This window comes from Panicum virgatum, chromosome 3N, assembly GCF_016808335.1.
Source record: "Panicum virgatum strain AP13 chromosome 3N, P.virgatum_v5, whole genome shotgun sequence".
Taxonomy (NCBI): Eukaryota; Viridiplantae; Streptophyta; class Magnoliopsida; order Poales; family Poaceae; genus Panicum; species Panicum virgatum.
The window spans coordinates 23,743,920-23,799,988 of NC_053147.1; the positions used below are offsets into that span (position 1 = coordinate 23,743,920).

The 56,069-nt window shown below is 48.2% G+C and overlaps 3 protein-coding genes and 1 long non-coding RNA gene across 23 annotated transcripts; 3 read left to right on the forward strand and 1 right to left on the reverse strand.

Moving 5' to 3' along the window:
- The first annotated feature begins 13,045 nt into the window (after positions 1-13,045).
- On the forward strand, positions 13,046-20,414 carry LOC120665227 (wiskott-Aldrich syndrome protein homolog 1-like). 19 transcript variants are annotated; one of them, XM_039944712.1, is made up of 13 exons: positions 13,047-13,820; positions 13,944-14,168; positions 14,525-14,583; positions 14,659-14,766; positions 15,640-15,734; positions 16,012-16,116; positions 16,228-16,329; positions 16,891-16,956; positions 17,031-17,642; positions 17,913-17,985; positions 18,139-18,241; positions 18,911-18,982; positions 19,739-20,414. In XM_039944712.1, exons 1-4 carry the CDS (start codon positions 13,229-13,231, stop codon positions 14,743-14,745), a joined length of 963 nt encoding a protein of 320 aa, XP_039800646.1. In that variant the 5' UTR covers positions 13,047-13,228; the 3' UTR covers positions 14,746-14,766; positions 15,640-15,734; positions 16,012-16,116; positions 16,228-16,329; positions 16,891-16,956; positions 17,031-17,642; positions 17,913-17,985; positions 18,139-18,241; positions 18,911-18,982; positions 19,739-20,414. The 19 variants fall into 19 exon arrangements, 14 of the variants coding, with proteins under 14 accessions (XP_039800657.1, XP_039800646.1, XP_039800648.1 ...); XM_039944714.1 differs by having other exon boundaries at positions 17,524-17,642; XM_039944713.1 differs by having other exon boundaries at positions 16,891-16,940.
- A 1,811-nt stretch (positions 20,415-22,225) lies between these two features.
- LOC120665230 lies at positions 22,226-24,531 on the forward strand. 2 transcript variants are annotated; one of them, XR_005671123.1, is made up of 3 exons: positions 22,226-22,464; positions 22,533-23,363; positions 23,965-24,531. It is a non-coding gene; the product is annotated as an uncharacterized LOC120665230 (long non-coding RNA). The 2 variants fall into 2 exon arrangements; XR_005671122.1 differs by having other exon boundaries at positions 23,987-24,531.
- A 1,410-nt stretch (positions 24,532-25,941) lies between these two features.
- Positions 25,942-26,592, reverse strand: LOC120665232. Its single transcript, XM_039944728.1, has one exon. It carries the CDS (start codon positions 26,501-26,503, stop codon positions 26,261-26,263), a length of 243 nt encoding a protein of 80 aa, XP_039800662.1. The 5' UTR covers positions 26,504-26,592; the 3' UTR covers positions 25,942-26,260.
- A 7,529-nt stretch (positions 26,593-34,121) lies between these two features.
- LOC120665231 (probable histone H2A.4) lies at positions 34,122-35,182 on the forward strand. Its single transcript, XM_039944726.1, has 2 exons — positions 34,122-34,449; positions 34,534-35,182. Exons 1-2 carry the CDS (start codon positions 34,234-34,236, stop codon positions 34,804-34,806), a joined length of 489 nt encoding a protein of 162 aa, XP_039800660.1. The 5' UTR covers positions 34,122-34,233; the 3' UTR covers positions 34,807-35,182.
- The last annotated feature ends 20,887 nt before the right edge of the window (positions 35,183-56,069 follow it).

The following is a 56,069-nucleotide window of genomic DNA, read 5'->3' on the forward strand; positions in this document are numbered from 1 at the left end:
TAAACCTTATATTGCAGTGTGTAGTAAGCATCCAGCTCCTATAATTCTCGCGAGTGACAGGAAATCACTCGACTTCTACCGAACCATTAGCATAGCCAACTAACGACCTATACATGCTAGTATTCAAACATCGGTACTTAAGATTATGCAACTAGGGTTCCAAACAATTCCTACAAACTTAAATGCACAAGTAGATAGGAAATATAAGCAGTTGCATAAATTTAAAATAGATAGAACATGCTCCGGGGCTTGCCTTCCTGAGCGAAGCTAGCCTTGGGCTCTTCTGAACTTTGGTTCAAGTCTTCAGCAACTTCAGTTAGATTAACTTGAGCTTCACGCTACTCACTCTCGGACTCCGGCACTAGCTCGTACGTACTGTCAGCGAGAGTAGTCGAATCTACATGAATGCATATACGTGAGTTACTTTAGTGGTAACAATTTATTCATTTCTTCACTATAGAGTTGTAATCCAACAAAACCCAACTTTGGAAACAACCATTTTCAAAATCATCTCATAGGGCAATCATTTATCGGGTATTATCTAACATGAATTAGTTCACAGGGATTCGGGGTGCTTTTCCCAAAACACTACTCAACCAAGCAACTAAAAAATACTTTATTTACACTAGTTATCCATGTATAAATCAAAATCTATAGTTTCCTACACTCCCTGGTCATGAAATTTTTACACAGAAGGCAATTCATGATAATAAATCTACCATAAAAATTTCAGTCCATTTCCTGCAGCAGAAACACCATGAAAAATCTTTTACCTAGCCTCTGCTGAAAATAAGATGAATTTTTATAGGGCAAAATATGCAAGTACTGGTAATGAAATTTTAACTTAGTGTTTTATACCTAATTATGAGCTTTCCATAAATTTTTCACAATTAAATAATCATTGTACATGTCATGAAAAATAGTACAAGTATAACTGTAGTAAATAAAAAAATAATTTATAAAGTTATTTATACCGAGTTTCAGAGGTTCAAATTTTTCTAGAAAGATACAGTACTCAAATAACAGCTCTTCTAAAAATATCAGATTTTTCAATGCAAAGGAACTATTTTTCCTGATTTAGTGTAAATATCCATACTATTAATTAGTTGGATTGGTTCCACTAATCTAAAAATTCTCAAAAAATTTTGTACAGTATCTAAACATCCCTTTAAAGATTCTATAAAAGTTTGAGCTCATGAAACCAAGTTATATAACATGTACAGACAAAACTAATCAAACAAGACACAAAGCAAGATTTAAATAAACTGACAGCTAGGCATGTCAAATGTCCACGAAACTTTTACACAAGGCTATGCATCTAACATGTAACATACTGACCAAAAATGGACAACATATCATGCATGTAACTTGAGATCTAACAAAAGATACATTTTCTTTGTATTTTAAATAAAGCAAAAACTATTGAGCAAAAGAAAAAGTGTATGTAACAAAACTTGTAAATATAGTCACAAGGATTCCAGAACAGTTGAGTTTGCATTTTTCTTATTTTTCTATGATTTTTAAACGAATTTACTAGTTTGCTGTTAGAAACTGAAAACTGAAAAACGAGATTTGCAGACAGGCCCTTGACTTTAGCGCAAAACCCCCTGGGATCTAAAAACAAATCACAACCAGGCCCTTGGCCGGAGGTAGAAGAAGGGGAGGGTAGGGGCGGCCTTTCCCGGCCGAAATCCGGTGGCTCCGTTCGCCGGCGGCGAGGGGGAAGTGGGGGAGGAGCTAGAGGAGACTGAGCTCTACCCGTTTGTGGGCTCAAACGAGGTTGGGGATGGCCAGAGGTGTGCTCCCCGCAGCGAGCAGTGGGCAGCGGCGACGGCAGGCCGCCGCGGCGGCGCTCCGACGAGGGGAAGCGGCAGTGGGGTGGTCGGGGAGCTTCACCAAGCCATGGAGAAGCTAGCTAGGGGGCTTGCTCGGGCGGAGGAGGGCCGGAAGAGAGAGCTCCGTGGTGGCTCAGGTGATGGTGGCGGCCATGTTGGGCGGTGTAACATCCCGAAAATTCACTAAATAAATCATGCGCTAAAGTTGTCTTTCGTTGAGCTCGACTCCCCTCAAACCCTGAACCCTAATCCCCAGAACCTCCCCCAAGCAACCCGACACCCGAATTCAATCCGCGTCCCATCTTTTTCCCACCCAACGCGACGCGTCGTGACCGGCCGCCGCGAATCCCGCCCCTCCTTTTTCCCTCTCTCCTTCCTTCTCGGCCGCGTGCCCCATCTCCCGTGGCCCGCCCCCGCGTGGCCGACCGCGGCCGCAGTCGCCGCTGGCGCGCACCGCCCCCCCTCCTTCCTTTATCCTTTCCCTCTCTCTCCCATTTTCTTTTTCTCTAATTCTTTTTCCTTTTTCTCATTTCTTTTTCCCCTTTTCTCTTTTTCCTTTTTCTTTTCTCTCCCTCCCTCCTTTCCCTTCTCCCTCCTCTGCCTCACTCCCGCTCGCCCCGAGCCCGCCAGGCCGGCCCCTTTCCCCCGCGCCCGGCCGCGCTGCCTGCCTCCCAGCTCCGGCCGCCTCCTGCTCCGCTCGGCCGCGTTCCCCACCCGTGCACGCAGCGCCCTGCTCCCGGCCTGCGGCTCACGCTCTCCCGCGCGTCGCCCCGGGCTTGCCCGTGCGCCCGTGCACGCGCACGCAGCGCTTGGCGTGCCGAGCCGCGACGGCCGCGCCGCACCAAGCCGCTTGCCCGCGCCCGGCCGACCCCACGGGCCTGCGGCCCACGTGCTCGCCCCGCGTGCTCGCTGTGCCCCGCCATCACCGCCGCGCCGCCCGACGCTCCGCGTGCTGAGCCACGACGCGACGCTCGCCGGCCGCGCACGCGCCGTGACGCGCCCCGCTCGGCTGCCCTCCGTTCACGCGCACGCCCGTACCACGCGTGCTCCACGCGGCCGGGCCAGCCGCCGCGCCGCTCGCCGCTTGCGCCACCGCCAGGCCGCCGCCTCGCCGCTCACGCTGCTTGGCGCCGCGCACAGGTGCCCAGCCCACCCCACGTGCCACAGTGGCCGACGCGCCTCCCGCCGCTGCCGAGCGGTCTTGTCGCCACTGTGCGCCGCGAATCAAGCCGCCAACCGCCATTAATGGAGTCCGCGGAGCTCGCCGGGTAACCACGCCGCGGCCACCGACCACGCCCCCCCCCCAACCGACCTACATCGGCTATAAAAGGGCCCCGGGCTCCGCGGCCAACCCCACCGCCGCTCCCAGCTCCCTCCCCGGTCCCGCAGCGCCGCCGCCACACTCCATCAACGCCGCTGCCGCCGGCTCGCGTCGCCCTGCTCCCTCGCCGCACCCCAGGCCGAGGTGAGCCGGGGAATCGAACCCCACGTACCCCTAGCCCTTTTTCCCCTCACTCCCGGCCGCCGCCCTGGCCCTGGACGGCCGGATTGGCCGCCGCCGGCGACCCCTGGCGCCTCCCCTGTTTCCCAGCGTGGGAGGGAGGAAGGGGATGGCGATTTTGCCAAAAACCCCTCCCCCTTTCCTTTATTTCTTAAAGAAACCTTTCATCATCTTTGCCTTTTTGCAGAAAAACCCCCACCATTAGTATATTTGCAAATAAACCCTATTCCAATTTAAACCTAATAATAGTTAGGTCCCTGCATTTCCCTTTTAGGCCCAAATACTTTTAGAAATCGTAATCAGGCCCCGAGTTTTCCCGAATTATTTACAACTAGGCCCCTGACCCTTTATCCGATCCCGAACCTTTACTAAAACCTATCATTTCATGTAACAGACGACCTCTGACCAACCCGAAACTTTATCACGCTTTTCCTAACCAAGTCTTGGCCATGCCATTAGGAAACCACTTGAAAATAATACTTCGTACTCTATATTTTATGTGCTTCCGATTCGAGCTCAACGATAGAATCTTTGTTCTGATCGGACGCTTGGTTGTGTGTGCTGTAGACCGCGGAGTGAACGAAGGAGAGCCCATCAACGAGCAGTTCTGTGAGCAGGAGAACGAGGACCAGTTCCGCGACCCCGAGCCCGAAGGACAGGACTTCCCCGAAGGCTTTGAAGACGGCAAGTTCAATCCCATCCTTTGATGCATGTTTATGTCCTAGTTTTTATAAACACGACCCAATGGCCTGCTTTATACAGTTGCATATGTTTTACTTGCATGAAAACACGGTTGGATAGCCACCCCTTGATTTGTGACGACTATTCCTTGACCACCTAGATTAATGTCTGATTTTGCTTGGACGTTAATCGATATTAGAATGCTTAAGACTTTACTCATAATACGATTTGTTTTATAGAGAAAATGTGTGCGTGTGGGATGGGATAAATGTGGTGTTTTTGTAAGGAAAGTTTAGACGGGATGGATGGCATATCCACGGATTTGCCATTCGGTGTGCTCGTGCCAATGTGGCAGGGCAATGAAGGGAGATATCCATCTTGTCGTGTCTAAGGACCGAGTTGGTGTGTCATCTCACCTAACTCCACTTTCGTGCAAACCACTCGACCGTTGAATGGGCAACGGCGTAGCATAAATCCCACTAGTTGGTATGGTAGCCATCAGGAGAGCTGAGAGCAACGGGTAACTAAGGAAAAGGGATAAGCCCCGAGTGACTTATGCCCGGTTATACCTAAGTGAACGGTCAATGACCCCTTGGTGCATCCCGTGATGGCTAGTCAGGCTTAGCTATGGTGGGTAATGGCTATGTTGGGATCTACACCGACACGACGGTGTTCGAGTTGTGGTATCCTACTTGTGGGTAAAGTTGCACACCTCTGCAGAGTTAAGAATCTATTCGAATAGCCGTGCCCACGGTATTGGGCGAGTTACGGTGTGGTCACATAACTAGTGTTTCTTTGGGATGGGCTAGTGTGAGTTGTTTTGAAAGTGTGTCCGGCAGTTGTGCCGTGTGCTACGACGGACGGGGAGTCCGGTAGCAGTTTTAAAACCTGAACTCTGTGTTATTGCAAAAACTGATTTCTAAAAGGTTTTCCGTAAAATAAACCCCTGCATAAAATGTCGTTTTTCTGCAAATTAAACCGTAACCTTATCCTTGATTTACCTATGCATATTATTCTGTCATAACCCCCACCGTGGGTGTGGTCGGACTTGCTGAGTACGTTCGTACTCACCCCATTCTCACTTTTTACAGAAGAAGACCCGGACTTCGTTCCAGACGACGCCGAGTAGGGTTATCGTTCTACACCCAACCTTGCCTGTGGGACCGGCCCCGTTGCGATGCCTCCGCTGTCGCAGTACTCTGAGCCCGTAGTAGACCCTATGTGGTTTGCGGTCTGGTGTTATGTTGTAGCTTGGTTAATAATTATCATCATATGTATCGAGTGTCCTCCAAGGTTCGTACGGTTTTGAACCATCTGATGTAATAAATGTGGCATCAGCCTCCTGGGACTGGTGCTTTGTACCACATTTAAGTCTTCTCCTATGAGGGGACGCTTCAGGCGGCGACGCTGTTCTGGCACAGGGGCTGCTCGGCTCGGTTTTGTGAGGGAAGGAGAGTGGAGAGGGAGGGTGGAACGCCTCTTGGCAAAGCCAATGGGGAGGGGCAGGAGGGGGCGTAGTAGTGGAGTAACTCGGCGCGTGCGGCGTCGCGGTGGCGTGCTCGCTGAGCGGCAGTAATGGCCGGGTCAGGGACGCAGCGAGGAGGGTTGGGGCGCCGTAGCGGCGATGGGATGGGGCGAGCTGCGTGCTCATCATGGAAGGCCATGAGTGGAGCGCAGCGAGCGAGCGGACGTCGTGCCACTCTGCTCCACTCGGGTCAACGGCGGGCGGCGCTGTGTGGTTTTAAACTTCTCAAACTAAACAAGTATAAATCAAGTAGGGTCTTGGGAAGGATCAAATTTTTAAAATTTTGAATTTGGTGGAGAATCTAGATAGAAAAGACATCAAGGTGAGTGTTTGCTCCAGGACATTCTTGCTCAATATTATTTATTATTTAAGTAACATGATGCAAGATGCATGTGTTGCTATGCAGGTTAGTAGCCCCCCACAAACTTCAATCTAAACAACCCAATCGCATGGTTACTCCCCCAAAAGCCTACCCCCTTAAAGAATCCAATCAGAGAAAAACGATTCTAAAGTTTGCATCCAGAAGGGAGTGATGATGTAGTTTCATCCACACGCACTTAAGCACCAGCGCGCTCCCAGCAGCACAATCGTGTGGCGGCCGCACACACGAGGCTCTAGGTTCCGTCGCGGCACTATAGATTGTGGGACAAATCTCCACCATCCAAGAATCAATAATAGTACACCGATTAACACAAATGAATCAAGAGAGATTAAATAAGCAGAAAGCAATCAGAAAACATATTCAAAGGTATGAATCCATATGGTCAGTCAAATTACCACTAAGGTTTCCCTAACCTTGCACGGCCCAACAATGCAATATAATGTGATGCAATAGTGTGGTTACCATGCAACAATGCGCGACCCTATCCATGCAGGATGACTATAATATTTGTGATTAAGTTTTTAATTCCCTTATATTTATTTGAGCAAGAATACAAGTGGATCCATTTTAGGTATATAAATCAAAATGATTAGAAATGAACAAGGATCAACGCGAGAAAAACAACATGACGAATTTAGTCATGAAGGATGACCGGGATGGATTATCCTAGAGCACTTGAACAAATGACCTAGAGACAAGTATATATGATCTCAACTTAGCACTGACCTATAGTAGAAAACACCAACATTTGGATGAAATGGAATGGTCACAGAACCATGGATATCATAAGGTTAGCTTATTGTGATGGGAAAAGCTATATCAGAATAAACAACTAATGGTCTCATCTAAGGGTAACATCCTTATTTTGATTCTCAAGAATAGTAGAACTGTCTAGAGGATTTTTGTCCGCGGAAATGTGAAACACTAATCGCTAATAGATTCGTAACTTTGCATTTCTATTGTTTAATCCAGTAGATAAATTTTGTTCAAATACTACGCACTGATTTTCAGGTTTTTCCTAACCACATGTGGTTTGAAACTACTGAAGAGGAGATATGCATGGTGTAAAGAGATTTATACTGAAACGCTAATAAACATTCAAAGCAAAAACAATATATATGATATGATGCAAGCATGACCTATACATCCTTACCAAAGAAAATTATTGCCAATCAAACTCTGGCAATATATGGAGATCATAGCGGTGGCACAATACGTACACTCCTTATATATACTAGCCGTCTACTATTAATTCTTCCTACGTAAACGAGGTCAGTGTACCTGTAGAAAAGTCACAATATACATCTATATATACAACACTAATAAATGGCTAGAAGTTAGTTAATATTCTATTTACAGCCACCTGACATAATCTACCCTATATAGGGATTACGATCTAATCTCTCCTAATCCCTTAATCGCAAAGAAATGTAGATTTCTGAAATTTATTTTTAGTTTTGAAAACACCAAAATAATATTGCTGGTACCCCTGGTGCATTTCAGCTCTGATACCAGCTGTGACAGACCCGCCGAGTTAAAACACTTAATTAAGCGTAACCGTTATCATTTGAACACATCAGGCGCATTAGCTTAATTAAGTATAACTTGACAGGCTATTTCCAACCCATAGGCCGATCGATACACACCAGAAGTCTCGAACGAAGGCGAGCGCAGAAGGTACCAGCACGATATAAACTTACAAAAATAGTAAATTATATTAAGACTTTTTCAAAACAGCTTTAAATTTAAAATTTACAAATGAAAAGATAGCAGCGGAAAAGAATCTAACTTACAGAGCATTTTTACTAGAGAATAAATAAAACAAACTAAATAAATCGAGAACTACCGAGACGTGAAGACAAGGCGCCACATCGAGCCCATCGATATGACACCTAGTTAGCTCCTAAACCTAAAATAGGGTAAACAACAAACCCTGAGCAACTAATACTCAGCAAGACTTACCCGACCAGTGGGTATAACTTAGCCCACATATCTAGACATGCAAGACTTTTGGTTGGTGGTTATTTTGCAGAAAAAGTGGCTAAAGTAATTCCTTACTTTTATTATTTTAACCCCAGATTCTATATAAATTAACTCTAATCTAATATTTGTATGAGCTAACTATAGCAAACATGGTGGTGAAATCAATAATAATTCAATGTGTCCAACATCATGTATATATAAACTTCACATTTCATTATATCTCTACGATGCAGCAAAGAGATCAAGACCTTCATAACCGCGAGACACGGCGAATCGATTCGATTTAACCTTGCAAGGTAGACCTAACCAACACGGCATGCGTATGCCCCGTCGGACCACACGCACCAACACTTCTCCTCCCCGCCTCGAACTACAGAATCACCCCACCTTCATATAGTCAGCCGAGCTCAACGTCAGACCACCAAAAGTAAACATATGCATCCAGTTTCTCCGCGACTACTCGACTCGCCCTAAGGGGTGGTGATGCAGTTCCGTACTTTTGAAGTGAGACGGTACTAGGATTACCAGTTTCGACTACATCCTACTCCCGGCATACGGTCAGTACAGTTCAATCCCCGATCAGCACTGCCGACAACGACCGGTCCTTAACCGACACAGACGGGGCTAAGGCACCCAGGAACCATTTCCTGCTGCCATATCTATACATCATCCCCGCCCGGTCTCAACTCTCCATATCCAATTCAATAACTCAGGTATTGTAATATAAGTATATAACTTATATCTCGCGAGTAACCGGAAATTACTCGACTGCTAAATATCCTATATCTCGCGAGTGACAGAAAAATCACTCAACTTCTATCGAGCCCTATTAAGTATAGCAATGCTACCAACCTATCCACACTAGTAGAAGGTCCAGGAAAACCTAGGGATCATGCAACTAAGGTTTCAAACTACTCCTGAAATGTAATGCACAAGTAATAAATACATATAGTGAGTCATAATTTAAAATAGTAGGTCATGCACCGGGGCTTGCCTGAGGGTAACACTAAGTTAGTGTTAATTCTAGCAAGACCTTGGGCCCTTCCGACCATTGGGCCGGGTCTTCACGAATTCCTTCTCGATCTTTCTGCTCCGATCCTGGGCTTCACGATCCATTCGCAGACAACGTTCTCGCTACAAGTTCTACATGTATGCACATAACATAAGGGAATGCAAATATGATTTTATAATTACAAGTAACCAATAATTGGAAACAAACGCTAAGGATTTACACTAACTTACTCCTACCGATCCCTACTATGTTCTGTTAATACCGGTCAGACCGGTCCACAAAACCGGTCAGACCGGTCGTGATTGGATGAGACTCTAAACCCTAAATCCGGATTATCCGGACGTATTCTCGGAGTATCCGGACCCCCAAGCCCGGAGAATTCGAACTTAAACCCGGAGTGTCTAAACCACTACAAACCCGGAGTATCCGGACAAATGGCCGGACTGTCCGGACCCCCACCGGTCAGACCGGTTACCCGACCGATCAGACCGGCCGGCCAAAAATTAAACTCCCGTTAAGTCCTAAAATACTAGTATAGTTTTCTAATTTAATTAAACATGACTCTTCTTAATTGTAACTATCCCTTAACTTCTAAATACACTAACACATGAAGAATTCACTAGCACCTCAACTTTGTTTTCTAGGCCGGAAACTTGTATAGTGGAGTACACATGCCTAAACTAAACCACTGCCTCGGTTTCATAGTTTTTGGACTAATAGATTTGCCGAAATTAATTAAATGAGTCTAAACACCACTTAAACTCTAATATGGGTTAAAAAGACATTTCGCAAGAACAAATATTTTTCCCCTTGTAGATACAGACGTAACCAATCTAACAAAACTAGTTTTGTATTTTTACCATTTTTTTTTGATTTATTAGACAACCTGCAAGTTTTCGCTGAAACAATAAAAATCCCTAATGCTACTACCGGTCTGACCGGCTGACCAAAGCGGTCAGACCGGTCATGGCCGGCCAGACCATGGCGCACGGCGTTCCGGCGGTTCGGCGTCGGAATCCACTAAGGAAGAGGCTGAGGAGGACGAGGAGCTCACCATTAACCCATTTTGAGGGTTTACTTGGGCGGAAGACGACCGGAGAGGCGGATCGACGGTGGAGCAAAACTTCAAGAGGGCTTCAATGGTAGGTGAGGGTGGCTGGGGCGATTCCGCCCGATTCGGCCGGGGATGAGCTTGGCCGGGGTTTGGGGAAGGTGGAGGAAGGCCGGGGCAAGATGCTCGCGCGAGGAGCTCGACGCATGGTGGCTATAGATGGCCGGGGCGGCAATGGGGGCGGCTCTGTTCGAACCCTAGCACGAACGGGAGGAAGAAAAAAATGAGGAGGAAGGAGAAGCGAGGCGCTCAGGGAGTGGATAAGGACTAGGGCAGTCGACGTCGAGGATGGCCGACGCGTGGCGTCGCACGCCGGCGGCAATGCTCGACGCGCGGCACGCCGCAACCCCCTCAACCGGTCTGACCGGCCGGTCATACCGGTCGGACCCAGTGGCGGATCCAAGGGGGGGCTCCAGCCCCCCCCCCCCTACGGGCTGCAACCTCCATTGAAACAAGGGGAGCTAGAGGAGGAGAAAGTGAAGGGAGAAGAAGAAGGCTTCAGCCCCCCTATGGCTGTGACTTGGATCCGCCACTGGTCGGACCGGTCGGCACTCCTGGGTGTTACACCATGCGACCAGGCATGCTGTGCTGGTGGGTCCGTGGGTGAACTCATAGAGTCATAGTCAAGGTGGGCGAAGCCATAGGTTCCAACAGAGGTATGTGAGCTTCTGGAGAAATTCAAGTGGTGCTGACTGGCCGCGCCAGGGAGTGGACGTTTTCCAGCACCGTAAGCGACCATGTTCTGATCGTGTAGATCGTGAGCTGCAAAAGAACAAGACATATAACTTTAAACATGTCATATTTTCCCCCTTTTTTAGCGAGAGTGGTAGCGGAAATCCTACTGTGGTTGGTTCAAAAAAAATCCTACTGTGGTAGAAATATACTAGTATAAAAAACGTTTTCCAGCACCGTAAGCGACCATGTTCTGATCGTGTAGATTGTGAGCTGCAAAAGAACAAGACATATAACTTTAAACATGTCATATCCCCCCCCCCCCTTTTTTTAGCGAGAATGGTAGGGTAAATCCTACAGTGGTTGGTTCAAAAAAAATCCTACTGTGGTAGAAATATAATAGTATAAAAAAGAAAAGGGCATTGTACAGGGGCTTAAAGTGAAGTAAAAAAAGTTGAACAAAAAAGAGAGGAAAAAGCCTATTTTACCACCCTCACAAATCCACTAAGTATGAAACAATTAGCAACTTGATCCCAGCATTCCACGACATCTATTTCATGAGGGAGGTAATGCTGAAGTGTTGTTATGTTAGTATCCTTACGTTAGCAACCAACGATGTTGGTCTAAGAATTTCTTTTAAAATATTATCTAACGGCTAAGAGCAGACTGGAAGACGTAATACTCTGTTAAATTTTGTTGCTAAAGCAAACCAGAGGATCTGCCTGGCTTTTTTCCACTTCGGGTCTGAAAGTGGAGACTTAGATCATCCAAAAAAAGTGGAGACTTAGGGTTCAAAATATCTTTTGCTACTAATAAACCATGCATTGTACTAATTAATAATTAACCATGTGAGCTGTCTCCCTTATCATGACCACCACGTGCACATACTGATCAAGTCCATGGCATAGTTTGTCTATGTCGTTATGAAAACTTCGAGGTCACCTCTGCAATGTCAACCACTTCAAGAGGAATAAGAATTGTTTGGGTGATAGCGGATGCCTGTGCTGATATTCAAACATGCAGTTCAGACTTAACGAAGGTCATCGTTTACTAGCTTCACTGTTAGTATAATACTAGTACCTGATAACAAAAGATAAACCCTAGGTTTAAATACTAGGGGCAATCCCGTTATCTTTTGATTGTTGTGTCACCAGCTGTTCATGTTTCACAGTGCTGGAGAGAATAGTCAAATGCATGTAAGCAATACAATGTCATGTAAACCATAGAAATACACAGACTACAATTATATACTATAAGAATTTATAATAATTGAAATAATTTTCATCAAAATTAGTCCCTATACCCACCTCACAAACCTCCACTTTTGAGCCACATGTAACACTATAAATTTGACGAAAGAACATGATTTCTTCGCCCACCTCCGTTCATTAGCGAGGGCGCGGCCCCCTTCGTCATTTTTATTTTTTACCGACGACACCGCTTACCCGCCCGCGTCAATCCAGGGTTCACTTTTTCGTTTTTTACGAATCCCGCCGATCACCGGAAATGGAATTCCGGACGAAATTCCGCCGAAAACCGCATTTTACGAAAGGAAGGTGAATTCAAATTTAAAAAACGGAATTCCGGAAATTCCGGGCGAAATTCCGCTACTTTCCGGCGGAATTCCGCTACTTTCCGGCGGAATTCCGGACTTTCTGGTGCAAAATGTCATTTTTTGACTACAAATGCTCCAAACATATGAAGAATTAAATAATTTAATAGAATATTTTTTTATCTATTGTATATTGCAATGTACAATGCATATTAAATATATTACACACAAATTATTCATAACAAAAGTATATTGTCACATGAAATCACAAATAAAATACATGAAAACTAAATTTATCACAATAACTTAAATTGCATAGACCATAATATAAGTTTATAATACATAAATTGCATAGTCTATATAAAAACCCAAGTTCAATCCAATAAACAATGTTTATGTATATCACGTAGTACTTAATAATTAATGAAGATATGATGAAAGTGTAAGGATAAATAAAGGAGACCTCTCATTCCATTCAAAAGGTATATTCTTTTAACTCATTGATAGTACGGATATTAAAAAGCTATAAATCCTACCTCATTAGACTACAAATAACTTTGTTTTTCAACTAAAATGTAATTTTAGTCTAGCAAATGATCTTATATTTGAGTGTGTTCTAGTCCTATTTGCTCAGAAGAACACTTAATTTTTTATCATATTTTTTCCCAATTTTTTACAAATATTTTTAAATTTTTAAATTTAAAAACAAAAAATGACGAAAAATACCGGAATTCTATTTCCCGGCTACTAGCGGAAACGGAAAATTTTCCGGTTTTCCGCCGGAAAGTTTTTCCCTGCGTCAATCACGCCCCCTACCCCTTCCCCGCCGCACACCTCGCGCCGCCGCCTTCCCCGACGCCCCCTCCTCCCTCGCGACGCTGCCTCCCAGCGGCGCCCTCCGCCCCAACTCACGGCCCTTGCGACGCGCCGTCTCCCATGGTTGCCGTCCCCGTCACCGTCGCCTCCGTGCCCCGATGGCACTGCGACGGTTCTACGGCTTCCCCTCCAACATCGTCGCGCTCCCTGGCTCGAGATCCCCTTCCTTCCCGCCTCCCGGCTCCTACCCCGACTTCCAGCGCCTCCCCCCGACCCCCCTCGCGACGCGCCTCCCCCCGACGCCGCCTCCTCCCTCGCCCACGCTCGCCTCGCGCCCTCCCCTGCCTCCATCCCCACGCCGCAGCCGCCGCTCCGTCCCCGGCCGCCTCTCCATCACAGGCCGCCAATCCTCGCCGTCCTGGCCGATCTGCGCCAAGCCTCCTGCTCCTCCGATCCGCCCGCATGCTCCTCCGGCCCCGTGCGCCCCACCGCCGCGCTACTCCTCCTGCACCTCGCACCCTTGCTTCCCCCGCCACCGAGCCCCTGCTTGGGCCCTGACTGAAACCCGGCGACGGTCGGTGGATCCAGCAGCAGTGTTGGTGGCGGCCCCCTTGGCGACGACGAAGGCCTGGTGGAGGTCGTCACAAATGGCAGGGATAGTGGCGCAGATCCAGTGGACTCCCGCGAGTGGCGTGGGCGAGGCCATGGCCTCCGCCACAGGCTCCGTCCAGCAGCAATCCCCAAGCACAGGTACCTGCCTCTCTCCAATTCGATCATATTCCCTCCTCTTACAGTTCGGTTCGAGTCAATTCCCAACTCTACTAGGGATTGGGATCCTGATTGATGCCTGATTGGATGGGATCCTTACCCTAGCAGCAACACCAGCAGATGCTGATCCGGGAGCTGGGGCCGACAAGCTCGTGTTCGAGGCGGCGCCGCAGCCCATGAGGGAGGACTACGTCGAGAACGCCGTCAAGTTCCTCTCCCACCCCAAGGTCAGGGGCTCCCCCGTAGTCTACAGGGGGTGCTTCCTCGAGAAGAAGGGCCTCACTTTCCAGGAGATCGACGAGGCAAGAAGGGGGAAATCACGGCAGTTAGGTACAACCAAACTTCTTAGCTTGCATTTTTAGAAAGATCTGATAAATGTTAATTCAGGGATGATATGGTGTAGGTTATACAAGCAATGATGGACAAACCAATATTATAGCCTAGCAGTGATTATAGTCTGATTCAGGGTTAGTATTATTCATCCTTAGGAGCCCTATGTTTCTTTATATTAAGAAGCCTGAGTAAATTGCATTGTAATCATTAGAACCTGAGGAACCTAGGGGTTTTAGTGTGGCACCCGGCACCGAAGAACCTATTTAGATTTTTTTTATTTTTGTACATTTTCAATGTCAGGGTGGTTATTTAGGGTGTCTTAACTGTCTTGTTCTCTTCATTTGGTTATTCAGGATCCCGGCAATGGTTATCGCGCTCGAAGACGACGACTATAAGCCAGGTGCTGCAGCAGGTATGTTCCTTAGATTGATTTAATTTAGTTTTTTTGGCAAATTTCATGCATTTCATGGATCAATATTTCTTGCAGGTAATTTGTCTTCAATTATTGTCCCTTATCACTCCCGTGAATCCTCATGCACATAGGGCACACATAATTTCATTATATATGAAGTGATTTGAAGTACGATAATTTCCAGTGAGTAAAAACGGTTTTGGGGATCTTTTTATCTGTTTTGTCACTTCATTATCCTTACAGCTATACTATATCTAGGTCTTTTTTTCTCAATACATTCTTGTGTATCTGCATTATAGATACCTTGCATGTTCTTGTGGAACAAGTAGGGCCAAAATCTTCTGGATAGTGCAAGTTAATAAAGATTTTCTTGGCTAAGATTTTGCTATTACTGTGTTGGCAATATATGTTTCTCTGCAATGTGTAAAGTGTTAAAAATCAGTAAGCTGCCATTACATCTGGATATGTTTCTCTGCAATGTGTAAAGTGTTAAATATATGTTTCTAGAAAATTAGTTATGACTGAATTCCTAGCTTCTTCATGATGCACTCCTTCAGAACTGTGGTAGTTTTCTACACCATCAACTTGGATATGTTGCATCAAAAAATTTTCTCCCTCCTGTCATAAGCTTTATGCTTGCTGACAGTACTTGCATCTGTTGTCTGATGTGACTCAAAATGATCTTCTCTTGCCTGGCCTAATCACCCAACTGTTTGCTCAAATTTTATCTCGGCAATGCATATTTGGTTGGAGTTGAGACGCGCTGTCTGACCTTGGGTATTCTAGCTGTAGGTATGAGGGTCATAGCCTCTCAGGCAGGCATTATCAGCCTCTGCATTTATTTAAATGTATTGAACATTTGCCAATCTTAGTTGCTGCTCGTAACCTCTTTTCAAAGACCTCAGTTTCTCCCTTCTGTAATAGCATGGAATAGCTATGAACTGGTGATATATGGAAGATTGTTCTTTTCTAAGAGTAGAAAAGTAATGCGGCTTTCAATAGAAAGAAAGAATGAAAGAAAGTAATGTGGCATGCTTACATTGGAACTTCTTACAGGTATGAAGAAGTAACACTTCCAGAGAAACTTATGAATATGGAGGTGGAACAGCCCATGACTCTCAGAGGCTGATGGTACCAAGTTCAGGCGAATGGTAATCCCTGTCACCTGTATTTTCAGAAAAATATCATACAGTATAATAATCACCACATGATCGTTACTTTTTATGTGTCTTTAACCTGATTGCCTCCAGTCTTCTGACTGAAATTCATGCCTCTTCAGCGTTTGGATGATTTGGACTAACAGTATGTTAATGTCAACCTACGCGGTCGTGTTGAACCTCTTCTACTTGAGTTGGATGTGCAAATTGGTTTCTACCTGTCTTGGCGGTTTGGCTAGCGGGCGGGCTCTGATTTGATTTTTCAGCACAGGATGATCCGACGTGCGTGGCTGCGCGAGCAGAGGGGAAGAAGTTCGTTAGTGAGGAGTGGGTTCAGGACAGCTTGGATCGTGGGGTGCTTGCTGATGCTGATAGGGTCAGTTTTTGCTGCTAACTGTTTGGGCGCATCTATATTGGCCGGTTTAGTTTTTTCTGCATCGGGGCCATGGTTTAGTTTTTTGACCTGGTAATGTTTAGCTTTTGCCAGGTTATCTATTGGCCGGTGAGAGATTCGAAGGCAATACCGGGTGCGCAATCACTGCTTATTTTCTTGACGGGTTACCAAAGAAACTATCGCGAATACGTAACGGTAACTACCTCCCAATTTTATCTATATGGTAACAATTGGAATGATTTCACATAATAGGATATCCTGTATCCATAGTTTAAACTTTATAATGGGCTTGTTAAACTTTTGAAAGTTTAAGCCGTGACCATGATTCCTGGCTAGGCTAACTGGGTCTCAAATGATTTGCTCTGTAGCTCAGGATATGCTGTTAATGCAGTACATAGGCGAAATTTGTTTTTTATTGGAGTGAATCCCTGCTGTGGAGTCCCATCGTCCAAAAAGTATGGTTGATGCCACAAAACATTGTCCATCTTGGGTATTTCCTACATTGTAGGATCGATTGGTTGGAACACCTAAAATTACTCCCTATTTGCCATTTGGAATTTTATTATGCTAAATCATGCCCTGTTCTGAACAGACATTTTGGTTTCTGTGTTCCTTGTACTATTCCGCATATGGAGCTCGTAGCATTTATCAGCATTTCTTGTGATAGAATAGTTGCTATTAACTTTAGCAGCTGCAATGCGGTTCTTCCTTATGTTTGAATTCTCAATTTCTGTTCTTATATTCTTGTGTTCGCAGGTGCAGCTAAATCAAGTTTGTTACATGAATCAGTTAAATCAAATTCACAGGTACCAGCTAGCATAGGTATGTAAAAATTGATTAAACTGTACATTTGGTATTGGTTTAAATTGTATACTACGCCACATTTGGATATGCAGTCGTGCCTGCTTCCAAGTTCCAATGCCTTGTTATTGTGGTCGACTCCACAAGCAGATCAAGGTGTAGACTCTAAAAGTTTGGTAAATTACTTGGTAAAATTCCTTAATATTTTTCCCACTGCTCTTTTTGACATTTTAAGAAATTTTAAAATCGATTCCTTGGTGTTTTCTATACTTTTCTGAAAGTGGACTATTTAAGTTTCTTTGAATTTGTTACAAATAGATTGTTGGATTTCATATAGTCCTATTTTTCTTTTTGAGGATGGAGTTGTGTTGACATGAATAAAAAATTGATCTTTGCTCCACAATAAGATTCAGAGCTATTTCTGACTGTATGATTGCTATATGTAGATATGTATAAACTTCTTATCTGCAAACTATTAGTATAGGTAGAACCAATATGTTTGCTAGAACATATAGTCAGGATAGTGAATAAAACATTGATAGAAACATCGTGAAAGTAACTTTTGTCCATTTTTTGTGCTCATCTTAGATGTCAAGCTTGTGTACAAGACTATGAAGGAGAAGACGAGAGAGTGCAACAGACGGGATCCCAAGTTCTACGGCAACATGTTTGCGAAATGGAGGAAGCTGGAGCACATGGACACCAAGGTGAGCTCCTGTTCCTCTCTCCATGCCAGCTTCTTGCCATCTCTTCTGCTTCAACGGCCGTTGATCCTTACACTTGGTTAGGAGTTAAAATAATTGTCTTCTGAAATCTTTAATGCCTACTAGAATAATATCAAATGGTTTATTGCTTTTGGTGAATGGTGACTAATGGTTTTTTTTGGCTAAAGTCAGATTACTAATGAATGTCTAACTTTGGGACTATTAGAATAATCTTGCTTGTGGTTACTAATGAATTTATGTTTTTTTGCTTAGAAGGCAGAGCCCTGGTTGACTGCTAAGATTGCTTCAAGCATCAGAGAGATCCTCTCGAGAGACATACATGCAGGTTTGTGACTTATAAAATCCCATTTATCTTTACAATGAATTTCTATTTTGATTGGAAAGCACGTCAGTCTGGTTGCTGATGATGTTTTGGAGAAGTGCGATAGCTTTGCAACTCAGTACTTCATCATCAAAGATGTTTAATTATATTTTTCAGGTTGATTCTTCTGCTCATCCATTCTTTGATGCGATGCGGGATCCCAAGGTGTGCTTGCCGAGTGGACAGCCACTGCCACCGTTGTTTGACTTCTCAGCAGCTGGTGAATTCTCCATACACTTAACGATGTCGTTGTTTCGTTATACTCGTCTTAAAACACATTTGGAATTGAGTCGAACTTGATGGCCATAATAAGTTACAAAGATAATTGACCTCTGGCTTTCCTGCAGCAACATTAAATCCACAACACCACAATGTTATTTCCTCTTCTGAAACTGTGAAGGTAGCAATCGGATACTTTTCTTGGTATTATGCAGTTTTTGAATGCTGGGAGCATCATTATTTAATTTGTGTTTTATCTTGCTGCAAATATTGGATGATGTAATGTGTTCATCTACTAAAGTTTACGAAAATGCATGTATTAAAGTGTATGGCAATTCATCTACTGAAGTGTATCGCTTCTCTATGTTTCCTTTCCAAAAAAAAAAAAAAAAAAACTCAGCTCCAAAGGCATGCTTTATTGGTCTATCCAGGCTGTTCCTTTCCTTCCCAAATTGATTGTCTACATCTTTTTTGTTGCAGTTCCAATTCATAGATTACTGGGAAAAATAAGGTTGGATCAACATTACAGGCAATTTAGCATCTTTAGATGTAATATAATCCTTTTGATAAAGATAATTGTCTCCTCTGATTCATTATATTAGGATTTTAAACATCCACTTACTTTTTACCCTTTTGGTACCATAGTCTAAACATTTAGTGATTTAATCAGGCCTACGCACAAGAAGCACATCAAATTGCTGCGCATGGTGTTAGCCTAAGCTATGTTCAGAGAAGCATCTTGGTAAGTCTTCATATCATCATTATCTCTATTCTTCCTATGCTGGTGGCCCACAACAGAACAACTCTGCCTTTTTCTAATATGTGTGTGCAAAACTGTAACACTGTTAAATATAGTCTATACTTACAACACACCCTGTCAGATCAGTTATAGATTTAGTTTCACATATCCTGCCTTTTTCTAATTTTCTGATGCTGCCAACGACTACTGTCACACTATTAAATATAGTTCATTTACATAGTTCAGACCGCCTATGGTTCACATTCCTGCCACTACCAATAATATAAGGATGCAGACAATTTCTTTTCCTAGACAAATTTTATATATCTTCCCATATGATAAATAGACAATACCCGTAAAAAATATAATTGATGTATAATTGTTGGAAGTTGGAACTGTAAAATGCTCAAGTTATGTGACTGCCGATAATGTATAGCCTTGAGTGAATTTCATTTAAGGGATTTACTCATTTCCTATCTCTTATCTATGGCTGGCATGGTGCTATTTTCTCTAATATGTTATATGGGTCTGCATGAAATTAGCCATACTGAATTGAGACCACTTCATTTAATAGTTAGCTATAAGCATTTGACGTTACCGTACTTTTACAAAAAAAAATGCATGGACATTAGACAGGATCAACCGGCGTGGTCAGTTTCCTGGTGCTTGGGTTATCACCTAATATTTCTTCCACGTGTTGCTCTTCCACTTTGACATTTTAGAGGCTGTTATTTTGAGATGATTATTTCCTGCATGTAGGGAAGCTCGGACCATCACTGGGCGCTCATGTACACCTCCGGAAGCTCCATGACCTCCCGCAGCGGCACCAGCACCTCGCGGCGGAGGTGGAGCAGATGGTATTCGTAGTGCTCCTCCGTCAGGTCGGTGTAGTCGGGGCTGGAATTGCACGGGAAGAGGCGGTGGGCAATGGCCTCGCAGAGCAGCGTCGTCCTGCTGAATAATGAGCCCGGAGTTGGGCACCACTTGGTGGTGAGCCCGATCTACCTCTTCTTGCTGCCGGGGGGTGAGCTGCTCGATGTTGGAGTCGAGGTCGGTGAAGAACTGAGCGATGCAGTCCAACAGGAAGCGGTATGCACCATCGCCGTAGTAGCGTCTCCAGATATTGCACTGCGAGCTTGGCTACCTTCCGCACCTCCTTCCTCATGGGGATCTCCTTTGTCATTCCTAGATGAGGACGAAATTTTTATATTGGTAATTCCAGCATAATCGATTTGCATTTTGATGATACTTGGAGATAATTGTATAAGATTTTGAAAGCTTAAGGATTTATGTTACCACCCCTCCTCTGTATTCATCTTGTAACGCACTACGAAGATGAGAGATGTAAACTATTCATCGAGCCGACATCTAAAACCATATTATCATGGCAACTAAATTCATTGTTGACGAGTAAGAGTTTACCAAATATTAATCATTTATATGTATTTTTTTTTCAAACTATACACTTCAATCTCTTTGATCAATGCTGGAGGATACCCACAGGGTCAACACTAGATGGTGATTTCATATTATTATTGATTATTGATATATGTTTAAAAGATATACACACGTTACGTCATCAACATTTATAGAGTTTTTATTCCAGATGTTAGATTGGCATACATACAGACATTATGTTGCATGATGGCATCAAATTTGCGGTTGTGGCTCGAGTTAGGAGCTAAACAAGTTCTATGATGTAGCACATTCAAATTCTTAATATTATAATTTTGTAGTAAAATATATATATGAATGCATAGCCAGCAGGAGTCTTTTTTTTTTTGAGCACGCCAGCAGGAGTATTTTAGGAATATAAACTAAAGAATGTTTTTAGAAGTCTGTTTAGTTTATATAGAGTGATTGTAACATTATTGATAAACAAGGTTAATTTCTTTAGTAATTGTTTCTTGTAATGAAATTATTTTTAAAATATATTTTTTATGACACGTGTCTGTGGCCCGTGCATCTTCATTATTTGTATAATTATCTTTCTAATTATTTGCACGTGCTTCTTACTACCTTATACATATCATTTACCTATTTTCATAATTATAAACTTTTTTCATATTTTTCATATTTTGTCTATTTTCACCCCAACATTGAGACCTCATTGTTTCTTTTCACCATATATTGTTTCTAAAAGTGCGTGTTGCAATTAAAATTTAGTGTTGTATTTTTTCACAATATTGTTCTTTAAAAACGTGTGTGCTGCAGTGCACCCTACTAGACACTAATTTGTTAAACCTGTGTTGTTTATTTCAGTTATTGCACAAATAAGATGGCATATGGCTGGGATCGATTTGCGAATGTTGCATCACATACTATAGGTTGCATAAAGCCCCTTTGCTCAAATATTGTTATGTGGCTACAACAATTTCTTTGAAACCCATGATCATACGGCTTAAAACTGGCCTATCTCTTGTGTTTTTCTATGAAGCTGCATTATTAGCACCTGATGAAAGTACATGTGGGTAGAGCTTTCTCTATCTGAATGGAATGGCTTCTTGCTTTGTGCAGATACTTGTATAGAGAGTTTCCGTAGTACTTCACTTGGGACAAGCCTAAAATGTTGTGGAAGCCTAGAGAACGCATCCGACTCAGATTGGAAAGCTGGTGTGTATATGTACATTGTATTTTCAACTATGTTACTGATTATCTCCATGAAACAAATGTTCCTTCCAAAGTTCCAATTCTCCTTAGTTGTGTACTCTAGTCAAGCTGACATTGTATATGCTCTATTTTGTTTTCTAATAGATGAACGCTCAAGAGACCATTAGAGAGAGTTAGGGAACAAAATCTTGAATTTGATGAAGACCATTTGATAAAATGTTATAGCGAGCGGTTGGAAAGCTTGGGGCAAGCCAGACATCGTCGGTCGAGGCCCCAGGGAAGAACGCAACTTTGCCTCCTACTCGGTGAGAGCTATTTGGAGCGTTATTCAGTTCGTTTGCAGCGAATAGAACACAATGCATTAGCAAGAAAAGCAGTCGTGTTCATAGCGATATCATATTTCGAATATATTTTTATAATTATATACTAATACATACTATTATACACTATCTTATACATACCATTTACCTATTTTCATGTTTCGAATATTTTTGCCTATTTTTACCACAATTGAGACCTCGTTGTTTGTTTTCACCTATATAATTTCTCAAAAATACTTGTTGCAACTAAAATTTGATATGATTATTTTTTTCAGACACGTGCCACCACACGTGCACCCTACTAGTGCACCCTACTAGTTTACATAAAAAATCATACTTTTACGGTGGCGTGGTGGGAGTGGTATTAATTGCCTCTGGCAGAATTGATTGCTATTGATTTTTCCTCCCCAAATCCCATCTCCGTTCTTGCCCCTGGAACACCGCCCAGGCGATTTTGGCAGAATCACCGGAGCTGCTCCATGCTGGACCTGCCACACACCGGACTGCGGCTGCTCGTGCAAACGGTGGTGCGGCCTTGTGTTCTCTGTGCAACTGGTAAGCTCCTAAAAATTTTGATTTTTCTATGCAAAAAAATCTCATCCGTATCATCTTGTTGCTTGCAGTGAACATATATACCCATTCTTGACCAAAATCATCAAATCCTTCATCTGCCCACTCAACTCCCTTGTTGGTGTGTCCATAGTCACAAAATTCCTGGGTCGACCGAGTCGAGGGTCGTCGCTTTATAAAATTGTGGTACAAAGGGGTATACCTCTATGGAATGATAAATTATTATGTGGAACGTGACTCTGATTCATCCGGGTCAATATTTTCGGGTCAATGCGTCTTTAAAAAGACAAAAACTATATATGTGCTACTAATGAAAAAACTAATCTACACAAGCATATAAGAAATGTATAAAAAGAATACATTTAGACCATAGTACACGTACTCGGCTCATTATCTAACAAAAACCACACCATTAACCTTCTTATCTCAATTAAATCTGCTAGTAATGGTGCTGCGACTCCTCTCAAACCGGGACGCGATCCAATTTTGAATAGGACACTGACCCTCTTTGATTCTGACCCTCGAATCGGAACGACGTTCCCGGGTCGTGGGACGAGACATCGACCCCGAATCCCGTGACTATGGGTGTATCCCCTGGTGCAATAGAGAGGCAGCTAGGCTGCTAACGTCAATCTGCTGCACACATCTTGGATGCAGTTCTTTGGGTGGTAAGCCGCAGAAGACACGGGCCAAGCAGCAATCAGAGTCGCCGACCAGTCAAGTGCAACATCCACAGGCTCCCGTCTGGTCCGTACCGCTCACCCACCATCGCCGCTGGGTCGGCCCCTCCGCGCCCTTCCCAGTCGCTAGCGGTTGTCCTCCGCCCGCTCCCCTGACTCCTAGCGACGCGCAGGGGATCCACTCGGCGACAACGCTTCAAGCCGGTGAGTTCAGGCACCACCATCCCCTCCCCCCTCCTCTCACTGTGTTCAACTCAAAATCCACATCCTATGCAATTACAGTCCATCAGTTCACTGGCCAGATGCACGCACAGCAATCTCCCCGCCCCCAACCCCAATAGTCCCCCACGCGAACTGGAATTGAATGCCCCAAAATATCCTTACTGTCCATGGACAATTCAGTAGATGCTTCATGTGGATTCTCAAAAATACTGTTCATGTATATATTCAAGGTGTTGCTTCCTATCAATTCCCAAGGAATTGCGGGGCTGTTCGGCTTATCCAATTTCGACTTGTCTCGGCTTGTCCAATTTCGGCTTATCTCCTCTCACATAATACTATTCATTCTGCCAGCCAAACACTATTTACTAGATCAGTCGAACAGCCCATCATTTTTTAGGCAACACTTGATGTGTAGATTCAACTTACTCATGCTACAATTAAAAATTACCACCCGCACTGGATCTATTTGCTCCATCGTGCTAGAGCATTCATCATTTGTTTTTTAGATTTCTAATAACACAAATTTATCAATTACAATTGCTTACATGTTCTGGATGTTTTGATTTGCATTGCTCTCTGACAGACATGAGTGGTCAAATTTACAGTCTGTGAGGAGATCCAGTATGGGTTGGGCATGCAAGATGGCCACCCCTGATGCCATAGACGAAGCAGAGGCGACAAACACCCTGCTACAGCAACCAGCTACCACAACACTTGATCCTGATGCTCACCTAGTACCTGGCCAGGATGCGCAACCTCCCGTCGGAAGAAGAAAGCCGTGCAGAAACGGCATGGAAACCCGCCTCCGCCTCCTAGCTCTACTATCACACCAGAATACAGCAAAGCTAACACATCAACCAATGACTCGGCAGAAAAATCATGTCCGGCGAACTCCTAGGATCTCCGCCGGTGTTGGGAGTAAAGATACACTTGTGGTGAAGTAATAATTTTAAGAGGCAATTGCGTGAAAATACTACTCCAATGTTTTGAAATTACTTCCTTGCAGTTGCTGAGCATATTACTTCTTTCTGTTTTGAAATTACTTCTTTGAAAAATAAAGATGTCAAAATCATTATAAACATGATGTAGTAAATATGAAATACTTTTCAAATTTGAAATTACTACTCCAAAGACTTACTTCTCAGAATAATTACCGATTTGTGAGATCTGTGACTACATATAATGTATTATTACAATTTGAGTCATCATGAAAATATTGGTGTAATTTTTTGAAATTACTCCCTTAAAGTTATTGTGCATATTACTTCTTCCTGTTTGAAATTACTTCTTTGAAAAATAAAGGCATCAAAAAACTCAAAATTATTATAAAGATGATGTAGTAAATATGAATTACTTCTTCAAATTTAAATTTCTTCTCAAAAAACTTACTTCTCAGAATAATTACTTAACCAAAAATGAAAATTACTCAAAAAACTTACTTCTCAGAATAATTACTTAACCAAAAATGATTCTACTTCCACGTATTTTAGCCCTACGCATTGCTTCTATAGACATGAGCTATTTACTTACGGAGACGAATGATTCTACTTCTATTTTTCAACCCCGGGTCCAATGAGTATTAAATCGGGACAGATAGGTGGCTAGTCAAACTACCATTAAATGTGACAGACGGGGAACAATGCAATCTTTTTTCACTAGTAGGAGATGCTCACTTTTTACTTCCTACTGCTCACTTTTTACATCTAACGATTTCTTATTATGCCATACCTTCTTACGTGATAACACCTCACTTTCCACTTTCAATGGTCAAACGGAATTTTTTTGAGTTACTAACCATTCAAAAATACTTTAATATAATAATAGAGACCATCCGCTTCAATCAAGAGTCGCGGTCCCCATTTAATCCATTCAATATACTCCGTAATGAGATTTTACTCCCATGTAACCAAGGCACCGTAATTTTCTCCAATTTTGCTGAACTCGCCGGAGCTTTACTCCGCCGTGGGTGTTGAATAGTTATTCAGCAACCCGCATGCTAAATAGACGGATCCTATAAATAATTACATATGTATGTATATGTATAATTGTGGTAGCTGGAACGACATGCACGGCATGGGCGAGGGGAAGGAGCCAAAATGCAGCGAACGTGCCCCTGTTTCTCGAGCGAGGGACAGGGCACCCCTACTTTAATCTTTCTTTGCTCGTACGTGTTGCCATGGGAGATTGGGAATTTGAGAGTACTGCAGCTGCAGCCAGCCAGAGTGTGGCCGAGACTTCACCCGATCGAGGAGATTGATCCAGGAACATCTCGCGATTCCGATGCGCTTCTGCAGACGACGCTGTCCAAGTATAGAAGAACGACAGGCGCTGCCCGCTTTTCTCAAAGCGACACGAATCTGTTCGAGGTACTGAGCTTATGCTGGGCTTGTGGCCACTTGCCATCTCTCGCCATCAGAGCAACAAAAGCAGATTTGAACAGTCTGAAGAACTTATACGAGTTTTAGACTTCTAGTTCTAGCGAGGAGAACGAGCTAAGATCGGTCACGGCATCTAGAATCTAAACGCCATTCGCTACTCAACAGATGCAAGATATATATATAACTGGTGATCATCACTACCCTTTTTTTTATGGCTATCAAAATACAACGCAGAGAACGAAGTCCTGCCGCTGTCGCAGAGCAGAGGTACCGATCGATCTTGGTATGCGATTAAAAGTTCAAATACTTTCTTCGTCGTGATGAGAAGTTTACATAGCAGTAGTGTGACAGGCATGAGCCAAAAAAAAAAAGACCAACGGAGAACTTAATAACTTGAGCCAACTAGTAAGCGTCGATCAAAGCCAGCTTCGGGTACGGTTCACCCACAGGGCTCTATACACACGCGACGCCAAGTGTGGAGGCGCACGGCCTCTGGCGAGCTCAGGCGCCGATCTTGTAGCTGCCGAGGTCCTCCTTGATCAGCTCCAGGTCCCTGGACGCCACTGCCACCGACATCGCCCGGCGGTGGCGCCCCGCCGGCGGCCTCGCCTGCTGCTCGGCGCCGGCCTTATTCCCGCCGGCCTCGGCCACCGCGTCGACGTCGAGGGTGGCGAGGTTCTCCGGGAGCACGAACACGCTCTGCGACGCCCGGCGCTGGTGCCGGCCCGGCCGCTGCGACGACATCGGCCTCGCTCGGGGTTCGCGGACGCGCAGGCGGCGGGGGTGGCACGGAGTGAGTGAGCAGAGAGGCGGTCACTTGGCTTGTGTGTGTCTGGATTGAGAAGAGAGCCGGGAGAGTCGCGGCTTTATATAGGACGGCTCTTATGCTGCTGTGCTGTATTGCTGTGGCCAGCCGGCGCGCATTATTTTTCCATTATCTTTGAAGTTAAAGATTTATTTTTACACTAGCTAAATACTTAAATGTACGTTGCAGAAGTACAGCAATCAAGGAATTACATGTCCATACGTAGTTCATAGTTGGTGCGAAAATATAAGAAATACAAATGACTTTGGTTTCACGTTCTTAGAATAAGCTGCAGAAGATGCGTTCAAGGACAATAGTGGGTGGACAGGCACACCATCAGCACCAACTTAGAAAGTTCTTAAACAGTAGGATCAGGGGCGGGCTCAGGATTTGGGCGGTGGGTATTCAAAATTTTAAATGTTGATTAAATTTTTTTTGACTACTCAAAATACACACATGCATTCCGCTGTTGCAGGTAATTGAGTACCGATAACATAAATTATTCATAATTTGAAAATTATTCAACACATAGATAATAGATGTACTAAATATTCAACCTATCAAAGTGTGATTATCTGAAATAAATAAAATAGAAAATGACATTGATAAGGATGTGCACATCTATACATTGCTGCTATTTTTTTCGCAAATTCATGACCATAAGTAATAAAAAATTATGAATGAATTTGGCAATCCTCTATTCACCTTGGTTCACTGGTATGGCTCCTTGCTGTCTTCTCGAGCCGGCCTGCTCGACTGCTCCACGCGGCCCCTCCTCCACAGGCGGCCAGGCATGTGCCTCGCCCTGCTAGCTGCAGGCTGCTGCTCCCTGGGGCCTAGGCGTCACTGCGCAGCAGCCTGTCAGCAGCGCAGGAAGGCAGGCAGGCAACACACAGGAGCGCGCCACCCAGGGGCGGCGCCCCCTACAGCCAGGCGGCCAGCCACTGGCCCCTGCGCGCTACGGCCTACGGCGGTGCGGCCAGCGGACAGCGGTGCGGCTGCTCACAGGGGATGGGCTGCAGATCGGGGACGGCGATACGGGGCGGCGCTTGGTGCAGCTGCTGTAGGACGGGGCCGGGCGGCGGCCGTAGTGGCGCACGGCGGTCGGTGGAGCGGATCAGGACGGGATGCACTAGGGGGGCGTAGCGGCCGGCGTCGCGGCGACCGGCGAGGGCGAGCTTGAGCCCCCGACTGGCGGCGGCGCGGGTGCGCAGCGTGCGCTAGGGGCGAGGCTGAAGCAGGGCAAGGGCGCAGGACAGGCATGGTCAGGGTGGGGGAACTGGCTCAATTTTGGGCCGGGTGAGGGGAATGGGCCGGGGGTGGGGTGGGCTGTTTGGTTGTTTTGGACTAAAACTAAAAATGAACCCTTAGTAGTCTGATTTATAATATAATTTTTGTTTTTTTGAATTATATGCTTGGAATACACTATATGTATAAAATTTTTGTTCCAAAATAATTAGTATTCAACTATTGAATTCAATGGGCCCGCCCCTGAGTAGGATGACATTGCTTGTCTGTCTAATGAGAACCTCCAGCATCAGAAGCTATTCCTCTGGTCGCCAAAAGTAGCTCGAAATTACGAAGAATTGTCACTACGAAAATGAAAAAAAAACAGAGAAGAATTTGGTGAGCAAATGGATATTGCTGAAGGATTGGAACAAATGCCCGCATCTTCGTTCATGAACTGACAGACGTGTACAGGGGAGAGGGAGACGGAGCATGTCCCACGGCCACGGGGCTGGCTCATCGATGCGCGAAACATTTAATAAAGATTTTGGATCTCCGCGACAGTACACGAATGCGGTTGGGGGGCGCGATTCATCACGATCCGTCCTTATCCTTTCGAGCCTCTCGTCGGGTTCCCCACGAATCCACGAATACTAGAAAGATATATTCTGATGATTTGATAGCAACCCGGGCAAATTCTTTCTTGGTTTCTTAGGCTATCTCCAACAATGCAACCTAAATTGGAGGCCCATTTCATAGTTTTAGGTGGCGCACAGTGGAAGAGTTATGGACCCAAAACTTATCCTCTCCAACAGCAGACCCAATCTTCTTCCCCACCGCCGTCTTCCTTTCTCTGCTGCGTGGTCCCCACCACGGCTGCCCTCCGCCGCCGGATGCTCCCAGCCGCGACTGCTCCTCGCCGTCGGCTGCTCCTCGCCGCGGCTGCTCCCCGCCGCCACCGCTGCCCTCCGCTGCGACTGCTCCCCGCCGCCGCGCCTGCCCTCCGCCACGCCTGCTCCCCGCCGCGGTCTCGCCTGGGCGGGCTGGCTGCGCTCCGCCGCAGACCCACCACGTCGTTGGCTCCTCTCCGCGCTCCGCCACGAACCTGCTGCACCGGCGGCTCCGCGCCCCGCTCCCCGCGGACCAACCTGGACGCGCCGCGGCTCCCCGCCAGCCGCGCGGGTCCCGCCTGGAGAAGACGCGGTCGGTTTGCATCGCACGGAGGAGAGACTCAATTTTGTGTCCCGCTCCGTCTGTGTAGGCAAAATGAGTAGCGCTTTGCGTCTTCCGTTGGAGGATGGTTTTTAGTATCCAAACCACTGTACACAACCCATTTTGCCTTTGGGTCACCTTTTAGATACGCTGTTGGAGACAGCCTTATATTTACCGTCCATTTTTATTCGCTGCCCATCGGCAGCCGGCATGAGTCTTTTGCTCTGCATTCCAACTCTCTGGAAATTCGTATCCAAGGCCGTCTCTTTGTACTCCAAACTCCATGAAAATTTGCAGCGTCCTTTGAATTTCTTTGTAGATTTCGTTGTGCTCCTGTAATCTGTTCCGGCGGAGGTATTTGAGTTTGAATTCAGACCAATTCGTTGCGGCTGGATCAATAGTTCCTTTACGAAGGGCATGAACACGCGAGTGGCACAGGTCCGCACGCGCCGAGCGAGCGAGGCGACGGCGGTCGCGGCGCGTGGGAACGCCGCATGATTACGCGGGTCCGCGAGCTTTTACTCCAGGGCGACCGGCACACATGACACATGGCCGCGCGCGGCAATCATCGCTGCCACCACACCACGGAGACGGAGCGAAGCACCGGGACGACGGGACCGAGGCCCCCGGGCGACGCGAACGCGAGCAGCAGGGGACGGACACTTCGTGCGTGCGGTGCGGCGGCAGGGCACCCCGCACCCCCGTGTGATGACTGAAGAAAGATTGAGCGGCCACATGCTGACATACCCCGGCAACCGCCCCACGTTGGCTGCTCACGGGGCCGAGCCCGCAAGCACATGGGCACCGGCAGCGCGCACGGGCGGCCCCGGCGGGGCTGCCGTGAGGCCGTCAGGCTCTCTGCACTTCTCATACTTTAAATTTATTCTTTAAAAGTTATATTTTATTTTGATCATCAATATTCTCTATTCTACATCTAGTTTCTCCGTACTCATTCAAACTCTATATCTCTACTTTATCCCAACTACCTCGTATTTTATTCAATCATCCAACTACGAACTCATTTTTTTCTCTTTTCTTTTTTCTCTCTCTTTCCTTCCCCCTCCTACGTCTCTGCCCTCCCCCCTGCGCTCTCTCTCTCCGGCATCCCTCACCGGCGAAGCCACCGCCGCCGGCGAGCGCGCGGGGGCGCCGTGCCCCTTCACAGGCGGAGGAGCTCCCGCGCGGAGCACCCTGGCGCGAACGGCGGACGCCCGCAAGCGGCGGCGGATGCTCCCCTCCCACCTCCCTGCTCCCTCCGGCTGGCGGCGAGGCCCCGAGCTCGGGCATGGACCCGTCCCTACTCGCTCTCCCCTGCTCCGCTTCTCCCCTGCAGGGCGGAGGTGGGCGACGAGCGCGGCGTCGGGCAGGCCGCGCGCGCCGAGGCGGAGCAGGCCGGCGGCACCTCGAGCCGGGCATGCGCACCGGGGCGGAGGCGGCCGGCACGCGCGGCGGGCCGGCTGCGGGAGACGCGCGGCGGCTGGGCACGCGGGAGGCACACAACGGCTGGGCACGCGGCGGCCATGGTGGCCGGCCCTCCGCCCCCTCCTCCTCCCTCGCCACGGCGTCCGGATCCGGCGGTCGGAGCTCCGACGGCGGCATCCGGACCCGGCGGCCCCTCTTCCTCCCTGGCGGCCTCGAGCGCACCTCCCATGGCGGTCCCGTCGTGGCGTGCGCGCGCACGGCCCCCTCCTCCTCCCTCGCCCTCCCATGGAGGAGGTGCCGGCCCTCCTCCCTCCCTCGTCGTCTCTCTCCAGTGCGGCCTGCCGCCTGCATGGGACCAATGGCGGCACGGCGGCGGCGGCACGGATCTCGACGGCGGCGACCAACAGATCCCGCCATGGCCTCCCCCTGCTCCCCCCTCTCCCTCCCCTGCGGCGGTAGCGGCGGCGCGCAGGCGCGAAGGCCGGTCCGCGGCGGCAATGGCGGGCGCGGAGCGAGTGGAGGCGCGGAGGCCGGTACGCGACAGCCATGGCGGGGCGGAGCGAGCGGAGGCTCGGTGGGGCTGACTCGGGCTCAGTGGGGCTGACTCGGGCTTTGCGGACGTCCTCGAAGGACGCTAGGAATCGCGGATCCGCGTTCGTCCGCGACGTTTGCGTAGGCTTTAGCGGATGCCGCTGCAGACCATTTTTCGATATAGGCGTCCTCCATGGTCCTTTACAGGTTGCCGTGCTGGCAGCCTCATTGCCGCCGCGTGGTTGGCTACAGCGCTGGCCGTGCTTACGGTACGGGTAGACAAGCCCACTGGCACCGGGAGGGATTGGCGCTTTTTTCATTTTTATATTTAAAAAAAACAAAATTTCAAAATTATATGTCGAATAGGGAAATTTTCAAAAATGGGTGTCTGTCACCCCCGTAATGGGCGATAGGGTGCCTGTCGCCCGTCCAATGGGCGACAGGACCTAAATGTAAAAAATAATTTACATTTAGGTCCTGGCGCCCAGGGCGCATTAAACAGTGAACTTATAAAATTAATATAAAATGTAGAAAAATAAACAAAAATACAAACTCAACTGTTCTGTATTCTATGAAACAAGATCTACAACTTTTGTTACCTAAAGTTTTTCATTTGATCAATTTATCTTTTTCTATTTTAAATACGAGTTTAATGCACTTTTATTTAAATCTCAAGATCCATCCTTTGGATGCATGTCATCTTTGGCCAGAGTGTTTCATATGGTGAGAATAGGCTTGTAAAAAATTGGTAGGTCCAGAAGACATTTCTAGAATAAGTTTTTAAATTAGATCTTGCAATATGTCTAGTTTAAATAGGTTATTTATCCATGCTGCTATACTGAGTATTAGAAGTCATAACTTTTACAGTACCATTATTTTATTTCCTAAGAGCTATAAAAAAAGTTTGGTAAATTTTAGATAAGCACAACTAGACCAAATGAATTATTTCATATTTTTCTAGGTACAAAAACTATTTTTCTTGATTTAGATACATTGATAAAATAAAAAACTTTATGTAACAAAAGTTGTAGATCTTGTTTCATAGAATCCAGAACAGTTGAGTTTGCATTTTTACGATTTTTCTACAATTTTATATCGATTTTACAAGTTCACTGTTTAATACGCCTTGGGCGCCAGGACCTAAATGTAAATTTTTTTATATATTTAGGTCTTGTCGCCCACTGGATGGGCGACAGGCACCTTGTCGCCCATTAGAGGAGCGACAGGCACCCATTTTTGAAAATTCCCCTATTCGACATATATTTTTGAAATTTTGTTTTTTTTAAATATAAAAATGAAAAAGGCGCGAGGGATTGCATCGTACTACTAGCAGCCTGGCTCGTCACGAAATGGCCCGATTCGTGGTTAAGCTCACCAAGCTCGCCTACTCAATTCTAACAGCCCAGCAGCAACATTTGTTCATTCGGTGGACTTTCTATGCCAAAAGCCCAGCCCATGCAGGCATAAAGCCACGCAGGCTGCCGCTCGCATCCGCATCGATCCTTCTCAGCGGCTTCTTACATTATTGTTCGGTTTAAGAAATAAAATGTTCTGATCAATCATCACGTTATCCATCACAAAAGGGCACATGGTTAACTGAATTATAAGGAACAAAATCATCCCACCAAAATTCATTAGATCTATGGTGAACTGTTGCATTTCGGGATGAGGTAATCCGCCAAACCAAATATTCCATCCATAATAGAGCATCTTAAAAAAAAAGAGCTAAATCTCATTCTTCATATTGCTATTTAGCTATACACTTAGCCATCCTTTACTCTTCATATATCTGTACTATCCAACAAACTAGCCATTAGACTCTCTTTTTCTACTATGTTTCTGAATCATTTCTTCTTGTATAATATGGTTGATCCTCCTATTATTTGCCAAAATGATTTCTTTCAAGTAAATGAGTATGCTTCACTTTTATTTTCTTACCACTAGATCTTCTAACTGTTTTGAGATAAGTTATTGAATTTTATTCAGCACTACATGTACCCAGGCTTAATTTTGATCTTGATCTTGACCCCTTTTTCTTATTTCTAAGAACGAGAATGGAGATGAGATCATTTCTTTTTCTATGTTTGGAAAATTTGATTCCATGGGGAGAAATAATGCATATAATTTGTTCCCAATTATTTGTTATAGCCATTCCTGTTACATTAGATTTGTGTCGATCTAACCTATGAAATAGCAGTGTCATTTATCATGATACATGTTTTTAGAATTTATTTTGAATATTAAATTAATTAATAATTAATTAAATACACTTTTAAATTAAAAATATAATTAGATTCTTAAATCACGTGTGTGTCGCATGTGCATCGATGTTAGTTGTTGAGAAATAAGCGGTAGAGAAATGAGAAAAGGTATGTTGCGGTTGTATGTTACTAATGAGAAAATTGCATATTTAAAATTCTAAACATCGCGTTTCGCATTTTTGCCATAAGTCACCTTATGTACTCCAATAAAGATGGTCGGTTCACATGCTAGAGACATTAAAAACGAAATAGAAAAGAGAGAAAATACATCTAATGATATAAAAATCAAGTTGCACATATTTGGAATCCCATTTTTACCAAGTCCATGTTAGTAATAGAAAAGCTTAGAAACACGATATGTGGAATCCTAAATATGCAATTTCCTCGTTACCAATAGCCTTAATTGAGATATGATGTTTGCTAAAAATTTTTTTTATATCAAACTTACTAGCAAAAGACATAATGTATAGCCATCATAGAGAAAAGAAAATCCTAACATCTCGCGTCTTACCTCATCGTCTTCCTAATTTCAAGTAGAATTGATCAGCTTGGGTGCCAGTGCCACACAAAGCGAAAATTCATAACTTTCACAAAAAATACATACAATTTGAAGATTAGAAATATTCAATTCGCAGAAACCTCGAGGGTTGAGGTGTACTTTCCAAACAGGGGGCAAAGATACAAAACACCCACGAGGAGCAATGGATCATGATCTGTCGCCCCCTCCAATGTCTCTTCTCATTGGTCCCTTTACCTCACCCACGGATCGCCGTGCCCCATCCGACGGCTCACATCAGCTGAGGCCGAACCGCCAGCGCTCCCGATCGCAGCACCGCCCTCCTCCACAAACACCGAAAGCACAAACAACGCACACAAGCACACGGCGCAAAGAAAAACCAAAGAAATCGAACGCGAAGAAGGGTGGAGAGAGAGAGAGAGAGAGAGAGAGAGAGAGAGAGAGGAGAACAGGGGAGAGAGCTGTGGGGAGGGAGAGAGCGCGCGCGTTTGGATCGGCGATGGATGCCGGAGCGAAGGTGCCGAGGAAGGCCGCGGCGGGGCGTCGCGGCGGCGGCGGGCCCAAGAAGAAGCCGGTCTCCCGCTCCGTGAAGGCCGGCCTCCAGTTCCCCGTCGGCCGTATCGGCCGCTACCTCAAGCAGGGCCGCTACTCCAAGCGCATCGGCACCGGCGCCCCCGTCTACCTCGCCGCCGTCCTCGAGTACCTCGCCGCCGAGGTCAGCGGGACCCCATCCATTCCCTACACGCCGCGGAAGACGCGGAATCCCTGATTCGTCTCGTCTCGGCCCTCCCTTTTTTAGGTCCTCGAGCTTGCGGGGAATGCGGCGCGGGACAACAAGAGGAACCGGATCATCCCGCGGCACGTGCTGCTGGCGATCCGCAACGACGAGGAGCTCGGGAAGCTGCTGGCCGGCGTCACCATCGCGCACGGCGGGGTGCTGCCCAACATCAACCCCGTGCTCCTCCCCAAGAAGGCCGCCTCTGCCGCCACCAAGGAAGTCAAGGAGGGTAAGGGGACGAAATCACCCAAGAAGGCCGCCACCAAGTCGCCCAAGAAGGCGGCCGCCGCGTAGGTCCGGGCAAATGGTGGTGCCCTGTCTCTCGCTATCTCCCTGTGCGCTCTGAATTGAAACGCTCCTATCTGTCGTCGTCATCGTGATCTTTACTGCTTGTCGTGGTTGTTTGTGTGTAATTGCGTGCCCTTTGCTCAATCATCATGCACTGTGTAGGTTGACACTGGTGTCTAGGTTCGATCTGAAAACCACCGGTTTAGGTTTGGAGGAGTGTGAACTGTGAAGGGCAATGGAGGCGTGGGAACTGTGAATCATTAGGTGCTGTTTGTAATAAGATTGTGAAGATGTGTAAAATGATGGGCCTCCATTCTGTGCTTGATTGTCTGGATGTGGCTTCATGACCGTGAGTCCGTGATTATGATTATCTGGTTTTGTTTGTGCTAGTTGGTGACGGTTCTTATTTTTATGTGGTCTGTCGGTGTTATTTTGTTTGCTGGAATGCTGTTTCTTACCAGTTCCTGTTACAATTTGAACTCATAAAGTTTATGGTCTGTACCCTACCCCCAAATAAGTAGGCTACGGTTTGGTTTTGTTGTATGTCATGTGAAGTGATGGTTGCAAAACACTATCTGATGTTAACATCAATTGAATAGGGTGCTGTCGACATTTCTGTTAGCTGATCAATGGCACTAAAACCTAATTGAAGGGATGACTGAAAAAAATTCTGTGGTGTTATGATCAACCGAATAGGGGTTTGCCTTCTATTGACATTTCTGCTAGTTGATCAATGATGAACTGTGCTGTTACATCACGGCAACACGCACTTTCTACACCCTATTGTGGATGATGAATATGATATCCAGCAAAGTTCATTCAAAATACCAACTGTGAAATATGGTAGCTGGGTATCATGCTTCTGTAGATCTTCCTGTTTTGAAATGTGATTCATTTTGTAGATTTTAGGAACATATGTAAGAATTGTTACTTGAGAATGTTGTGCGGTTTGTTGCAGAGGCATACAAGAAGTGTGAAATTGAGTTTATGTTTTGTTTTGTGCAACAAGTGGTCTCTGCATTTTCCGGTATGCAAGTGGGGGCATAGTGACTTCGTGAGTTACTGCTATAGGACTTAGCATATTAAAAAGCCATGTTTTTATGTCCAGGAAGACAGAATTTCAGGAGTTTCAGGTCAGTAGTTCATTTTTCTATTGGTAGTTTGTTGACTTCCAAATTTGTGTACTTCCATATATTTTACACGTTAAGTTAGCTGTGAAGATGTTATTCACTTCTTTGATGTGTATGTATTGCCTATTGAATGGGGCAATGGTTGAATGTCAGGGTTGTTTCCATGTTATCAGAATTCGGGAGCAGATGGATGGCATGGCATGCTATCTATATGCTCAACTTATTTTTTATTTATTTCTGTCATTGATAGTTTTAAAAATTGCATTGGATGTCATGATCTTAGATCGTTGGGTTTGGTGTTTTTTTTACTATATTTGAATTTTATATCGTTTTCATTTATGGATATTACTTGGATATGAAAAAAAAGGTTGGGTAAACTGCATTTAGCCAAACTCACAATTGTAGGTTTCTATTGTAAACCCTTATCTACCTCCTTTTGACAAAGCTCAAATGAACAATGGAATAACCAAAAACAGGTTTAGTCAGACTGCATTTTGGTAAATCATGTTCTAAATTCTAACTGTATAACAGATTAAAATCTGAATGCCTAATGCACACTTAAGAACACGTAGAGACATTAGAACCCACTTTGATGCAATATCGCCGCAGTCAATATGCCAGGTTTGTTATACTCTATTCATGTGGTTATGGTGTAATCAGTATAGTTATATTGAAATGCACTATAATAATTTTAGTAGCGGATAGGGCCTACTAGTCTGTGATTGTAATTCTGGAACTGTTGTTGTCAACACTCACATCATTACATATTATAGGTGGTCGCTAATTTTATATTGCCTGCCTTGCCGTTCTGCGTTTGTCACCGGTCATCAGATGCTATCTGCTCTTGGAACAATGATAATTGAATGTCATTTCCCTTAACCGCCACCTTTAATTCTGCACAATCTCCAATCCATGGCAAACCGATGAGGACTCGTTTCAATCTCGGTGTTGGATTGCTAATTTTGCAAGTCCACTAGGGATGTGCCCGGCCATAGGTTTTAGGTGAGGGAGATAGTAGAACCAAGCTTTTGATGGTAACACAAGATAATGGTTTAGACATTGAGAGTGTAATATCCTATGCCCTGTGCTAGGGGCTTTATATTAGGGTTCTGTGGACAGCTATGAGCTAATGGTGATGCTATTGTTGGTTTCTATGGGTACCCCACGACCCCCTTATATATCTTGGGAAGCTGTGGGTTACAAGTTTGAGAAGCCGTGGGTTAAGGTTAAGATTTACATAAGTTGTTTACAAAGAAGCAAGTCAGTTAAGATATACAAGATCCGAGTATACTAACTAATTAGTTGTTTACAAAAAAATTACGTCCCGTCTCCATTTTATCCTGTTTGTTTCTATATTTATGGAAAAGTAAAAATAGGATTGGAAGCGGGAAGGGATGCATCCTATCTGTATTTGCAGGATCCTATTTTAAGCAGGGATGATCCCGTGCTCAACAATATTAATTGGTGTATTTCAAGATTTAATCATAGAAACACGAAATTGATTAATCATAGGAAACATGAAACATTAATTATATTTTTAAGAAATAGCTTGCGGAGAAGAGTGTATAGTATTATATTCATGATGCAAGGTGAATGGTGATTAATTAATAATGTGTTACGGTAAATTTTTGGCTTCGGTCTATTTCCATAAACTGTATATTTTTTTTGCTTCCGTTCCTAGCTATTCTGCTCTTGTTCCCGTTTTTCGTAATAAATACGGAAACGAAAATAATTGAGTTTTTTTCACTGTTTTCATCCTTAGCGTAACGCACGGACGGCGCTCGATGCTGCTTTCCGATTCCACTGTGAAATTGTTGGCGAGGAAGAGAATGCAATCATTGTTTTCGAGGAAAAAAAAAAGAAAAAAAAAAGAGACTGTCGGTACCATGTAGCAGGGATACCCAATTCTACTGCAACAAGGTAGGACTGTGTAGTCATCAATAACTACGCCCTAAGGGGCGGAGCAGCCAGGCCTCAGGGGTTCGGTTCTTACCTCACCAGGCCAACGGACCCGTTTCCCGCTCTGGGAACGGGTCTAGTGACGCTAAGTGTCTCTGAGGAGGGGAAGTTCCGCGCCAACAGCCGAGGGCTCGGACCCCCCATATGGGTAAGGGACCTCTCCGCGTCTGTCCGGACCTCTCACGCGCGTAGAACCAATATACTGCCGGGACGGGGTCCGGGGGTGCCACGTGTCCTGCGGGCGTGGGCGCGAGTTTTTCGCTGGAAGACTCGCCCACCCACCGCATTCAATGTGGGTGGTTGAGGCGTGCTCTACTGCCACAGCACGCGGGGCAGCTTTTGTCAGGCCTCACTGTATACCGCATATTATCGATGTACACAGTGCAGCCGCATGCGCCGCATCCGCGCAGAGCCCGTCTGCCGCATTAAATGGATACGACGGCACGACATCCTTTCATCATACCGCCTACGCCGCAAGCTACACGGCCAGTGCAACTACGCGGCAGGCTATCGCAAGCTACGCCCTGGTGCCGTTTCGACAAGACAGGGCATGGCTATGCCGGACGGAAGATTCCCACGAGTAAAGCAAGGAAATCCATGAATGAGGTCTTCGTCGCCTGCAACGCCATAATGTCTGAACAGAATGTTATTTTATACTACATTGCTGGGCCCATCTGTCGGGGACCCAACGACTATGTACACTCCTCCCTTGAGATATAAAAGGGAGGAGTACGTGAGGCCAGACACAACACAAGCTCGGATTCACTCCGAACAATCCTGTTTTCAACCTCTTGAGAGCGCAAGCAATACAACTCACAATGGACGTAGGGTATTACGCTCCGGCGGCCCAAACCACTCTAAATCTGCTGTGTTCATCGTGTTCTTGCATATAGATTGGACTAATCCTAGCTACCCCCGAGTACTCACGCTCTGAGTTTAGACGGGTGCACTACGCCATCCGGCTGTGGGTTTGCACACCACGATATTTGGCGCGCCAGGTAGGGGCAGCTTTAGCTAGTTTTGGTTCATCTTTTGCTCATCTCCATGGTTCGGGTAGTTGAGCACTCCCACCACGACGACGACGTGGAGATGACGGAGGGTGTGGCGTCATCCGCGCCACGTGCCTCTCGCCGTCCTGTGCCAGGGGCAACCGTGCCCGTGGAGCAGCCACCGTCGCCAGCGGCGCGCGCTGCACGTCGGCGAGAGTCAGGGCGCCCGTCAAGGGCCCCTCACAAGCTGCGAGCAGCGGAGCGCTGGCGGCAGCTATGGAGTTGCTTCGCAACCCTCCGGCAGATGCAGCCTCGCCAGAACGCCCTGAGCCAGTAGCGGGACGACGTTGATCGTCTCCTCCATCTGGCTCAGGCCTCCCCCAGTTCTGCAAGGACTGGGCAACGACTTCCGTCTGGCAATGCGATGGTACCCTACCACCGGCGCCAGGGCGGTGCGTCGGCGTCCGGGCACTCCCCCACGGTGAGCGGTGCGCGAACAGAAGACCTGCGGGCGGAGCTCAATCGCAGGCGCGCGGGTGAGGACGCCCGCATCTCCGTGGAAAGGGCGCGAGAACGCCGCCTCAACATCGAGGGCCGCAACCTCAACGCCGACTTGGATGCAGCGGCACCCAAGCCTCCGGGAAACGCCCGGATACAGGCGGGCACCCCGGTGGCTGGGGTGGGTTGGCATGGCCGTCCAAGTTCCGACCGCACCTGCCGGAGAAGTACGACGGTACCACTAATCCGTCGGAATTCCTGCAGGTGTACGTTACCGCCATCACATCAACTGGTGGCAACGACGCTGTCATGGCGAGCTACTTTGGTGTAGTCTTGACTGTGCCAGCCTGGACTTTCATGTAGTCTTGACGGGGCCAGCCCGGATTTGGCTCATGAACCTCACTCCTGAGACGATTCAGTCCTGGGAGGAGCTTTGTACGAGGTTTACTGCGAACTTCGCCAGTGCGTACCAGCAGCATGGTGTGGAGGCTCACCTCCACGCTGTGAGGCAGAAACCTGGAGAGACGCTCCGGGCATTCATCTCGCGCTTCACCAAGACACGGGGTACCATTCCTCGTTTCTCTGACGCATATATCATTATTGCTTTCCGTCAGGGGGTACGTGATGAGAAGATGCTCGAGAAACTGGCGACGCACGAGGTGGAAAGCGTTACCACGCTTTTCTCCCTGGCTGACAAGTGTGCCAGGGTTGCTGAGGGCCGCGCATGGCACTCAGCCCCCCAAAACGGAGACGCCAAGGCTGGTGGCTCCGGAGATACCGTCCAGGGCGGTGGCAAGAAAAAGAAGAACAAGAACCGGGGTCGCGGGGAGCCACAAGCCGGCGGTCCGGTCGCTGCAGCAGCGGCTGGGGGCCAAAATACGCATGGCAAGCGTCCGCTCCCGCAAGGTGGCAACGGAGGTTCATGCCCAATTCATCCCACCGCTCGCCACAGCGCCGCTGACTGCCGCGAGATCCAGAAACTCGCGAAGCGGGTCAGTGGGCGGCGTGAACAGGCCTCCAAGGACGGCTCACCCCCTCCTCGCCAGCGGTCTGGCAAGGAGAAAGCCTCCGACAGTGAGGCCGCTGCCGGGGAGAAGGAGCTGGGGTACCAATCCCCCGCTCGGGAGCTGAAGGGTGTTTACAGCCACGACAACTCCGACTCTGACAACGAGGAGCGCCGCAAGAAGATGTATGTAATGTACGGCGGAAGCTGGGAGCTTGTCTCCCGGCGGGACGTGAAGACCCTTCGCCGAGAGGTCTTTTCGGCGAAGCCGGGGGTCCCGAAGGCGGCGCCGCACCACAGGTGGAGGAACACCACCATCTCCTTCGGGCCATTTGACTGCCCGGAGAACATGGCCGGGGCTGGTGTACTACCTCTAGTCACCGCCCCTGATTGACGGTGGGGTTGGCCTCAACGTCTTCAACTATGCAGCGTTCAAGCAGCTGCAGATCCCGGAGTCCAAGCTGAATCCCTCTCGCCCATTCTCCGGAGTGGGTCCACATCCGGTGTTCCCTCTGGGGAGCATCACTCTGCCGGTCACGTTCGGGACCGAGGAGAACTTCCGCACAGAATGCATCCAGTTCGATGTTGTGGAGGTGAACCTCCTGTTCAATGCCATCATTGGCAGGCCGGCTCTCTACCGCTTCATGGCCATTGCCCATTAAGGGTATTTGGTCCTGAAGATGTCTTCCCCTGCCGGTGTCCTCACCGTGCGGGGTGACCGCACCGCTGCCGTCGGTGCAGTTGAGAAACTGCATGCTCTGGCGGCAGAGGCTGCACGTTCCGAGGAGGACCCATCCACCTCGCGAGCCAAGGTGCCTGCCAGGGCACATAAGGTTCAACCGTCCGACCCGGACAATGTTCCCATGAAGACCATGCAGGTCGGAGCGGATTCCTCCCGGACCACCCGCATCGCGGGGAACCTGGAGGAGAAATAGGAAGACGCGCTCATCACTTTCCTCCGCGCAAATGTGGACGTGTTCGCCTGGGAACCGTCACAGATGCTCGGGATCCCCAGGGAAGTGATCGAGCACAATCTGAGGATCTACCCTGACGCCACGCCGGTACGCCAGAAACCTCGAAAGCAGTCCGTGGAGCGGCAGAACTTCATCCGTGAAGAAGTCCGCAAGCTGCTACACGCTGGCTTCATCGAGGAGGTCCACCACCCCGAGTGGTTGGCCAACCCGGTCGTCGTCCCAAAGGCCAACGGGAAGCTTTGGATGTGCATCGACTACACCAGCCTCAACAAGGCATGTCCTAGAGACCCCTATCCTCTTCCACGTATCGATCAAATTGTGGACTCCACCTTCGGGTGTGACCTTTTGTCTTTCCTAGATGCTTACTCTGGTTTCCACCAGATACAGATGTTTAGAGAGGATAGAAAACATACTGCTTTTGTAACAGTGGATGGACTTTATTGCTATATTGTCATGCCATATGGTCTGCGGAATGCCTTGCCCAGGTTTGTGCGAGCTATGAACAAAACTTTCTGCAATTTAATTAGAGATATAGTTGAGGTGTATGTCGATGACATCGTAGTCAAGACTAAGATAGGGTCAACACTAGTTGAGGACCTGTCCCTCGTCTTCGACCGACTGCGCGCCATGCGCACGAAGCTGAATCCCGAGAAGTGTGTTTTCGGCGTCTCGGCAGGGAAGCTGCTGGGTTTCCTGGTCTCACATCGAGGCATCGAGGCATACCCAGCCAAGATCAAGGCGATCGAGGCGACGAGGCCTCCTGGCCGCATCATGGACATTCAGAAGCTTACTGGATCTCGAGCCGCTCTTAGCCGCTTCATTTCGAGGCAGCTTAGAGGACCCTCCCCTTCTTCAAGCTATTGAGGAGGTCCGGTCCATTCTCTTGGACTGAAGAGGCTAAACAAGCCTTCCATGAACTGAAGCAGCACCTCACCTCACTGCCAGTATTGGTGGCTCCAGAGCCAGGCGAGACGCTGTTTTTGTATCTTGCTGTGTCTGCAGAGGCGGTTAGCATGGTGCTGGTGGCCGAGAGGACGGAGCAAGCTCGCCAGGGGGACACTAGGGTCCCCCCGGCCAAGGATGGTGAGCCAGACCACGGACATAGGGGTCCGGCAGCCACTCCTCTGTCTTAAGGTCCGGACCCCGGACAAGGGGGTCCGGAGGAGCCTCGACCCAGTGGGAACCTAGAACCGCTGGGGGCCCAAGGACCTGACGTGGTGGACAAGGGCGAGCCGGACCCGGTGGCCAGGGTCCGGACCATCCAAAAGCCAGTCTACTATGTCAGCGAAGTCCTCCACGAGGCAAATGCCAGGTATCTTGAGACGCATAATCTTATCTATGCCATACTTATTGTGTCCAGGAAACTGCGCCACTATTTTCAGTCACACAGAGTTGTCGTAGTGACCTCTTATCCGCTGAGAGCGATCCTGCACAACTCCAATGCCACGGGCAACATCGCCAAGTGGGCAGCAGAGTTGGCTGAGTTCCAGCTGGACTTCCAGCCCCGCCATGCCGTGAAAAGCCAAATCCTGGCTGATTTCATAATAGAATGGACTCCTTCCCCAAGCAATTCTAGGGGTCCGGACCTCAACGCCGGACCCCCGGAGCCGGAAGTCAGGACACCAGTCTTCACCGAGCCCCACTGGACACTCTTCTTCGACGGGTCCATCCGCAAGCAGTGGGCTGGAGCTGGTGTGCTCCTCATCGACCCAAACGGAGGTCAGCTGAAGTACATGGTGCACCTTGATTTCAAGGCCACCAACAACATGGCAGAGTACGAAGCTTTGATCTTTGGCCTGACAGAAGCCCTATCTCTGGGGGTTCGGCAGCTCCTGGTGAAGGGAGATTTTTAGCTAATCATCAAGCAGGTCCGGGGGGATTGCAGCTGCAACAATCCCCAGCTCGCAGCATACCTCATTCACGTGAGGAAGCTCGAGAAGGACTTCGACGCCTTGGAACTATAACATGTTCCCCGCGAATTCAACTCAGCAGCAGATGATCTCTCCGCGAGAGCATCTACCTGGGCACCCGTGCCCGAGGGCATCTTCGAAAGACGGTTGCTGAGACCTACCGCCCAGCCTGCCGAATTGGGTGAAGGGGATAAAGCTAGCACCTCGAGGCTAGCGGTCCCGGCGGCATTCCATCCGTGGTGCCCGCCCAGGGTTCTGTGCGCTGTTGAGGACCCTGGAGACCTCATAGAGCCACTCCGACCTGCTCAGGGAGGTCCTGATGCATGGATCTCCGAGATCTGGGACTACCTGAAAGACAATATCCTTCCTGATGATGATGTTTCCGCTAAGCGCATAGTACGATTGGCTAAACACTACGCGGTGGTAGAAGGGGATCTCTACCGCCGTGGCGCCAATGGTATCCTCATGCGGTGCATTTCCCAGGAAGAGGGCCGCGAGTTGCTCGCGGAGATCCATGGAGGCGAGTGTGGAAGTCATTCCTCATCTCACACGCTTGTTGGTAAGGCCTTTCGGCATTGCTTCTACTGGCCGACAGCAATCCAGGATGCAACTGAGCTGGTAAGGTCCTGCAAAGCATGCCAGTTTCATGCAAAGCAAATACACACACCAGCTCAAGCTTTGCAAATGATGCCGCCCTCATGGCCATTTGCCGTATGGGGGCGTGGATATCCTGGGGCCGTTCCCTCGGGCCGTCGGCGGGTACCGGTTCCTCTACGTCGCCATTGATAAATTCACAAAATGGCCGGAGGTTACCCCTGTGGTGAACATCACCAAAAAATCAGCAGTCGCATTCCTCAAGTCCATTGTGTCCAGATTTGGCGTCCCAAGCCGCATCATCGCGGACAACGGGACCCAATTCAAAAGCAGACTCTTTCAAGAGTACTGCGAGGACATCGACATCCAGCTATGCTTTGTGTCCGTGGCACATCCCCGCAGCAAAGGACAGGTCGAGAGAGCGAATGCAGAGGTCCTTAGGGGACTCAAGACCCGCACCTATAACTGCTTGAAGAAGCATGGTGCAAAATGGGTTGATGAGCTTCCGTGCGTGCTATGGGGCAACCGGACCACACCCAGCCGAGCCACCGGGGAGACCCCATCCTTCCTGGTCTACGGGGCTGAAGCATGCCTTCCCCCGGAAATTCACTTGGGCTCACCACGGGTCCAGGTTTTTGACGAATCCATGCAGGAACAACTGCGGCATGACGATGTGGACTTCATTGACAAACGAAGGTGGCGAGCAGCAATCCGAAATGCACGCTACAACCAGGCGCTCAGGCGTTATCATCAACGGTTCGTGCACAGTAGGGAGCTCCGGGCAGGGGACCTCGTCCTAAGGCGGATCCTGAACCGAGCAGGGCTCCACAAACTCTCCCCCAGCTGGGAGGGTCCCTTCAAGGTGACAGAAGTATGCCGGCCCGGATGCGTTCGCCTTGCCACAGAAGAAGGGGTGCCGCTACCCAACCCATGGAACATAGAGCATCTGCGTAAGTTTTACGCTTAGACAGAGCAGGAAATGAATTTTTCCTTTGTAATAAGATAGGATTAGCGTGCGGTCCAGAGCGGTCGGGGTCCGTCCTCGTAAACCCGGCCTCTGGCATCCATCGCACCATCGGCTAGCATTAACGCGCGACCCAGAGCGGTAGAGGTCCGCCCTCATAAACCCGGCCTGTGGCATCCATCGCGCAAGCCATGTATATCAAGTTGCAAAGAAAAGATTTGCTCCCAGTTCTGTCTTTGTGTCAAAATTTTATTTCGCATTTCGATTCTCGAGCGTTTCCCTTTCTAACCCCCGCGCGGACTTCCACTCTTGTCGCTACAGCTAAGATCTGTATTAAGTTGCCGGACTACCGTACAGGTCCGGACCCCCTTGCTGCTGGGAGAGGGGTCCGGACCCTTAGGGACCTGCTCTGGAGAGGGGGTGCTTGTTTCCTGGGGTGGTCCGGAGTCCTGTGTAGCCGCTTAGCCGGTTCCGTACCCAAAGCCTACATGCTCCACCACCCTGTAACGAGTGCTCTAGTACCCGGAGCTGGGTAATTAGGGGCCCTGACCTCGTTCTAGCTCAAGGGTTGGCTTCCTAAGTCCTACACGGTAGGTCCAGCTCCATATCTCAAATGATCGAGTACGACAGAATGGCCTCACCCACTGCTAGGGAGGGGTCCGGAACGTCGGAGCCAGGTCCGGTAAAGTCGTGCTTGTTTCCTGGGGTGGTCCGGAGCCCTGTGTAGTGGCTTAGTCTGGTTCCGTACCCTAAGCCTACACACTCCACCACTCTGTAACAAGCATCGTGCTGCCTGGACCTGCGTATCCGGAGCTCCGGACCTCATACTAGATTGGGGCCGGTTCAGAATAGGTCTCGCTACCCTGCTATTAAGCTTTGACTTTGAGTGGTATGCAGGTTAAGCCTTGACTGGTGGTAGCTAGCCTCAAACCATTAAGTCTACCTAGCAGGGGGCCCCGGCATCCACTTTAAGGCTTCATGCAGATCGAGGTCCAGTCTCAGTGGTAGACAGACTCAAACAACTGAGCCTGTCTCCCAGGGGGTCCGGAGCGTTCGCTTTGAGCCAGATACCAAGGATCGATTCTGCATGCGTCAAACAGCTAAGTTGCAGTATCATTACTACCATCCCAGCGAGTTTTTTCCTCGGCTCGGATGGCAGATAGGTTCTAACAACTCAACCTATCTACCAGGGGGCCAGGGCGCAGGGGTGCTGCATACCGTAAACCAGAGCAACTGACAAACAGCTAAGTTGAAATTTCTTCTATTAAAATTTCAACAAGTACAATGTTTTTACATAACACAAAAAATAAAAGTTCTACTGCTGTGATGGTCCAGCTCAGGAATCTGCAGGCTCCCGCTTGAAATAACCAGCTACAAAGTCGACGACCTCGCGCACGCTTTCCCGAGCGGAGGCTTCCATCTCCGCCACTAGACCATCGACGACGGGGGCTAGCGAGATGGCAGGGTCGTGGCTCCGGAGGCAGGTCAAAATGTACTCCGCCACCATCCGGCACAGCTCACGGCCCTCGGCTTCAAGGTGGCCAATGAGGATCTGCTCCAGGCGCCGGAGTCTCTCTGAAGCAGAGTCCAGCACCGGGAGGGCGTCAGCAATTGAAGCTGGCGGCTCCGCCACTTGGATTGGACTCATTCCAAATGGCACCAGAGCTGAACTTGCTTCGCTCGCCCAGTCGATGATTCGCTGGGCCCCCATGCGCTGGTCCTCCTGCAGCTTCCGGGCTGCCTCCTGGTCCGCCTCCTACACCTGGGCATCCAGTGCCGCTTGAGCTGCCTCCAGCTGGCGGGTCTTCTCCTGGAGCGAGGCCTCCTTCCGCGCCGCTGACTCCTTCAGTGTCTTAAGAAACTCGCGCTGGCGTGCAAGGGCCTGCACCATGCTGATGGTGAGAGATTCCCGCCGTGCAAGGGACTTCCTCTCCTCCTCGAGGTCCATCTTGGCAACAGCCTGCTGGCTGACGGTCTCCTGCAGCTCCTGGCGCCATCGATGCAGGGACTCGAAGAGTTTGGCGAGCTCCTGCTTGCGGACCTCGAGTCCCTGGCTGCGAGACTCGAGCTCAGATCGCAGGGCCGCAAGGCTGGCCTCCTCCTTGGCAATAGCCTCCTCCCGCAGTTCCAGGGCTTTCTCCCGTCCCGCCGCCGCGAGCTCCCGGTCGAACACCTTCCGGAGCCCTTTCATGTAGGACTCAAGGTCGGCCTCAAGCTCGGACCGGGCGGCGGCGGCACGGGAGGCTTCGGCCTTCGTGCGCTCCTCCAGGCGGATGTGCCAGTCGCTGAGATGCTGACGCTCGCTCTCTAGAGCTGCCCACTCCCTCCGGAATGCTGCCTCTGTGGTAGAAGTCGCCTCTTCTATCGTCCGCCGGACCCGGACCAGCACCCGGGGGAGGGGAACCGCATCCTCCTCTAGGGGACCCTGCAAGAGCCGCCTTCCAGAGACCACGTCCAGCTCTTCCTCTGCTGCAGGTTGGGAGCTGGGGGTGGGGACATCTGGCACAGACGTCGGGCCCTCGGGTACCGAGGTGCTCGTTGTTGCTGCGTCCGCTGCCGCTGTGCTCGCCGTCGCCAAACCCGGTGTCGGCGCGTCTGCCGCCGTAGCCGGGGCCTCGGGGGCCACCGCGTCGGGCGTTGGTGCGCCTGGCACTGGCGCATCCACCGCCGCCGCGTTGGGCGCCATCGGGTTAGCGGAGGTCGCCGCACCCGAGGTTCCCACATCCGCCGTCGCTTCCGCCGTTGCCACCGAGGCACTGGTTGCCTGGACCCCCACTGACGAGCCAGTGGTGGCGGAAGAGCTGCTTGGGCGAAAGGCCCTGGCGAACGAAGAGAAGAAGCTCTTCAGCAAAAAGCGAAGCACCGGGAATAAAGGGAGTGAACGGAAGAACACTTACCCCGAACCGCCGGGCTTCCAGCATCCACGGAGGCTGGGCGACCGCTGCTGCCCTAGTGGTGGCGGCGGTGGTGGTGGAGGTTGTTGCTGTTGCCGCTGCTGCCCTGGTGGTGGCGGTGGTGGTGGAGGTTGTTGATGCTGCTGCTGCTGCCACCGAGGAGAGGCATGATCCGTCGGTGGTGGTGGCGGCGCAGCTACTCCAGGGGTCCCGCGTGAGCCGGGGGCCCGGGAGCTACCCTGGCCCGCGTCCTCAGCGGCCCTCTGACGCTTTGCGGCGGGCTCCTCAGTGGCCCTGTCGCTGCGGTGCAACCTGTGCCGGCTCGCCTCCTTCGGCGATGCTCCGGAGTTGCTTCGGGTCTGGCTGGGATCGCTCGCGGCGGAGCTACCAGCCACAGCTGCTTGCCCTTGGCAGAGGGGCCAGACCCCGCGGCGCTCGGCACGGTCCGTGTCACCCCCAGTTTGGCGCGGTGCTAGCCCACCGTCGTCGAGGGTCGGCAGAGTGGCCAGCACCGCAGTCCTCAGGCTTGAGTTCTCGCAGAGAGGAATGACACCCTGAGGAAGGATCAGGTGCTCTGGGACGAAGATCTCCCCCTTCACCGCCCACACCACGACCTCCAGGCCTTCCTGGGTCAGATCACTGTCCTCCCCGCGATGGGTCCTGCTGCAGTTTTGGGGCCCGGTGAAGCTCCAGGCAGGACATGGCCGCTGCTTCAGAGGGGCGATCCGGCACTTCAGGTAGTCCCCGAGCACGTGCAGCGAGGTGAGGCCGCCCTCTGCCAGCATCATGATCTTGTTTAGCACGGGGTCAAACGCCGGCGGCAGGGACCGCTTGGCCCTCCAGGACTGGCGGTCGGAGGCGGGTCCCTCAGTCGGCATGGCGAGGCGCTCGTTGGCTTCGGTGGTGGCGATCACCCATTCCTTGCGCCCATCCTCCCACTTTCCGCCAGTAAGCCCGGGGATGTAGGGTGTCTGCAGATCGCTCCTTGTCTGGAAGTAGTACGCCCCCCACTTCATCCTTGCTCTTCCCGGACTTCACCAGGACGAAGAAGTGGCGGAAGTGAATGACGCAGGGCCGCACCCCCACAAACATCTCGCATAGGGCTAGGAGGATGGAGTGGGGCGTGAGATGCTGGAGCTGGAGGCTGAAATCATCCAGCAGCAGCAGGAAGAACGAAGAAATCGGCAGCCCCACGCAGGTGAAAATGTGTGAAATAAACAGCACAAATTCCCCGGCGCGCAGACCGCCGAGGGGAACCGAGCCTGCTCGAATTCCCCGGGCGGTCTCCTATGGACTCCACCCAAGCAGGAGGCGCATCACGTTCAGTTCCGCCTCGGTTTGGAAACGACGGGGACGAACAAGGGACGCCATCTTGCTGTGGAGGCGAGGAACAATCTGCGCAGAAGAGCAAGGGGTGAGCAGGCTCGAAGGCAAAGGGGCGCAAAGGTTTGGAAGGAAGAAGGCGAATGCGGAAAAGTAACCGCGGCATGCGGTTCGGCCTCTTATGATGCCTGATCCATCCGGCGCGCCCCGGAACCGTCGCTGGAAGCCAAGCGACGCTCACGCCTAGTGTTAGCCGCCCAGTCCATGACAAGGGGGCCCAGGCCCGCCTGTCAGGAGAGGCGGGTAACAAACGAAGGTGTGAAAATGCGGGATTCAAACCGTCGCGTGCGCGCGGAGCGAGGTGGAAGCCGAACCGACGCGCCTGTACGAGCGCTGACTGGGTCAGACCTTTCGGGAACTGCGCTGGCAGAAAAGAATTCCTTTTACCCCGGCGGCAGTAGTACCGAGCGACGTACGCGTGACTAGGCGCACCACTGTGCGTGGGGGGCCTTGAGTCAGTGAGCCGTTGCGATGTGATGGGCCAGTAGGGAACCCAGTGGATGGACAAAGCCGGACAAGACTCCTGCAGCGCGCACATTCTAACGCTGGAGGCTTCAAGTTATGCAGAGCTAGATCACAGTAGTGGCCCCACCTGCGGGTTCGTAGCCTTTCCCGAGGTGGGCCCGGGGGCTACTGTCGGTACCCTGTAGCAGGGATACCCACTCCTACTGCAGCAAGGCAGGACTCGCGTAGTCATCCATAACTACGCCCTAAGGGGCGGAGCAGCCGGGCCCTAGGGGTTCGGCTCTTATCTCACCAGGCCAACGGGTCCGGTGACGCCACGTGTCCCTGAGGAGGGGAAAGTCCGCGCCAACAGCCGAGGGCTCGGACCCCCCATATGGGTCCGGGACCTCCCCGCGTCCGTCCGGACCTCCCACGCGCGTAGAACCAATATACCGCCGGGGCGGGGTCCGGGGGCGCCACGTGTCCCGCAGGCGCTGGCGTGGGCGCGAGTTTTCCGCTGGAAGACTCGCGCACCCACCGCATTCAATGCGGGTGGTTGAGGCGTGCTCTGCCGCCGCGGCACGCGGGGCAGCTTTTGTCAGGCCTCACTGTAGACCGCATATTACCGAGGTACACAGTGCAACCGCATGCGCCGCATCCGCGCAGAGCCCGTCTACCGCATTAAATGGATACGACGGCATGGCACCCTTTCATCATACCGCCTACGCCGCAAGTTACACGGCCCGTTCAGCTACGCGGCAGGCTACGGCAAGCTACGCCCTGGCGCCGTTTCGGCAAGACAGGGCATGGCTATGCCGGACGGAAGATTCCCACGGGCAAAGGAAGGAAATCCAGGAATGAGGTCTCCGTCGCCTGCAACGTCATAATGTCTGTACATTATGTTATTTTATACTACATCACTGGGCCCATCTGTCGGGGACCCAACGGCTATGTAGACTCCTCCCTTGAGATATAAAAGGGAGGAGTACATGAGGCCAGACACAACACAAGCTCGGATTCACTCCGAACAATACCGTTCTCAACCTCTTGAGAGCACAAGCAATACAACACACAATGGACGTAGGGTATTACGCTCCGGCGGCCCGAACCACTCTAAACCTGTTGTGTTCATCGTGTTCTTGCATCTAGATTGGACTAATCCTAGCTACGCCCCGAGTACTCACCCTCTGGGTTTAGGCGGGTGCACTACGCCACCCGGCTGTGGGTTTGCACACCACGACAGAGAGTATAGCCGACCGCCGAAATAATTTTGCTTGTACTGTTTAGCTGAACTCTCACACTAGGTCAACAGTGTTTTTCTTTCACACTAGACTAGCAGTGTTTTTCTCTCACACTAAATCAGCATCAGCCACCAATCAGTCATTAGTATTTTTCTCTGATAATAAATAAGCACCAGCTACTAGCCACAGCTAGCTGAACAGCGCGGTTGGAGGATACAAAGGCGTGGAACAGTGGAAGTTGGGCGGTGGCGGCCCCACAAAGGATATGCCCATGTTGCTTGCCGTTCTTCCTCTAGTGCCTAGCATTGCCTTTTTAAGTTCAACATGTGATCTTTGTGCGTTTCGGGCAGAAAATTATTTGAGTTTCTGCTGAGCATATATATAGCGTTACCAACACATGACTTCAAATGCTATTGCAGTAAATGGCACGTCATGATGTTTGTGGTGTATGTATATTGCGATGTAAGTCATACGAGCAACTAATCGTACGTGGAGGGGGAAAAGTGATTGGGCTATTTCTGATGTCATCATTTCAAAAAAAGAGTGAACAACTATGATTTTACAATATAAAAATTAGTAGTACCGTGGCTCACGATACCATGATTTTTGAAACTAGAAGATTTGTTGCATCCAAACACCAGACGACTTGAGAACCAAAGTATTTTTTTTTGAAACCTTGGGTTGGATGTTGTGTTTTTGAAAATTATGGTCTAAAATTATGGCATACAAGGAACTACAGTGTACTAAGCCAAAGAAGGTGTGCAAATCTCTGGTTTTGAAAAAAAAAGAAGATATTGAGTAGAGTTCCAACAACTCTAAAAAAGACTATGGCTCCATAAAACCATATGTGTTTAGAAGCTAGAAGGCTTGTAAAAAAAGACTGGCAGCGGGGCGGCCGGCCCCCCCGGCCGCCCGGCAGCTGGGCGGCCGGCTCTAGCACCCCTATATAAGGGTTGGCTGGTCCCCCCACCCCTCATTTGCATCACTACAATTCCAGAAATAAAGAAAAAAGAGAGAGGGAGGGAGAGAGGCGAAGCCCTGCCGGATTTTCGAGCCGGCGACTACATGTAACCAAAATTCTTCTACGCTTTACAAATAATATGATTGTGTGTCCAGATATGTCGAGTAATTATTTTTGTTGTAATTATTTTTGTTGTAATTATTTTTGTTGAAATAGTAGATTAGCAATCAATTTAATATCATGATTCTGTGTCCAGATATGTCGAGCAAGCTTCGTTTTCAAGTTCATTATGGTGACGGATATATTTCTCATGATGCGTATGGAGTAGATCTATCAGCTTTTGAACGAAGAGAGTGCGGAATAGATAAACCCTTAGAGAGGAGTTTTGGTTCCATAAGCAAATGGTTTCATGAGATATTCAATGTGAATCCAAAGACTCATTTCCTAACCGTTCAGACTGTGACAAATTGGGAAACTGAAGGGGATTTCTGGGAGTTGATGCTTATAGCAAACACCGAAGAATGACGGACTTACATGCAAGCAGCTCTTGACCGCGGGTGGCCTCTTGCAATGTTAATTCAGATTCACCAGAAGGCAGGCCATTTCGGTGAAGGCTCAACAAGTACATCATCTCATATGAACCAAGCAGTGGAACAAGAAAATGAAGATCAGAACATGCATGTCACAGAATCTGAGCCGTAAGGTATAGCTGATGAGGGTGAGCGGATACCTAGAATTATGGAAGTTGTACAGAATGAAGACCAAGAGGCTCGAATGATGGAAGAATGTGGGGACTCATCAGACGATGAGGACTACCCGTTGCTAGGTGAATGGAGAGGCATGGGTTTTGGAAATCCAGTGATACAGGATATTAGGAGTAATGAGTACGAATACAGAGAGAATGAGGTCGTGCAGGGGGCAAAGTATCCTAGCATTGAAGCTGTGAAAGATGCTGTGAAGCTTTGGGCTATATCGTTGAGGAAGGAATTCAGAGTTGTCAAGTCTAGTAGCAAAGAATATGAGGTGAAGTGTGTCAATGGCGATTGTACATGGCGAGTACATGCCTACAAGGGCAAGTACAAGACACACTGGGAGTGTTCAATTGTTACACCACATACATGTAGATTAACTGATGTTGCTCAAACTCACCGTAACATCACATCTACTTTTGTTGCCAAGAAGATGTATGGGGTGATTCTGGACAAAATTGATTATGAGCCAAAATTGATAATGAGGGACATCGACGACCGTTTTCAATACAAAATCAGCTATGCAAATGCTTGGTGGGCAAAACAAAAGGTGTTTGAGATGAGATTTGGCACATATGAGGCATCATATGATAACTTGCCTCACATGCTGTCAGCAATTGTGCAGAGAAATCCTGGAAGCGCGGCTGATACCTACATTGTACCGAGTTTAGATGGGGACCTAGGTTTCTGCTTCGTGCTTTCTTCTGCCTTGGTGCATGTGTGAGGGCATTCATGTATTGTCTTCCTGTTCTATGTATTGATGGCACATTCTTGACAGGAAGATATAAGGGGACAATACTGACAGCAATTGGAGTTGATTGCAACAAGCAGGTGGTTCCCATCGCCTTTGCTTTTGTTGAGAATGAGAACACAGAGAGCTGGTACTGGTTCCTTGAACGTGTGAAGATTCACGTTGTTGCTGGAATGCCTGATGTTTGCCTCATCAGTGACAGACATGCTGGTCTTCTAGAAGCAATAAGGCAACTACATGAAGGAAGTCGAGGACAGTCTCCTCTATGGCCAGATGTTGTGAGTAGGTGGTGCATAAGGCATATGTGTGCAAATTTTTTTGAGCGCTTCAAGAATAAGGAACTTATGAATTTGTTCAAGAGATTGTGCACTCAGAATCAGCAGCGGAAGTTTGATGCATTGTGGCAGGTGCTAGATAACATGTGCGCCGAGCTGCTAAAGGAACAGACTTCAACCTCCAGCCGGAGACGTTCCGGCAGCGGACCTTTCACACAGTGGATTAAGGATGCACCTAAGGAGAAGTGGTCAATTCTATACGACACTGGTCGTCGTCGATATGGGATCGAGACAACCAACCACGCAGAGTGTTACAATATGGTAATGCGTCATGTTCGTGGATTTCCTCTTGTTGGCATAGTTGAATTCATCATATACGGATGCACAAGGTACTTCAGAGAGCGGTACCAGGCAGCTGCTGTCTTACTTAATGATTCAGGTGTGACTTTTTGTAATAGGGTCACTAACTACATGAAAGAAAAGATTGAAAAGGCTCAATATCACAGAGTGGTCTCTATGGGCACAAAGGATCAAAGGTTTGAGGTTTCATGCAAGGACAGTATAGGGCAGGGTGTCCGCAGACAAAGGGTCGTTCAGGATTGCTTGATAACGCCAGAAGGCAAGGTTTTTTGCAGATGCAAGAAGCCACAGCTTCTTCACTTACCATGCTCCCATGTCATTGCGGCATGTTCAGAATCTGGGTTGGATCCTGGGGCTTTTGTTTCACAATATTACAGAAAAGAAACCGTTGTGCACACTTGGGGCCATGAGATATATGGCATAGGCAGTCTGGGATCATTCACTACACCAAATATCTCTCCAATGTACATTCCCAATCCAGATGCTAGGAGAGGGGTAGGTCAACGGCAGACACTTCGTATCCGTAACGGAATGGATGAGTCTGAGGCAGGAAAGAAGAAAAAAAGATGCAACCTGTGTGGAGCAGATGGTTACACTTATAAGAAGTGCCCTAAAATGCAAGAAGATAATGCTGGTGCTGAAGTTGGACCTTCTGGAAATCCCACCGATGGATTGCCTCCGGAGTTTGGAGCCCGTCGCGTCTAGATTTCGTTATGTGTGCATATGTATTTGAACCAGATGTATGGATATGTATTCCGACCTGTATGTGATAATTACATTTTGTTATGTATGGATATGTATTTGCACCAGATTGTAGCATGTAATATTATGAAGGTATTGTTCTGTGTTTGAATTGTTCTGTGTTTTGCTTGATTTGAATTGTTCTGTGTTTTGTTTTATTTGAATTGTTATGTGTTTTGTTTTATTTGAGTTGTTCTGTACTTTTCAACTCTCCTTGACGAATTACGAATTATTTGAGCTTGTTTTGCTCCCTGATTATATATATATGATGGTTGGAAGAACAATCCAAGAACACAGAAGAGAGTGGTAACTCAAAATTCATAAATAGAAGGATAGTTACGAATCATAAATTTTCGGTTTGCAATACAGTTTTGTAAACAATGCTACGATTACAAAGCAGAGGCCTAAGGCGTTCGTACTACTAGATACTTGAACAATGAAAACCATGGCATGTGCAACACGATAACCTCGTGTTGTGAGTAAACCTAACATGCCTTAGGAAATGTAAAATGCCGGGATTACATGGTGGTACTTTACTGAGTGCACCGGGGATATTTTCCCTTCCTAATAGCTTCAGACCCTGCTTCCTTAGCACGGCGGGCCCTCTCTCGCTTCCTCTCCCTGTCAGCTTCACGTTCCTCTGCCTTCTGAAGTTCCACTTCTGCAATCCTCTTCTGAATGTCTTCCTGGTTTTTCTTGCGCTTCTCCTCCATCTGTTCTTCATGCAGCATTCGTTGCCACCTTTGTGCAGCCCACCTTGCTTGACGCTCCATGTGGTCCTTATCCTGCTGAGATTGCTCGGTGTCTAACCACTGCACGAAATCACATAGAGGCGGTGGAGTCTTTCCCCAAATCATGTTAGAAGTCATTACTAGATCAGAAAGTGACAAACTCTTATAGTGTTTTGTAGTACCTTTGCTCGGTCCTTGCCGTAATGCTTGGGCGGGTCGTACTCGTAATTCTCGCACATGAAGAATCTCTTGCCAAAATCGTCCCCCAAAACCCTTGATTTCATTAGTTTGCACAAGGATCCACAAAAATACATAGGCATCTGGACTCCTTGGGGGACTGTTTCCGTCACCTTATTCCATGGAATGTACGTGGATCCTGAGGATGCCATGGTGTTGAGCCCTGGCAATCACAAGTGAGCAATCAGATTGCTAATATACTATATCAACGCTAATCAGTATCAGTAACTACACCTAAATGTACCACTAATCACTCGTAATAATAATTAATCTGATTGCTAAACTATTTTCTAACATTTTCTAAAAATGTTTCTAACATGTTCTATAATTTTCTACAATTTTCTAACATTTTCTACAATTTTCTAATATTATCTTGCATTTTTTTTTATTTTCTAATACTTATCTAACAATTTTCTAGTATTTTCTAATACTAAATCTAACACTAAATGTACTATATCAACACTAATCACTATAAGTAACT

Excerpts from the sequence above, each read along its gene's own strand:
- LOC120665227 (XM_039944711.1), top strand. The coding sequence starts at position 13,229 with ATGGCACTGCGACGGTTCTACGGCTTCCCCTCCAACATCGTCGCGCTC. Across the intron at positions 13,821-13,943 it reads GCAGCAATCCCCAAGCACAG|CAGCAACACCAGCAGATGCT; the intron begins GTACCTGCCTCT and ends TCCTTACCCTAG. Across the intron at positions 14,584-14,658 it reads TAAGCCAGGTGCTGCAGCAG|GTAATTTGTCTTCAATTATT; the intron begins GTATGTTCCTTA and ends TATTTCTTGCAG.
- LOC120665232 (XM_039944728.1), bottom strand. The coding sequence starts at position 26,503 with ATGTCGTCGCAGCGGCCGGGCCGGCACCAGCGCCGGGCGTCGCAGAGC.
- LOC120665231 (XM_039944726.1), top strand. The coding sequence starts at position 34,234 with ATGGATGCCGGAGCGAAGGTGCCGAGGAAGGCCGCGGCGGGGCGTCGC. Across the intron at positions 34,450-34,533 it reads TCGAGTACCTCGCCGCCGAG|GTCCTCGAGCTTGCGGGGAA; the intron begins GTCAGCGGGACC and ends TCCCTTTTTTAG.